At 39.2% G+C, this 72,089-nt stretch overlaps 2 protein-coding genes and 2 pseudogenes across 2 annotated transcripts; 2 read left to right on the top strand and 2 right to left on the bottom strand.

Annotated features, from left to right (window-relative positions):
- The first annotated feature begins 11,668 nt into the window (after positions 1-11,668).
- Positions 11,669-12,611, top strand: LOC123841851 (olfactory receptor 6M1-like; annotated as a pseudogene).
- A 24,761-nt stretch (positions 12,612-37,372) lies between these two features.
- LOC123856755 (olfactory receptor 6M1-like) lies at positions 37,373-38,320 on the bottom strand (annotated as a pseudogene).
- An 8,349-nt stretch (positions 38,321-46,669) lies between these two features.
- LOC123856754 (olfactory receptor 8D4) lies at positions 46,670-47,605 on the bottom strand. The gene has a single exon (XM_045892876.2). It carries the CDS (start codon positions 47,603-47,605, stop codon positions 46,670-46,672), a length of 936 nt encoding a protein of 311 aa, XP_045748832.1.
- Positions 47,606-65,937: 18,332 nt separating this feature from the next.
- Positions 65,938-68,189, top strand: TMEM225 (transmembrane protein 225). The gene is made up of 4 exons (XM_045870709.2): positions 65,938-66,115; positions 66,726-66,872; positions 67,127-67,261; positions 67,966-68,189. The coding sequence occupies exons 1-4, from the start codon at positions 65,938-65,940 to the stop codon at positions 68,187-68,189; spliced, it is 684 nt and encodes a 227-aa protein (XP_045726665.1).
- Positions 68,190-72,089: the final 3,900 nt, after the last annotated feature.

The raw sequence follows: 72,089 nt of genomic DNA, 5'->3' as shown, positions 1-72,089 counted from the left end.
TTACAGTCACTGAGAGGGAAATTCTTTTAAATACTTTCTAGCCTTTTGTATAACAAATTTTCTTTTACTTGGGCAGTTGACATTGGTGACCTGCCACAAGTAAGAGATAAAGGTTGATTTCTTTTTTCCATTATTTGGTGATCTCCAGAGTCTCAATTTTGAAAACCTTTTCCTTGTATATGTAGATCTATGGGAACAGACCAGAAGTATCTGAAAGGAACAGTGGTTCATGGTTCCTGCTAATCACTTTAGATGACACATCTAAAGGGCATAGTGGGTATCTTATCTTTAGGTTATGCCCTGTGTCCACAACCTACCTTCTACAAATTCTGTGAAGTATGTAAGCTATACATCATATATCTGGCTGATTATTATTTTTTATTGAAGTGTAATTAACATACAACATTTTAGGTATACAATGTATCCATTCAATAATTCTATGCATTACTTGGTTTCACGATGATAAGTATAGTTACCATGTGTCACCATACGTTATTGCAATATTATTGACTATATTCCATGTGCTATACTTTTCATCCTTGTGACTTATTTATTTTATGACTGGAATTTTGGCCCTCTTAATCCCATTCCCCCTCCACCTCCCCTCTGACAACCACCAGCTTTTTCACTGTATTTACAAGTCTGTTGTTTTGTTCATTTGTTTTTTTGATTCCACATGTAAGTGAAATCGTATGGTATTTGTCTTTGTCTGTCTGACTTATTTCTGGCTGATTTTTTTTTTTTTTAAAGATTTTTTATTTATTTATTTGACAGAGAGAGACACAGCGAGAGAGGGAACAGAAGCAGGGGGAGTGGGAGAGGGAGAAGCAGGCTTCCAGCGGAGCAGGGAGCCCGATGCGGGGCTTGATCCCAGCCGAAGGCAGATGGTTAACGACTGAGCCACCCACCCAGGCGCCCCTCTGGCTGATTATTTAAGGGGACGCTAGACAATGTGATTAAATCAGAGAGGTACAGATTATACACAGGGGGTAAAATAGAGATAATTTAGCTCACTTTCTTTACTTGATTAGCTGAAATCATAAAACTACATCAAGATCTGGGCGCCTGGGTGGCTCTGTTGGTTAAGTGACTGCCTTCAGCTCAGGTCATGATCCTGGAGTCCCAGGATCGAGTCCCACATCGGGCTCCCCGCTGAGTGGGGAGTCTGCCTCTCCCTCTGACCCTCTCCCCTCTCATGCTCTCTCTCACTCTCTCTCTCAAATAAATAAATAAAATCTTTAAAAACAAAAACAAAACTACATCAAGATCATCTAGTTCTTTGTCCCAGGATCTGAGAAATTTCTTTGGCACAGATATCCCCATTTCGGGTTAAAAGCACTCATGCTTTAATCTCCAGGCTCTCTTTGTCTAGATTTTACTTAGCTCCTCCTTAACAAATAAGTTAGAGGTTATTCCCCTCATTTTCCTTTTTCTCACCTCCCCTCCTACTCTCTTTCCAAGATAAAAATTTTGCCTTCTTATTTCATTTTTTGTTTCCCATTACAAAAAAAAAAAAAAGCCTCACATTTTTCAGTGCAAAGAATTAGAATATGCAAATGCAAAAAAGAAAATTATAACCTGTAAGCAAACCTGTTAGAGATACAGTGACAACATTTTGGCTACTATATTTCCAGGCCATTTCAAAATTAAATTACTTACATATGTATCTAAAATAAATGATGCTGACATACTATTTTGTAACTGGCTTTTCTTATTTTTCTTTTTTTTAAAAATAATAATCATTGTCCTTCCATGTCAATTACTAGAACTCTGCACACTCATTTTTTAAAATCAGCTTCTTTGAGGTACAATTGACATACAAAGAACTGCACATGGGGCACCTGGCTGGCTCAGTTGGTGGAGCGGGCAACTCTTGATCTCAGAGTCATGAGTTCAAGCCCCATGTTGTGCGCAGAGATTACTTAAAAATAAAATCTTAAAAAACGGGGCTCCTGGCTGGCTCTGTTGGCTAAGCGACTACCTTCGGCTCAGGTCATGATCCTGGAGTCCCAGGATCAAGTGCTGATCCTGGAGTCCCAGGATTGATTCCTGCATTGGGCTCCCTGCTCAGTGGGGAGTCTGCTTCTCCCTCTGACCCTACCCCCTCTCGTGCATGCTCTCTCTCTGAAATAAATAAAATCTTAAAAAAAAGTTTTAAAAAAACCTTAAAAAACAACAACAAAGAACTCCACATATTTAATATGCATAATTTGATGAGTTTTATGTGATTTATGTGCAAGAATATTTACTCAGTCATTATCTATACAGGAAGGAACTGTTGATCATCTATATTAACAACACTAAACAATTGGCTAAATATCTGTGGTGCCATCCATAGAGTCAGAGACTGTATGACCCTTAGACGAGCTTGTGTGAAGGAAACTCTGGGAGGTGTTGGGTGTGTCTGTCACCTTAATTGTGGTGATGCTATTATGGATGCGTGTATGTGCTCAAACTCATACAAGCTCTCAAATGATTCTATAAGTTACTGCACAAAAGTGGCTAATCATGAATAACTATACCAACATAATAGCACGTGAAATCTCACGTGAACTTTCTGTCTGAGGCACCAAGTGTCTATTTTGTGCGTGTATTGTATTATTATGTCCATGAGGTTGTTCAACAGGCAAATGATAGTTCCCACTTTCAGATTCAAGTGTTTGGTAAATACAACATTCAAGATGAGCTACTGTGAGGTTTAAACTAAATCGTATGTGTGGCAAGATCTAACAGATTCTTGCTTAAAAAATGGCTTCATTCAGAAAGGATTGAGATAAACTTAAAGGAGATGAATAATTAGAGTGAACTGTTTCTTGAATAAATAACAATAAATTATGGAAAGTTTAATTTGGAACTGAGGAATATTCTTAATGCATCCTTAATCTGAATCCCCCAGATTTGCATCTGACCCCACTAAGAATATGACAGATCAGAGAGACTACACATGAGAAGATACATTTAACAAAAGTACTCCATTAATAAATAAAACATAGGTGAAAAAATATACTACGTTTCACGGATTGTATAAATGATGTAAGATTCTCCCATGTTTTGTACATGCAGACATAGCAAGAGGCTCCAACGGTGATTATTATGTGTGCATGAATTTACTCTAAATATTGTACTTTGAGATTTTTCTCTTGCCACTTCTATTTCTAGGTCTAGCTCATAGAAATATCTCTTAAAGATACAATAAAATTGACTAGGTCACTGAACCACCTGACCCCAATATGTGTCCTTGTGATTAGCATCCTCACTACCTACCCATCCAGCCACGGCTTGGATGACTTCAGTGAATGGGAAATCTCTCTCTTGCTTTAGCACTGGCTGAGTGAAAAGCTCTTATCTTGAATGCAAAACTCTGTAAATTCCAAATACACGTTCATGTTCTGACCTTTCCAACCAAATACTGACCTTTTTCACCATGGCAGGCCTTAAACACCTCGATGATCTAGATATCCTCTTTGCCCCAAAGCTTCCCAGTGAGTTCCACACAAAACGACTCTAGAGTCTGGTTTTGCAGATAGAGAATGTGGTAGTAAAGTGTTAAGAAGCTTGAAAAACTTGCAGGAATAAATCAGCTGGATTAGAGTAGATCGTCCTTAACTCTATTTAAAAAATTATCCTGGAAAATCATTGATTCTCAATTCACAGCTATTTTTCCCCTTGCAAGAAGGCTAGTTTTGAGTTTTTGGTTAATTCTCAATCATTTGAATTATTTAGTAACTGGGCTGTGTTGGATATAGAACCCCATACAACTAACTCAGATGTGGCTGATGCAGAATCCTTCTTTTTTTTTTTTTTTTTAAAGATTTTATTTATTTATATGACAGAGACACAGCGAGAGAGGAACACAAGCAGGGGGAGCGGGAGAGGGAGAAGCAGGCTTCCCGCAGCGCAGGGAGCCCGATGCGGGGCTCGATCCCAGGACCCTGGGACCATGACCTGAGCCGAAGGCAGACGCATAACGACTGAGCCACCCAGGCGCCCCTGCAGAATCCTTAACAGCATCCTTGCCACACCAGTCAGAATGGCTAAAATTAACAAGTCAGGAAACGACAGATGTTGGCGGGGATGCGGAGAAAGGGGAACCCTCCTACACTGTTGGTGGGAATGCAAACTGGTGCAGCCACTCTGGAAAACAGTATGGAGGTTCCTCAAAAAGTTGAAAATAGAGATACCATACGATCCAGCAATTGCACTACTGGGTATTTACCCCAAAGACACAAAAGTAGGGATCTGAAAGGGTACGTGCACCCCGATGTTTATAGCAGCAATGTCCACAATAGCCAAACTATGGAAAGAGCCAAGATGTCCATCGACAGATGAATGGATAAAGAAGAAGTGGTATATATATACAATGGACTATTATGCAGCCATCAAAAGGAATGAGATCTTGCCATTTGCAACGACGTGGATGGAACTGGAGGGTATTATGTTGAGTGAAATAAGTCAAACAGAAAGACATGTATCATATGATCTCACTGATATGAGGAATTCTTTTTTTTTTTTTTAAGATTTTATTTATTTATTTGACAGAGAAAGACACAGCGAGAGAGGGAACACAAACAGGGAGTGGGAGAGGGAGAAGCAGACTCCCCGCCGAGCAGGGAGCCCGATGTGGGACTCGATCCCGGGACTCCAGGATCATGACCTGAGCCGAAGGCAGTCGCTTGACCAACTGAGCCACCCAGGTGCCCTGATATGAGGAATTCTTAATTGCAGGAAACAAACTGAGGGTTGCTGGAGTGGGGGGTGGGGTGGGAGGGATGGGGTGACTGGGTGATAGACACTGGGGAGGGGATGTGCTCTGGTAAGCGCTGTGAATTGTGCAAGACTGTTGAATCTCAGATCTGTACCTCTGAAACAAATAATGCAATATATGTTAAGGAAAAAAAAAAAAAGATAGCAGGAGGGGAAGAATGAAGGGGGGGAATTGGAGGGGTAGGCGAACCATGAGAGACAATGCACTCTGAAAAACAAACTGAGGGTTCTAGAGGGGAGGGGGGTGGGAGGATGGGTTAGCCTGGCGATGGGTATTAAAGAGGGCACGTTCTGCATGGAGCACTGGGTGTATGCACAAACAAGGAATCATGGAACACTACATCTAAAACTAATGATGTAATGTATGGGAATTAACATAACAATAAAAAATTAAAAAAAAACCCAACAGCATCCTTGCCAAGTGACAGCCCAGTGAGGGGAACTTATAATAGTTTTTGGTATCTCGTTCTACCTTTATGGTTAGTAGAGTACTAATTTTTCCACTGGAGATTTTACTAAATGGTCTTGAATACTCTAAATCACCAGATTAAAGGTGACTTGAATATTTTTTTAAAAGTTACCCCAATCTTTTTCTCTATAAAGTTTCCTTTTATTTTTTTTTAATTTTTAAAAATTTTTTTTAAAGATTTTATTTATTTATTTGAGAGAGAGAATGAGATAGAGCATGAGACGGGGGAGGGTCAGAGGGAGAAGCAGACTCCCTGCCGAGCAGGGAGCCCGATGTGGGACTCGATCCTGGGACTCCAGGATCATGACCTGAGCCGAAGGCAGTCGCTTAACCAACTGAGCCACCCAGGCGCCCAGGTTTCCTTTTTTCTATGAACTTTTTTTCGTAGGTGGATGAACCATGTTTTTTATGGGCTTATTTGCCTTAGAGATTTAGATGAAAACAGCTCTTGGGGATATGGGTCAAAGGAAGTTAATTAATAATATTGTTACAAAAGAATTTTGGTTTTGAACTACCTAATCACAATTACAAAGTTCTAGAAGGTGCCAAATTGACTGCTCGGGGTTCCTCGGGGATTTTCTGGGTATTTTGCTTTATCTATTTAAAGGAAAGATAATACTTAAAAAACTTTTCATCCTTTTTAAGTCATTGATACAATAGAAAATGTTCTCCAACAATAAATATTCTAGAGTTTCAGATGCCATCTAGTGTCTTGGTCTCTATTAGCACAGCATGTTTTTTAAAAGTTTTTTTTTTTATCTTTTAAAAAAGTTTTATTTAAATTCCTGTTAGTTAACATACAATGTAATGTTAGTTTCAGGTGTACAATACAGTGATTCAGCACTTCCATACAACATCTGGTGCTCATCACAACAAGTGCACTCCTGAATCCCCATCACCTGTTTCACCCCTCCCCCCACCCACCTCCCGTCTGGGAACCATCAGTTTGTTTTCTATAGTTGAGTCTGTTTCTTCATTTACCTCTCTTTCCCTATCCCCTATGTTCATTTGTTTTGTTTCTTAAATTCCACATAGGAGTGAAGTAATATGGTATTTGTCTTTCTCTGACAGACTGGTTTCGCTTAGCATCATACTCTCTAGCTCCATCCATGTTGTTGCAAAAAAATGGCAAGATTTCATTCTTTTTTATGGCTGAATAATATTCCATTATATATATATGTCACATCTTCTTTATCCATTCATCAGTCAATGGAAACTTGGGCTATTTCATAATTTGACCATTGTAGATAATGCTGCTATAAACATATCAGACAAATTACCTTATGATTTCACTTGTATGCGGAATAGAGGAAAATGGGGAGATGCTAGCCAAAGGCATAAAGCCTTCAGTTATAAGATGAATAAACTCTGGTATCTAATGTACAGCATGGTGACCACAGTTAATAATTCTATATTGTGTGCTTGAAATTCGCTAAATAGTAGACAGTTTAAACATGCTCACCAAAAAAAGTAACTCTGAGGTGAAGGATGCGTCAATTAATTGATTGTGATGATCATTTCCCAAAATATATATTTATGTCAAGTCTTCATGATGTACACTTTAAATATGTGCAATTTTATTTGTCAATTATACATCAAGTAAGTTTAAAAAGTAAAAAAAAATATATAATGCATCAGATTATTCCACCAACATGCACTAGACTGTCTAAAATTTAGAAGACTGATAACACCAAGCAATAGTAAGGATGTGGAACTGTAAGAGTTGATATATTATCAGTACAAGTGTATATGATACAATGACTTTGGAGAACATCTTGCCAGTTTCTTATAATTAAACATATTCTTACCGTAACACATAGTAATCCCACTTCTCAGAATGTATCTAACAGAAGTGAAAACAAATATTCACATAAAAACATGAACTCACCTGTTCATAGAGGCTTTATTCACATTAGCCAATACTGAAAACAACTCAAGTATCCATCATCTGATGAATAAACAAACTGTGATCTATCTGCACACTCTATCTTACAGGTAATCCTCCATAATACAGAGGAAGAAAAGACCGACACCTGAAACACTTGGATTAATATCAAAGTATCTGATTAAGCAAAGGGAAAAAACCACAAAAGACTACATGAAGTAAGACTGCATTTATGTATAAAATTCTAGAAAATGCAAATTACCTTGACAGAAAACACATCAGTGGTTCTCAGGGACTGAGGGTAGGAGGGGAGAGCATTTCCTGCAAAAGGGCACAACAGTTTCTAAGATAATGGAAATGCCATAAACCATCATAGTGGTGCTGGTGGCTACGTGAAGGGAAACCAGTGTCAAAACTCAACCAACTGTACCCTTAAATTGTTCATTATGTGTACATCATACATCAATAAAATGGATTTAAATTATGTACGTAGACATATAAATCTATGTAAAGAATCTCTTTTTTGGAAAGCAACTTAAAGCTTATTTCAATACATGATGATCATTTCAGAAAAAAAAAAGTGTTTTAAGTTCTCCAAGTTTCTAGTTTCCTGAGGCTTTAAAGCAGCTCTCTAAGTTTCTCTTTAAATAAATAAAATAAACAACCAAGAGAATGTCCCAGGAGACCCTAACTTTATAACTGTGATTAGTTACTTCCATTCTGACGTTCTGTGATGGCAATAATAATCATTACCCTTCTTTTATGCCATAGTCCCAGGTGCCATTGTAAACCAAATCTCTGAAGGTGAACACAAAATCTCATTAATTATCGGAGTTCATCCCATTGTAAGCACTTTAGTAGAGTGCTTACTCTACTACTCTACTACTCTACCTAGGTAGAGGCAGGGTAATGTTATTTTCTGGAGAGAGTAAATAAAGGTGGTGATACGTAAAATCAAGTCAGGATACCTGATGAATGAGCAGGGGTGACCTAAGGAATGGTGACAGTTTAGAGAAATGCTTCAGTGAATGCAAATATGAATTCTTCCGACAATCTGATGGATCCACAGAAGAAATCGAAATCCACTGAATAGAAGTTACATTCCCAAAGCTAAAAGAAAAAAAGGCCAGCTGAGATTTGGGAGGCATTTGGCCACTTTTGCCAGAGATCCAGAATAGAATTCAGAGGACCTGCTCTAGATCCAGCTGTGTGTGACTTCTCCATTCACCACCAAACCTCGCCATTCTGCCCCTCCTGACAAAAATGTGCTCCAGAATACACAGGACTTGAAACTCAGAGGAATATTCTCAGGTTGAGATACACTGGAGGTGTCACATGAAAGATGAAGAGATAATGTAACACTTGGACTTATTCCAGGTGTAAGTCGAGACTTCGCTTTTTCTGTGAAAATATGAAAAAGAACTGAGAAAAAGCCACAGAGGTTATGGAAAAGAACAATTTTTCATTCAGAGGAAGAAGGATGGAGTATTTAAGCAAACACTGAATAACCATTTGGTGTGGTTTTGAAAGGGGGATTAGCTACCACACGGGGAAAAGTCTGACTATGACTGAGATTTACACAGAATTCAACACTGAAGCAATCACAGAGTTGAAAGAATAATGGAAGGAATGCAGTAGGAAAAAAAAAACACCCTAGTTTGAGTTTCCTAACATACTTGAATAGAGAAAATACCAAGGGTGCTGCAATCAGTATGATGTAAGTATACTCTATTATGCAATTATCCATATCTGAGTCTCACTAAATTCGTCTACATGTGTCTTTTATGAATTAAAGTGTAATTACTGCTCTCCCCCAAGTTATAGTGAAGGCAGCTGTAAAGTACGATAGCTTTACCGTTAAGTATGCAAATGGAAGTCTTTAATGTACTCGGCTTGCAATTAAACTTTGTCACATTTTACCTACAGCAGCAAAGATCCCAAATTATCTCCAATCCCCAGCCCCACCACATCTCAGTCCTTTTCTGTTCCTCCTTCCCCATCCTGATATTCTTAACAAACATACACTAAACACCAAGTATACATACATCACTGTATTCATAGGACCTAGCTGAGGACCTCAGTCTGTCACCGTCATTATCCTCATTTTAGAAAACACTTAAGACACGATGCTTAGGAGTCTCATGAAAGAACCAAAGCTACAGTGGCCAAATAAAACAAACAAACAAAACTACAGGTTCTCTGATCCCAAATCTGCTATGATTTTTCCATTAGTCCACATTTTTCTGAGTGAATCTGGAATCTTGAATTGTGCCAGTGGGCAATTTAATGCCACTTTTCAAGGATCCACGAATGGTAACAAAGAACAATCTTCCCCCAAAATGAAGGTCATGATTAAATTCTTAGACACAGATGTCATAATCCAGAACCTTTCCCTCTAGACAGGATGGGCTCGGGAGGGCACAGAGGTCATCTAGAGAAGACCAGCACAAAGCCAGCTTGTTCTCCACTATCATGAAGTTAAGAGACTCCCCAAGGAGAGCAACGCTACAGCTGTAGCTCTTCTCAGAGTTTATTTGACCCAAATATAGCAGAATAGAAAGCTCTCGATGCCCTTTTTTTCCATTCATATATGACCCCATGACAACCATGGCAAATAGCAACTCCATTTGTGTTCGACCATCCCAGAATCTTGTTTAAAAATGGCACCGTGCTTTTGCAGATCTCAACCTGTCTAACTTTTACAACACCAGAGGGGAATCAAACTCCTATCAGGGTCATCAAAGCCTAAATACCCAAGAAGGAAAATGGAGGACTTTAGGGACGTTGGGAAACAGTTGGCTAGATAAATGGAAGGAACAGTGGAATAGATGATAGGCACCTTTGTCTGATGAGAATCCACCTTTGTCTGCCTTAACACCTGCTAGTCTCCAGTGTGGTCAGTGAGGAAGGTGGGAAGGGGGACATGAAAGGCAATTTCAAAGCATTTCCACTTGTCCACATACCATGCTCTAGTCTGTTTTTATATTAGACCTCAGCAACATTAACACGTGTCTACCCAGATGTGGTTATGCCTTTCTGTGCTGTAGTAATCAGCCTGGAAGTTTATTCCCTGGGTGCAGGAGCAGTGGGGGGAGGGGTGAGTATCACAATATTGATGGTGGAAGAAAACCGACAGGTGCAAGACCCTATTTCAATAGATCAGCCCCTTTGAGGTCCTTTGATAACTTAAAAGCACTTGATTTTTGGAATAAATGAATGGGAAATACAAATAATGAGCACCTACAAGGGCCAGAAAGAGTCCCAGCAAACTTTTCAAATGGAAATCCGTTCAGAAAAAAAAAAGTCTTTAAGGCAAAAAAGGCTGCTAGGAGTTACTTTTCCCAGAGAGAGAACCTGAGGAAAATGGACGGCTTCCCTGCAGGAGGAACTCAGTGGGCTCTAAGCCTAGAGGGATCCTAGCTCAGGTTCATAAATTGGTCATTTGAACATAAAACTAAAGGATTAGTCACGAAATAAAACACCAAAGGACAGGGCTTCAACTGAATTATACAAACATGCAGTAGATGTTCACCGAAGTTGAGCCGTATTCCAAGAGGAGCATTCCAAACACCACCCATCTGCATCCACTTTCTTGCACTACTCTTAACAACCTGATGTTCAAATTGCTGAAAAGAATGTAAGGTATAAGAGACCTATTGAAGAAGACCTGTAAGAATTCCCAATTGGGGAATGGGAGGGGAAAGAGTTGTTGTTCTTTTGGATGCTGCCATACATGTGACATTGCAAAGAACAATGATCATTTTTCCAAGAGACGTTTTTCAAATGTATGAAATAGGTTATGGAAATTATGAAGCATACATCATGCACCTCCTTGCTCCATAACAGTGTAGACATCAAAAACTCAATATAAGAAGTAAGAACAAACTATACAGCCTTATGAGAGATCAGTTATTATTACATCCAAAGAACGTGGGGACAACCAGATATCACATTGAGACTCATGCAATCCCAATAACAGCAGTGAGGAGAGACAAATGCAGGTCAGATTCCCTTTCATTGGGCTCTCTTGGCCAGTCTCAGGGTTTCTGCTCTTTTATATGAATAATACCTGAAGGGTTGAAATAATTCGGCAAAAAGGAACTCAACTTTATTAACATTCCCTTTCTCCTTTTGCAACTTGACTGGCTGGATTCTCAGTTAAGTATTCTCTTTTCTCAGGCACAGAACGTCGCTGTGAAAACAGGAGATCAGGAAGAATGCAAGACAGAAGGGAAGGGAGCACCAGGTCAAAGAGAAAAACCATCGTAAAGACCAGAGCTTAATGGGACCACAGAGGTAATTTCATTCAACCAAAAATTTTAAATATGAGAATCCCAAGGTTAGAAGAAGTCATGTAATTTACCCAGGGTCCTACATTTATTAGAGTGAGTGAAATCAGCATGAAATCACTCTTGACTCTACATCGAAAGCTTTTACTACTTCATCTTTAACACTGACATTGAGAGATGAAAACTTATTTTAGATAATTTTCATTTCTATAATTTTTTTTTCAGAGACATGCTGACCACTAGGTCTGGCGTGAGATGGATATGCCAAAACAGACCACAGTGACTGAATTTACCCTGACTGCCTTCCCTGTTATCCAGAAGCTTCAGATCTCCCTCTTTGTGGTCCTCCTGTTTACTTATATGCTAACTCTAACAGGAAATACTGTCATCATTTCCTTAATCTGGGCTGATCATCACCTCCAAACCCCAATGTACTTCTTCCTCAGTAATTTGTCGTTTTTGGACATTTCATACACCACCTCAGTTACCCCAAAGCTGTTAGCTTGTCTCCTAGAGGACAAGAAGACCATATCCTTTGCTGGCTGCATCACCCAAACATACTTCTTTTTTTTCTTGGGGACAGTGGAGTTTATCCTCCTGGCAGTGATGGCCTTTGATCGCTACGTGGCCATCTGTAACCCCCTGCGCTACACCATCATCATGAACAGCAGGGTCTGTCTCCTGCTGGTTCTGGGCTGCTGGGCGGGAGCCTTCTTTTCAGTGCTGTGCCCACTATTGTGGTGTCCACACTGCCTTCCTGTTATAGAGAAATTAGCCATTTCTGCTGTGACATTGCCCCTTTGCTGCAGGCGGCCTGCATAGACACTCATTTCATTGAGATGATAAGCTTCCTCTTATCCTCCCTTGTCCTTCTGACTTCGCTGGTGTTCACCATCTTACATCCTACACTTACATCATTTCTACCATCCTGCGCCTCCCCTCAGCCCAACGCCGTCAGAAGGCCTTCTCCACCTGTGCTTCTCACATCGTGGTTGTGTCCATTGCCTACGGGAGCAACATCTTCATGTACGTGAGGCCCAACCAGAGCCACTCGCTGGAGTTTGATAAAGTGACGGCTGTCCTCCCCACAATGGTGACCCCTTTTCTGAACCCCTTCATTTATAGCCTAAGGAATGAAAAGGTAAAAGAAGTTTTGAGAGAGGCAATCCACAAAATTATGTCCTTATGGCACAAGAGAACTTGAACCTTTTTGCACAGGAGAACTTGAAAGTGAGTGTGCTAATCAGACTCCATGTGGAAAAAAGCATACTTGAAGACCATAAAGTCAAGGATTTGTGGGAATATATAAAAAGGCTTCATGCCACATCAGATACAAGGTATTACAGTCAAGGTCCAGAGTAGGCAATTCAAGCATAGGAAAAATAATACATTTTATTTTTTTAATTTTTTATTGTTATGTTAATCACCATACATTACATCATTCGTTTTTGATGTAGTGTTCCATGATTCATTGCTTGCGTATAACACCCAGTGCTCCATGCAGTACGTGCCCTCTTTAATACCCATCACCAGGCTAATCCATCCTCCCACCCCCTCCCCACTAGAAAATAATACATTTTAAACCCTATTGTTGCACTCTCTCACATACAGAATATCATGAATTAATGTAAAATACTTAACTGAAGTCAGAAGACCTGAATTTTAAGCATGGCCCTATTTCTTTTTTATCACACGACACTTACATTATCTGAACTTTCATTTTCTCATTGTTAAAAGTAGGAAATATTTTACATTTTACACTCTTTTTCCTTTTTTCTTTTTCTTATTATAGTCTTAACCTTATGGCCTAAGAAATACAACCACAGATAATTGTAAGTTCATGCCTTTTCTAGGTATTAAGGTAATGCAAGATGATTGGCTTCACCCTTGACAGCTGAATACCCTAGAAAATAATAGTAATAATAATAACAACAAAAACAAGGAAGAGCAGTAACATATCCCAGGGTTTGTGCAGTTTACTTAAATATGAACTTAAATGTTGATATACATGGAATTTATAAGAATATTTATTTTAAATCACCTGAGCTCAAAATCCTAATTCCTGGAAGGAGGATCTGATTGGTCCAATTGAAGTGAGATATCCTCTCCTGATTTATTTCTTTGTTAGAGGAAGAGTGGCAAGGGGCTAATTTGCCCTCTGTCCTTACCACCACTGAACTCATGCTATGCGACAAGGAATCTTAAAGACAGTGTAAAAATAGGAACAAGATAATAGGCATCCTTAAGATCAAAAAAGTTGTGACTAGTGTGGTCATTAACCTTCTAGCTACACGAACAATGACTGAGACCCGAAATTGGCATAGAATCTCTCATGGAAAATCAGAGAAAGTGCTACCTTAAGAATGGACTCAGAATATTATAAAAGAACATAGTCCATCATAAGATATTGTAGCGAACAAATGTTTAAAGATCCGAAGAAGGTAGAACAGTATCACCAGGAATGAAGCAGTCATATAATGAAGTGCTCTGCACTCATTATCAGACGCTAAATAAGATAAGATTTGGGAAGTTACAGTATTGGCTTCCTATTGCTTGCATAACAAATTTAGCAGCTTAAAACTACTCAAACTTATCATCTGACCAGTCTGTAGGTCACACGTCCAGTACAGGTCTCTCCAGGCCAAATTCAGCAGGCTGCGTTCCTTTCTAGGGGCTCTAGAGCAAAATCCATTTCCTACTCATCTGAGTTGACAGAATTCCCTTCCTTGAAGATGTGGGACCAAGGTCCTGTTTTCTTGCTGGCTATCAACCAAGGGCCATTTCCATTTCTAGAAGGTACTTCAGTTCTTGGCTCATGGCCCGCCTTCCTCCACCTTCAAAGCCAACAATAGTGGGGCAAGTACCTCACAAGTTTCAAATCTCTCCTCCTCCCATCTCCTCTCTGACCTGGCTGACAAAGTTCTCCACTTTTAAGGACGCAGTTGATTGGATTGGGCCCACCCTGATATCCAGGATAATATCAAGGACTCAAGGTCTTTTTCCTGAATTACATTTGCAAAGTCCCTTCTGCCAAGTAAAGTAACATAATCACAGATTCTGGGGATTAGGACATGAATATCTTTAGGTGCCATTACTCTGCTTGCCAGCATTACATTGCTAGTGGTAATGATCCAAGAAAGAAAAAATAAAGAACAGAGCACAACAGGACTTTTTAAAGCCAATACTCAATCCTCAACTCTTTCTAGCTGTCATCACTTACAATCAGAAGAATTTACAAATCCCAGAATATGGAGAGACTAGTGAAAAGCAGCAAAATATCTGGGAAACACGTATTTTAAATTAGCTATGTTTGTTTTTATTTAAGTCATTGTTAGGTAAAGATGAATATTGTCCCTGTGTGCTCTTTTCCTGTTTTCCATGAGTTCCCATATTACTCAAAAGCTCCAATCTGGTATCATTAACACAGAAAAGAATATCCCGAACAAATAAGAGAATTTAAGCATAATTTTGGTACCCATCTATACCGGCCCCAGGTTGGGCCAGGCTTGAAATTGGGAGTATAAAAAGACTTCATAAACTCTGAAAAATAACATAAATATACTGCTTTACTTTGAATGTTGATTATTATTCTTATGATCAACATTGTTATAATACAGGATAATACAGGATAGTATCAGTTTCTACACTGATTCTAGTTAGTTACTTGTCCCAAATTTGGGGACACCTGAAAAGTCTCTTCCTTTTCCCATACTCAACTATGACTAGGTATTTTAAACTACTCTTTTTCGATATGGGGGATAAAAAGGGAAACAGATCCAAATAACCTGTAGAAATTTCAAACAACATCCACTTGCTAGATAAACTATATTCTTCCAACTATGGACAAAGGGCATCCCAACCAGAGAATCACTGTTGTATGTAGTGAATTCAGTGATCCTTCCTCTTGCCTGCTAATTCTCACATATTCCTTCCTCCTGACTCAGTTGTAATAAAGTGTTCAGTAACAACAACTACGAACATATGTCTCAATTACCTCACAAGATTCTCAAAGGCTGCAGTGGAATATACTAAATTATTTATTATCAGTGGTCAAGAGTTTAGCTAAGCTACTCCGTGGTATTGCTGCCTTGGCCCCCATTTGGCCGAGGAGCCTGCTGTGACTTTAAACCATTATTAGTCCCCTCATGCAAGCACATGCCCCAGATAGCAGCCGGCAGAGTCATAAACACATGAAACTTTCTGTCATGACCTCCCCAACAGCCCTTGTGCTCAACCATCTTTCCCGCCTGCCAGTACTTTCCCTTTATGGGTGCCCCAGTGTAACTTACCAAAACTCGCTCTTTTGGTTGCAATTGACTAACCTGGCCTTGGTGGCCCAGGAACCCCAAAGACTCTAATGAAGACATTGTGCCCCAGAGCCTGCTTCTCTCTCTGTAGTCTTCCTTCACGTCCCAGTTGGCCCCTGTGGTCTCTCAGGTACTTCATCCAGGACCTGTGAGTAATAAGCCTCTCTATTGCAATTCCTCCTATGGTCTGTTGAACTGCAGCCCACCACCTGGTATCCTCTGCTCCACTTAAGAAATGTCAACTTGACAAATTAATAACAAGTTGGTACAACCACATATGATTATTTCCTTGATTCTTGAAATGTACTAAAAAGTAGTTGTGTGTGTGTGTGTGTGTGCATGTGTGGTACATTTCAGAGGTGTGTATTTTGTCTGAGATCCTTAAAAACTCTTAATTAAAAAAATTTCTTTGGGGTACCTGGGTAGCCCAATCGTTTAATCGTCTGCCCTCAGCTCAGGTCATGATCCTAGGATCCTGGGATCCAGCCCTGTGTCGGGCTCCCTGCTCAGCAGAAGAATATGCTTCTCCGTCTACCTCTGCCCCTGCTTGTGTGCTCTCTCGCTCACTCTCTCTCTCACTCTTTCAACTAAATAAATAAAATATTAAAAACAAACAAACAAACAAACAAACAAACAAATAGTTCCTTATCGTCTAGAATTGCTGGCTTACCCCATGGATGTTATTTAAAGTTAACTAGAGATTCATTCGTTAACATGCTTTCTTATTTTCAGCATTTGGCACTAAATAAGCTCCCCTTTATAAAATATGATAATGTCAAAAATCATAATGTATAAGCTCTTTCTGGTTATAAAATTTATAGTAATTAACAGTTTTTGAATCTTACCCTCTTTCAGGTTTTTTAGCCATTCTGAGTAGGGATCTTGAAAAGAAATCACCATCATATGACCATGTAATTATTGTGAGAGAGGAACGTGAAATAACATGTTAAATAAGAGAACACTATGTATGACCAATAGATAAAAATCATTATTCTATTGCTATTAGGAATTAGATAGTCTCTTCATGTGCACAAATGCATACATATGTCCTCTTGATGTGGAACTGAATTCAGAGTCATCACCTGACTTTAGGAGAGTATATAAAAAATGCAATGTGTCATCTTACTTGTTTAGGAAAACACGTGTCATCCCATGTAGGCAGCAGGGGATGTGACTGGATTAGGCAAGGCTATACTCTGCATAAATCCTGGAAATTAGTTCCATCTCATTAGTAAATTCATCCCATTAAACCCAAGAAAGAGGTTATTCGGCTATGGGTCAGAGAAATGAATTAAGAGGTGGAAATGAAATGATGAAAAAGATCTTTAATATTGAAATATACACTTTAATCTCTAGAAACAGTACTTTCAAGCACTTCTTAAAAGTTTAAACATGGATCACTTATATATGAAAAGTCATTTCAAAACTGGAAGGGGCACCTGCGTGGCTTGGTGGGTTAAGCATCTGCCTTCGGCTCAGGTGATTATCTCTGGGTCCTGGGATCCAGCCCCATGACAGGCTCCAGCTCAGCAAGGAATCTGCTTGTCGCTCTCCCTCTGCCCCTCCCCCCTGCTCGTTCTTTCTTTCTTTCTCTCTCTCTCTCAAATGAATAAATAAATAAACAAAAAGTATACAAACTGGAAGAAAACACACTATCCAGCGTGTTGAAGCAATTGTGTGTTGAAGAGTAAGATTAGAGCTATTGTCCTAGTTAACTTTATATGTCAACTTGGCTGGGCCATGGTGTGCCCAGATGACACGTTATTGCTAGGTATGTCTGAGAGAGGGTTTCCAGATGAGACTAACAGTTGTGTCTGTGGATTCAGTAAAGTGGATGGCCCTCCTCAGTGTGAGTGGGTATTGTCCAATCCATTGAGGGCTTGCATAGAACATAAAGCAGAGGAAGGGACGATTTGTCACCCTTCTGCCTGCCTGTTTGAGCTGGAACATCCACCTTCTGCTTTGAATTGGTATTTACATCACTGGATCCCCATGTTCTCAGACTAGAATGATGCCACCAGCGATCACGGGACTTTTCATAATTACAAGTGCCAATTCCTCATAATATCTACACATATATGCTCGTGTATATGTATATATATATATATATATGTTTCATTTCTCTGGAGAACACAGACTACTACAGATACTTTTTTTTCCCCCCACATTTCAGAGCTTTTGAAATTTTGGAAGCAAGTATTAATGTTTAATATAGGAAAATTAATAAACATAATTTTCACACATAATAAAATATATATTAGAAGGATAGTCAAATTCGGGTGCTCCCTGAAGCACAAAATATATTTAATAACTTTTCCTCTTACTTTGCAATTCAAGAAAAAAATTCTGAATTCATTTAAAAAATAGATTCATAAAGAATACTTTGTTAAATTGGGATCCCTCCATAAAGATAAATATAAGTCTTTGGAAATTTCTGCATCTTAAGCACAAAGTTGTTGAGGCACCTGGATCGCTCAGTTGGTTAAACATCCAACTCTTGATTTCAGCTTAGGTTATGATCTCAGGGTCTTGGGGTCCAGCTCTGCATTGAGCTCTGTGCTCGACAGGGAGTCTGCTTCAGATTCTCTCTCTCTTTCTCTCTCCCTCTGACCTTCCCTCCTCTCTCTCTCAAGTAAATAAATAAATCTTAAAAAAATAAGAACACAGTCATTTTTCTTGTATTATTCATGTGATTAAATGATCTAAGGGCTTTTTTTTTTTTTAATCTTGAATTTACGTTTTCGAAAACCAAACCTGAGAAAGGTGTTCTGAAAAAAACTGAATGGAATATTTTTTTAATGGTCACATTCCCTCTCTTGTATTGCAAAAAATAGGTGGAAAAGTTATTAAGTGTTGATACTTATTTTACAATTCAAAAAGTAATATAAGACTTTATTTCCAATAAGCATACTGGAAGAGTTCCACCTTTGGGAAGAAATGAGCCTCACAAATCAAAGACTGAAATTAGACAACCACCAGAGAGGTCTGCCGAGAGCCTAGTTAATTAAAAATGGCATGAAAGGGAGTGAAGATAGAATAACTACTAAAATTTCAATGAGTCACTATCAGATTTGGTGATCCCGATGTTCTACCAAATCCTCAAACTGTAAAAGGACCACAATGGATTCACTCAATTTATATGAGCTTTGATACGTTCTTAAAACTTGATAATTACAAAAAGAAGGAATCTATAATCCTTACAGCATCAATGCTGATTAAAATGGTATGAGGCAAAGGAGAGTATTATGAATCTGAGCAACAGGAGGCCAGGGTCTCAGTGAAAGACCTGAACCACTTTGCACTGGTGCAGAGGAAACAGCCTGATGCAGAAAGTTGTCTGAGATTGTTGGAACCCGTTGCACAATGTACCGTCATGATGCATGCCTCCTTTTCTTGAGTAGGTGATACGGGGTACAGCAACTTGTCTTTGTATTTTCTTACCGTGCAGGGAGAAGATTGTAAATCAATAACAAAAGATAACTAAACAAAATCTGCTAGGTTTGAAGTAAAGAACAATGTTAAACAATCTTTTTATTTAAAATGATATTTCAAAGGAAATTATGAAATATTTTAAATTGAGTAACAGGAAACTATGCGCAGCTCATTACTGCCTATGGAATAATTTACACATTTAAATTTATTTATCAACAATTTTTTTTTTAAGCTTGAAAATGAAGAAACTGAGCATTCAACTCAACAGAATAGGAAAAGAAGGATAGAACAAATAAGCAACAACAACAAAAATGAAAGGTGGAAATTATAAAGATAATTCCAGATATAAAGGAAACAGAACTAAATATAAATAAGAACAACAAAACAATAAAAAAAACACAAACCAAAGCCCAGTTTTGAGAAAAGTTTTCCCAGACTTTTTAGTTGGTACACCACTGCCAAGATTTATCAATGGGAGAGAGAAAATAAATAAGAGAGAGAAAAGTAGATAAAATATAGAATAAAAAGTAGAAAATAATTACAGATACAACCATGGAATAAATTTTAAAACCTAAATTAATTTTAAATAAAAATACTAGAACCTGAGATTAAATACGCAAATTCCCAGGAGAATATAAAACGTAGAAAGGTGTACAGAAAGAAATAGAAACATAAATAGGCAAATTAGCATTATATATATTAAAATAATCATTAAAAATTCCCAGTAAACTAGGAGTAGAATACTACAGAGATGACTTGTGACAAATTTTGAGTAAGAAAATAATTCCTATTTTATAGAAGATATTCCAGATAATAGAATTACTAAACATCTAAAATCGACAAAATTATCAAAAAGAAAGAACAAGGTTGAGGGCATTTAAAATTGATTTCAAGATTTCCAGATTTCTAATAAATACTGAGTATATGGTATTGGCATAAGGAGAGGCAAAAATCAATGGAGTAAAATAGAAAGTTGAAAGACAATCTACAGATACTCTTGCAAAGATGTCAAGCCTAATCAAAGAATTCAAGCTTTCCAAGAAATGTTGCTGTAACAACCAAACATTCATATAAAAATCACAATTACGGGGCGCCTGGGTGGCTCAGTTGGTTAAGCGTCTGCCTTTGGCTCAGGTCATGATCCCGGGGTCCTGGGATCGAGCCCCGCATCGGGCTCCCTGCTCAGCGGGAAGCCTGCTTCTCCCTCTCCCTCTGCCTGCCTCTCTGCCTACTTGTGCGCTCTATCTCTCTGTCAAATAAACAAATAAAACCTTAAAAAAAAAACAACACAAAACTTTAAAAATCACAATTACATCACCCCATACATAAACTAAGCTAAAAGCACAAAGTTACTAGGAAAACACAGGGAAAAAAATCTGTGACGTTGGAGTAGCAAACTTTTTAGAAAATTTTAAATTTTTAAAAAAATTTAAAAATTTAAAAAAGACTTGGTTTTGACTAATAGTAACATGAAAAGAACTGAAGCATTACTGGCATCAAGAAAATGCATATTAAAATCATACTGAGATATTTCACATCTACTAAAATAGCTAAAACTTTTTTTTAAAGATTTTTATTTATTTATTTGACAGAGAAAGAGAGAAAGAGTTCACAAGCAGGGGGAGAGGCAGAGGAAGAGGGAGAAGCAGACTTCCCCCTGAGCAGGGAGCCCGATCTGCGGCTCAATCCCAGGACCCCAGGATCATGACCTGAGCCGAAGGCAGTCGCTTAACCGACTGAGCCACCCAGGCGCCCTGCTAAAACTCTTTTTAAAAGCAGACAATATCAAGGCTGGCAAGGAGAAACTGAAATCTCATAAAATTCTTGCGTGAGTATAAAACAGTATAATTGCTTTGGGCAAATAGGCATTTTCTGGTAAAGTTAAACATATATCTTTACCCTATGAGCTGACAATGTCAAGGTATTTAACCAATTTAACCAAGAGAAATGAAAACATGTCTATTAAAAACACCATACTTAAATGTACAAAACGCTTTTATTCATAATATCTAAACACTGAAAATAACCCAAATGTCTATCCACAGGATACTGGATAAAGAGATGTGGTATGTTTTTTGTTTTTTGTTTTTTTATTATTATTTTTTTATTCTTATGTTAATCCCCATACATTACATCATTAGTTTTTGATGTAGTGTTCCATGATTCATTGTTTGTGCATAACACCCAGTGCTCCATGCAGAACGTGCCCTCCTCAATACCCATCACCAGGCTAACCCATCCTCCCACCCCCCTCCCCTCTAGAACCCTCAGTTTGTTTTTCAGAGTCCATCGTCTCTCATGGTTCGTCTACCCCTCCAATTTCCCCCCCTTCATTCTTCCCCTCCTGCTACCTTCTTCTTCTTCTTCTTTTTTTTTTCTTAACATATATTGCATTATTTGTTTCAGAGGTACAGATCTGAGATTCAACAGTCTTGCACAATTCACAGCGCTTACCAGAGCACATATGCTCCCCAGTGTCTATCACCCAGCCACCCCATCCCTCTCTCCCCAACCCCACTCCAGCAAAACATCAGTTTGGTTCCTGAGATTAAGAATTCCTCATATCAGTGAGGTCATATGATACATGTCTTTCTCTGTTTGACTTATTTCGCTCAGCATAATACCCTCCAGTTCCATCCACGTCGTTGCAAATGGCAAGATCTCATTCCTTTTGATGGCTGCATAATATTCCATTGTATATATATAGATGTGGTATGTTTTTACAATGGAATATTACTCAGCATTAACATGGAGGTAGCTACTGATACATACAATAACCTGGAAGAATTTTGAAAAATATTATGTTGAGCAAAATAACCCCAATGCAAAAGAACTATAGGATTACATTTTGTGAAGTCCACGAACAGGCAAATCTAACCTATGCCAATAGAAATCAGAAAATTATTGCAGGAAATGGGAGGTATGTAATGACTGGGAACCACATGAGGGAATTATCTGGAATAATTAAAATGTTCTATATCTTGTTCGAACCAGTGGTTTATGGTCATATATCATCATCAAAACCTTTGAACTAACTTTGAAATTATGGTGTCTTTTATGTATAAATTAAACCTCAATAAATTATTTTCTTATATCCCTACTTAAACTCCAGGCTCAGATAAATTTACAAGTGACTTTACCAAATTATTGAAGAACTTATAACTCACCAGAGAATTTTATTTTTTAAAGAGCGAGAGAGGGAACATAAGCAGGGGGAGTGGGAGAGGGAGAAGCAGGCTTCCCGCTGCGCAGGGGGCCTGAAGCGGGGCTCGATCCAGGTTCCCGGGATCATGACCTGAGCCGAAGGCAGACGCATAACGACTGAGCCACCCAGGCGCCCCATCACCAACAGAATTTTTTAAATATAAAATACTCTCTTACTAATTTTAAGGGCTACTTTAACTTAGATCCCAACAGCAGATTTTATGAGAAATGAAAAGTATAGGCCAATGTCAACCATCAATCTAGATGAAAAAAATCCTCAAGAAAATACTAGCAAACAGAATTCAGATATGTGTAAAAGAGTTGGGTGTATGCTAGGAATGCAAAAATTTTTTGATATCAGAAAATCAGGAACCGTGATTTAGCATGTCAACACAAATTATTTTTCCTTATAATTGAAGCAGAATATAGCTGATAATATTCGACCTCCATTAATTATAAAACTTCCTTGCAAACTAAGTCTAGAAGGACATTGTCTTAATCTGATAAACAGTATCTAACACATTCAACACCATCATTCTTGATTGTGACACATATTCCCCTTAAAATAACAAATAAAAATATAGTGCTTGTGTCACCATTTCTATTAAATACTATCCATTAAAACGGGGTGCCTGGGGGTGCCTGCGTGGCTCAGTCGGTTAAGCGTGACCTTTGGCTCAGGTCATGATCTCAGGGTCCTGGGATCAAGCCCCATGTCAGGCTCCCTTCTCAGTGGGATGTCTGCTTCTCTCTCTCTCCCTCTGGCCCTCCCTCCCTCTCCTGCTCTCTCTCTCTCAAATAAATAAATAAATAAATAAATAAATAAATAAATAAATAAATAAATAAAAATATGGTGCCTGGTGGTGCAGTTGATTAAGTGTTTGAATCTTGTTTTGGCTCAGGTCATGATCTCAGGGTGGTGAGATTGAGCCTTGGTGCATGGAGTTGGCTTGAGATTCTCTCCCTCTCCTTCTGTCCCTCCAGCACATGCTCCCTCTCTTTCTCTAAAATAGATAAATAAATCTTTAAAAAATAATAAGTAAATAAATATTACCCATTAAAGCCTAGCCCGTGGAGTAAAAAAAGAAAAAAAATTAAAAGGCATAAAGAACGAAGAAAAGGTAAAACTGTCTTTATGCATGCATAGCATGAGTGGAAAACCCTTATTTTTTTGCTCTATCATCCTCACAAGCCACTTCCATGCTCAAGGTCAACTTGTGGTCTTGAATGGTTGTTGGAACTCCAGCTATTACATGTTAACTCCCAGAAGTGTAAGAAGGAAAAAGGGAGAGGAAAGGATCATTCCCTCCTTTTTGAGAAACCTTACTAGACCCACTCAAAAATTCGGCTTGCATCTGTTTGGCCAGAATTAGTCACATAGTTTCACCTAGATGAAAAGAAGATTAAGGAAATAGTCTTTTATTCAGGCAGCAATATACTCAAAATAGCAATAGTCATACTAAAAAGGAGAAAGATCATGAATTTAAAATTATGCAAAATATATTCTCTGACCAAAACAGAATTAAACTAATTAGCAAAGGGGGTATGTATGAAGTCCCAAACTATTTGGAAATTAGAAACAAAGTCATTAAATAATCTAGGGGCCAAAGAGGAAGTCAGAGGGGAAAGTTAAAAATATTTTGAATTGAATGAGAATAAAAGCACAGGGACGCCTGGCTGGCTCAGTCAGGGGAGCCCATGACTCTTGATCTCAGGGTTGTGGGTTTGAGCCCCACCTTGGGTGTAAAGATTGCTTAAAAAATAAAATCGTAAAAAAAATAAATAAAAGAAAGACACAATATAACAAAATTGTTACAGGTAAGGGAAAGTTTAAAGAGAAAGTATAGCATTAAAAGCTTAGATTGGAAAAAAAGTAGTCTCACATTAATGATATAAACTTACACTTTAATAATTTGGTAAAAAAAAAAAAGAACAAATTAATCCAAAAAGAAAGAAATAGCAAAAATGAGGAACCAATAAAATGAAATGGAGAAAAATCACAAAGAAAATCAATAAGCCCAAAGCCTTGACTTGACAGAGAAAGAGGAATGGTCTTTTTTGGATACATTTTATCTACTTTGGTCTCTCATGATCTTTTACCATAATGTTGACCATAAAATGGTAAAACATGAGACATGGAAATAAACAAGAAAATAATCCCAAATTAAGAAAAAAGTATAGTCAGTAAGAACATACTCCCAGATGCTAGAATTCTTAGACAAGAACTTCAAACTAACTACAATACATCTGTAGAAGAAATTTTAGTGAAAAGGGTAGAAAACATTCATGAAAAGACATAAAATTTCCTCGGAGAGATGGGCAATTTTAAAATTAGGTTAATGAGGGCACCTGGGTGGCTCAGTCATTAAGCGTCTGCCTTCGGCTCAGGTCATGATCCCAGGGTCCTGGGATTGAGCCCCGCATCGGGCTCCCTGCCCAGTGGGAAGCCTGCTTCTCCCTCTCCCACTTCCCCTGCTTGTGTTCCCTCTCTCGCTGTGTGTCTATCTCTCTCTGTGTCAAATAAATAAATAAAATCTTTAAAAAAATAAAATAAGTTAATGAGGGGCGCCTGGGTGGCTTAGTCATTAAGTGTCTGCCTTCAGCTCGGGTCATGACCCAGGGTCCTGTGATCAAGCCCCACATTGGGCTCCCTGCTTGGCGGGAAGCCTGCTTCTCCCTCTCCCACTCCCCCTGCTTGTGTTCCCTCTCTCGCTGTGTCTTTCTCTGTCAAATAAATAAATAAAATCTTAATAAAATAAAATAAAATAAAATAAAATAAGGTTAATGAAATGCTAGAAGCAAAAAACACACTCTCAAAAGTAACAAATCCATTCAATGGTGTTATCAGAAGAAAGGATCAGTGAACTGAAAGAGCACTTCGTATAAATTATTTAAACTAGAATACAAAGAAAAATTAAAAAATAAGAATGTTTAAATACCTGACTGACTTATTTCTCTTAGCATAGTACTCTCTAGCTCCATCCATGGCATTGCAAATGGCAAGATTTCATTCTTTTTTATGGCTGAGTAATATTCCATTGTATATACGTAACACATCTTCTTTATTCATTCATCCATCAATGGATATTTGATTTTTTTTTCACAATTTGGCTATTGTTGATAATGCTGCTGTAAACATCAGGGTACATTTATCCCTTTGAATTAGTATTTTTGTATCCTTTGGGTAAGTACATAATATCACGATTGCTGATAGGGTACTTCTGTTTTTAACTTTTTGAGAAACCTCCTTACTGTTTTCTAGAGTGGCTGCACCAGTTCGCATTCCCACCAACAGTGTAAGAGGGTTCCCCTTTCTCCACAGCCTCGCCAACATCTGCTGTTTCCTGTGTTGTTCATTTTAGCCATTCTGACCAGTGTGAGGTGATAGTCTAGACTAGTATTTCCCTGATGATCAGTGATGTTGAGCATCCCCTCCTGTGTCCATTTGTATGCCTACAAATTTTTGTTTGAATGTGATGTAGTTTACATTTTAAAGATTCCAGACAGCTATAGTAAATTCCATTACACTTTTTCCTGTCATGGCCCTGTTCAGAAAGATAAGCCCTTGGACTGAACTCAGCCCAGTTCAACTCTATTCTTCCAACCTCCTGACTTTATCCCACAGCTGCAAGCTTGCTCAAGCATCCACTGTAGTCTCTAATATTTATATATTTTTCAACAAAACTCTTGTAAACATTCTCTTCTTAACCAAAACATGGTAACTGTTTATCTGAACATGAATCTGACTTTCACTTGAGGACACTGATAGCCCTGAAGCTCCTGCAAGCAAGCACGCCTCCCCTCCATGTTCCAGAGGGCTGGAGGAATGGGCTCAGGATTATTGTTGCTGTTGTTGGCAGTGTTCTTTTGCTCCCAATTTCCACTTTCAAATCACCATTCCTCTGGTTTTTGATAAAACTTCCCCAGGGCTTATCTTACACAATCTTGTAAGTTTTCTTTGTTTCTGCCCTTTATTACCTGAGTTTCAAGGAAGAAGTAAACAATGGCCATGGAGTGTTCAGGTAAGACAATGAGGGAGGTCTTTTAAATTGAATTTCAAAACATGAAAACCATTGGTGGCACATTGAGTAAAGACTTTTTTAGAGGTTCGTGGTCTTCCACTTCATCCTAAGGATTGCTATCATTGTAGGAAACCTTAATATCTATGTGAACAGCTCATAAAATATACTAAAATTTGAATTTCTTGATCTTCCTTCCAATAAGTATCACCTGCATTCCTTTTAAACCATCAGCTCCATTATTATGACCTGGGTGTTGCCTGTAGATAGAATTACTCAAGCTCTGAAATCCCAAAATCCAAGGTACCAATAGTGGACCACAATCTCCCAATTCTATAGTTTTATTTCCTAAACACATACTGCATGGCCTTACCTAGATCTCCAGCCTATGGATTACCCCATTTTTTTCTTATCAACCTTTCTCCTAATATATGATATTTGTAAAAATGTGTGTGTGTGTGTGTATTACATATATTTTTCAAATATATATTCATAAAATATATTTTTCTACAAATATACGTATTCCTACAAAGAGAAGAGAAAGAGGGAAGGAGAGAGAGAAGAGAGTGAAAGAGAATATATAATTCCTTGCAGTGGAATGAACACCTCCAAAATGGAAGCTTGTATAAAGACAAGAGTCTGTGGGCAATATTTTAAAATATATTTTAAATAAAATATATTTCAAGTAACACTGGGGAGATATATTATAATGCCTACTATTTTATGTGTAGTCTTGACATCTTTGAGCCTCCCAGGGGCCCAAAGCCCTAACTAAGTTCCCCTACTTTTGCCAGATATACTCCCCCACTTGAGGAAAGACCCCCATTTGTTTAGTTCCCCTCTCAACCAGACCTCAGTCCTCAACTGACTGATGAATGGGTAAAGAAGACTGATGAATGTGCACACACACACAGACACACACACATACACACTGGAATATTACTTAGCCATAACAGAGAATGAAATCTTGCCATTTGCAACAACATGGATGGAGCTAGAGGATATTATGCTAAGTGAAATCAGTCAGAGAAAGATAAATACCATATGATTTCACTCATATTTGGAATTTAAGGAACAAAGGAAATGTGAGATGCCTGGTGGCTGAGTCAGTTAAGCATCTGCCTTCAGCTCAGGTCATGATCCCAAGGGATCGAGTCCCACGTTGGGTTCCCTGTTCAGCAGGGAGCCTGCTTCTCCTTCTGCTTGCCGCTCCCCCTGCTTGTGCTCTCTCTCTCTCTGACAAGTAAATAAATAAAAAATCTTAAAAAAAAAAAAAGATTGAGCTTAAAAAAAAAGAAAACAAATGAGCAAAGGGGAAAAAAGAGAGAGAGAGAAGCAAACCAAGAAACAGACTCTTAACTAAAGAGAACAAACTGATGGTTACCAGAGGGGAGGTGGGTGGGGGGGATGGGGAAATAGGTGATGGGGATGAAGGAGTGCACTTGTCCTGATGAGCACTGGGTGTTGTATGGAAGTGTTGAATGACTAAATTGTATACCTGAAACTAATATTAAGCTGTATGCTAACTAACTGGAATTTAAATAAAAATTTAAAAACAACAACAACCAAACCAAACCAAAACCAAAACAAACAAAAATCCCAAAAGGGTTTTGGTTCCTGCCAACTAAGCAGTTGTTCACTCTGCCTCTGAGTGCATCCTGCATGTGGTCCTGCATGGTATGTGGCGTCCTCTTCCCTCAGCTGTAAGCATATGTGACTAATAAGTTACTGTCAGTCTTATCTGTCCCATATCAGGAATCTTGCTTTCAGCCATCCCCACATTCCTAAGGCAGAGCTCCTTTCCTCACCGAAGGGTTGAAGACTGAGAAGTGCAACACTTCTCTCCAGCCATGTGTGTGTGTATGTGTGTGTGTATGTGTGTGTGTGTTGTGTTGTATTTGGGATAAACAGAAATGTAAATTGGGAGCAGTTTAGAGGGAGTTCTGGTGAGAAAATACACAAGAAATAATAAATGGGAATAGTGGTAAATTAGATAGGATGGCATCTCATGATTGCCTCTAAATAGTTGCCATGTAAACATTATTCTCTGTGTTCACCACTTTCAATACCCCAGCCAGCAAAACACAAATCCCTTATTCTTAAACTTTTAGAAAAATAAGATGATTTGTTTTTAAGGAGTCCCATATCATGGGGATAAAATGTGGGAGGGGCGGTCTCTGGTATAGAGCAAACTTCTTCATTTACTGACAAGCCAAGAGTGTGATTTTATAACAGATACATTGAACCCAAATTTTCTTTAGTGTTTTCCTCAATTTTCCTTCTCCTAACTCCACCCCATTATAGATTTTTTATCTTCTGTATTATAGTTCTAGAACTCTCTCTTAACATTTAATAAGTGTTTAATAAATGTGGACTGAATGGGAGGCTCGATGCCATAAAGGAAATATTAAATTGGCGAACAAAAGAACAGTTCTGGTTCTGGCTCTCTTACCACCTGGGTCTTGAAAATTCTACCCTCAGCTCTCTCATTTGTAAAATGAAATATTTGAGAGGGATGCTCTCTAAAGTCCTCTCATTCCTTGTCTTTGATTTTCTATCTGTATCTGTGGGAGAGACTCACTGCAAATAGCTTTCCTGCAGTTTTTACCACAGAGGGAAACAGTGGGATGTAAGAGGCAGGAGGATGGATTTTAAAGTCAGACCCATGGTTTGACTCCACTTGCTCACTGAGTCCCTTTGGGACAGTTATTTCATCTCTCAGCGCCTCACTTAGCTCATCTATAAAGTGGGGATGATATTATCACTATAGGGTTAACAAAAGTGACACAGAATGAAGCAAAGGTGGCTGTAACAGGTTGCCCTGCAGGTGCACATGGTAAGTGCATTTTAATGAGCTTAAAGCTCAGCAAGTCCCTGGGGATCGGTGCTTGAAGGAAGAAGTCGCAACGCCTCGTGTGTTCCTTAAAATGTGGTAGCTTTGTTCCTGGAACACCCCTCCAAGAAAGACTGCTGTTGGATTTATAACTGAACTTGTGATAGGCCTTCATCTACAAAGATATATGGAGACATACACTTTGGTCTAGAATTAAGCTACTTAACCCCGAGTTTATAGACGGCTCATACATATTTAAGGAGTCTGTGAACTTGTACTTTCATGAGAAAATTTAAATTTGTGAATATGTGTGCCTTTTCTTCTGGCAATAAATTTTCCCAGTAGAACTTATTTGATTTTTATTTCTGATGCTGTCATTTTAATTGCTTTGCTTGTATCTCCCATTCTAACTCTGAAACTACAGGAACCCAAACACCACATGTTGAATTCTTGAACTCCTCAACCTCTTCCAGGCTATTCCTTGTGGACTCAGGTGAGCCAGAGAACAGTGAATGTAAGGGATAATTACCAAGGGAAAAAGGTGAAGAGCAAAAATGAAAAGGAATCCAGAAGAGCAGAGCCTAATGAAGTAATTCTACATTGTTGTGCTATAACAAATTCAGAACCATCAGGAAATATGACCTGTGAGGAATTTTGCAACTTTGGTCATGCTGTTTTGTCTATGCATGTGCTGCCCGCCTTAAATATTCTTCGTTACATTAAGATTTCTAGAGCAATAATTTTAAGATCGTTTATTTTCTTCTCTTTATATATCCACTAATGTATCTTTCACTCAGTCATTATGGACTGGATCCGTCTTTTGTGTCAGACATTCTGTTACAGACTATTTCTATGATATCTTCCTGCTATGGACATTTGACTTTCTTTCCTTGAATAGAATTTTCCTTCTCTTTTTTATGAAATAGGCAGATAGATAGATTGAATATATTGAAATTGTTTTGGGAAGGACTCATTGACCTACTAGCTGGATGATGTTTTGATAAAACAACATTTCAGGAATAGCCCCCAACCCTTCCTCAAGTTATAGGCAAGAACCAAGTTCAATTGAGGTTCCATTTTGCCCTAAGGTCAATTGGGTAATGACTCATGTGAAACAGCAGTGACCGTTTTGAAAAATTTGAACACTTTACATAGTTCATGCTCATACATACGTGAAGAGAAGTCTGAAACTATGAAGGCAAAAATACAATCCATTAAAATCCTCTTAGGGAGATCATCAGAGTTAACATACTGATGTTGTTTCTCTTTTTCTCTCCTCTGTGCTCTACCCTTCAGGAGAACTGAAACTCAACTTGAAGTATTTCCAGGTGGGTCATTGTGGACTGGTGTTCCTCTTGTCCGCATGTATATGACAGGGGTATTGCTACAAAAGTCAGTTTCCACGGTGGAGGAACACGCTCGGTGAGTCCATATTAGCTCCTGCTCTGGCAACGGGATTCCTGTTCTCCTTCGGATCACTAAGTACCTGAAAGCTACTGCTTTGACTCTTCGCATCAGCCTTCACATTCACTGTTTTAGCCAAAAGTCAAATGTCCCTCTGCTTATCTCAAGTGAGTTAAGTGTCAGCAACTCAGATACTTGAATCACTTTTCCGTTCTACCAAGATGAAGTCCTCTTGGCTCTCTAAGTACTCTGTGCTCTGTCACTGTGAGCTGAGAATTTCTGGGCGTGTTGGCATCTTTCCTTCCATGTTCTCCTGGTTGGGAGCTAAGCTCTTCTTTCCTCCAGTCTCATTTTCCTTCCATTGTTTTAAAATTGATTTTCATTTTTTTGAAGATTGATTGATTGATTGATTGATTGATTGATTTGAGAGAGAGCGCACAAGCGGGAGGGGCGGAGGGACAGGGAGAGGGAGAGAAAATCCCAAGCACACTGTGCTGAGCGTGGAGCCCAACGCAGGGCTCGATCTCACCACCCTGAGATCATTACCTGAGCCGAAATCAAGAGCTGGTCACTTAACCAACTGAGCCACCCAGGTGCCCCTGATTTTCATTTTTTAAACTAAACAGATTATATAGTTAAAAGTGAATGAATATTAAAAGTTTTGCATAGAAAAAGAGAGGTCACTTCCTCCTTCTGTTCTCTACCTCTTAGCCCTTTTTCTTATAAGGAATTATTTAAACACTTTTGTGGGGTGCCTGGGTGGCTCAGTTTAGTTAAGCACACTGCCTTTGGCTCAGGTCATGATCCTGGAGTCCCAGGATCAAGTCTCCCATTGGGCTCCCTGCTCAGCGGGGAGTCTACTTCTCCCTCTGACCCACCCCCCTCTCATGCTCTCTCTCTCTCTTATTCTCTTTCTCAAATAAATAAATAAAATCTTCAAAAAAACTCACTTTTGTTTCTTCTAATGTTATCTACATATTTTTAAATAAATGCTTATATCCTTCTTTCTTAATTTATCAAACTTAACACATTGTCTAATAAATTCCTGTTATGAAAGATGAGTGTTAAGTTCTTTGGTCATTTTTTCTTTATCCTATATCTCCTGTACAGAGATATCATAATTTTTGATTGAACAAACTGACTTTTTACACTCTTGTGTTAATACTGTTCACTGTTGATACAGGAAGGGTATATTAAGCATTTCTTTTTCTTTGAAAGATACTTTTTCTTAATATCAATTCCATTATTTATTTATTTATTTATTTATTTAAAGATTTTATTTATTTATTTGACAGAGAGAGACACAGCGAGAGAGGAAACACAAGCAGGGGGAGTGGGAGAGGAGAAGCAGGCTCCCCGCAGAGCAGGGAGCCCGATGCGGGACTCGATCCCAGGACCCCGGGACCATGACCTGAGCCGAAGGCAGTCGCTCAACCAACTGAGCCACCCAGGCGCCCGCAATTCCATTATTTATTTAAAGGACTTTATTTTCTTAGAGCAACACTGGGAGGAAGATGCAAAGATTTCCTAAATACCCACTGCCCCTCTGCATGCATGGCCTCCCTCATGACCAACATCCCTCGCCAAAGCAGTACATTTGTTACCACCGATGAATTTAACTGTCACATCACACAAAGCCCACAGTTTACTTTAGGGCTCACTCTTGGTGTTGTACATTCTGTGGTGTAGACAAATGGATAATAATGTATATCCAACATTACAGTATCATACAGAGTATTTCACTGCCCTAAAAATGCTCGGTGCTCTGCCTATTGATTTCCCTCCATTCACATCACCACCGAGCTCTTTATAGACTCCATAGTTTTGCCTCTTCCAGAATGGCAGAGTTGGAATCATGGAGAAGTAGATTTTTCAAATTAATTCTTTTTTTTTTTAAAGATTTTATTTATTCATTTGAGACACAGAGATACAGAGAGAGAGAGAGCATGAGCAGTGGGAGAGGCAGAGGGAGAGGGAGAAGCAGACTCCCTGCCGAGCCAGGAGCCCGACGTGGGACTCGATCCCAGGACCCTGGGATCATGACCTGAGCTGAAGGCAGACGCCCAACCATCTGAGCCACCCAGGCGCCCCTCAAATTAATTCTTTTGTTTGATAATATGCATTTAAATTTCCCTCCTTTTTTTTTTTTTTTTTTTTAGTGGCTTGAGAGCTAGTTTCTTTTTAGCCTTGATCTGTGTGGGGCTTGATCCCAGGACCCTGAGATCATGACCTGAGCTGAAATCAAAAGTCAGACACTCAACTGACTGAGCCGCCCAGGCGCCCCACATAGAGGTGTTTTCATAGTCACTCTTGTGACTGTTGCCTAAACAGAATGCAATGTGTTTGCCTAAATAAGTAAAACGACACACTGCATTTTTTGTATACACTCCTAAAGTCAGGTGATGACTCTGAGTTCAGTTCTACATCAGGAGGGTATATACATGTATGTCTGCACATGAAGAGACTATATAAGTACTAATAGTATTAGAATAACTTGATATTTTATTTATTGGTTGTATATAGTATTCTTTTGACATGTCATTTCAAGTTCTTCTCTTTTACATTGTGTGGTTATATGATGGTCAATTCTTTTCAAGATCTGTACTCAGAATGGCTAAAAAACCTGGGGTACCTGGGGAGCTCAGTCGGTTAGGTGTCTGCCTTCGGCTCAGGTCCTGATCCCAAGGTCCTGGGATCCAGCCCCGCATTGGACTCCCTGCGCAGGGAGCCTGCTTCTCTGATTCCCCCACCCCTCGCCCTGCTCATGCTTTCTCTTGCTGTCTCTCTCTCAAATAAATAAAATCTTTAAAAAAAACCAAAAAGCAAAAATAGGTTAAGGGTGAAAATATATTAATTACTAAAATTTTTATAACTAGAAAGAGCTTATACATTATCAATTTCAACATTATCATCTTTTTAAAAAGGGGGCTTACTTTCTGCCAAATGCTAAAAGTAAGAAAACATATTAATGAAGGAATCCCTAGTTAGCTTTAAACAATATCCTTGGGGTGGGCCAGCAGTCCAGGATGATAAAGGATTTTTTTTTAATAAAAGATTTTAAAGTTCAAAAAGAAATACATACTTCTGAAATGTACCACACATGCGCACAGACACACACACAACTACTTTTTAGTACATTTCAAGAATGAAGCAAATAGTCATATGTGGTTGTACCACCTTGTAATTAATTTGTCAAGTTAACATTTCTTAAGTGGAGCAGAGGATACCAGATGGTGGGCTGCAGTTCAACAGGCCACAAGAGGAGTTACAACAGAGCTTATTACTCACTGGTCCTGGAGGAGTACCTGGCATGCCTGGGTAGGGGGAGGGGGCAGACTTGGGGGAGAGTACAGAGAGAGAAGCAGGCCCTGGGGCACAATGTCTTCATTAGATTCTATGGGTGGAGGGCTTTGGGGTTCCCGGGCCACCAAGGCCAGGTAGTCAATTGCAACCAAAAGAGCGAGTTTTGGTAAGTTACACTGGGGCACCCATAAAGGGAAAGTACTGGCAGGAGGGAAAGATGGTTGAGCACAAGGGCTGTTGGGGAGGTCATGTCAGAAAGTTACATGTGGGGCGCCTGGGTGGCTCAGTTGGTTGGGCGGCTGCCTTTGGCTCAGGTCATGATCCTGGAGTGCCTGGATTGAGTCCCGCGTCGGGCTCCCTGCTCGGCGGGGAGCCTGCTTCTCCCTCTGACCCTCCCCCCTCTCATGTGCTCTCTGTCTCTCTCATTCTCTCTGTCTCAAATAAATAAATAAAATCTTAAAAAAAAAAAAAAGAAAGTTACATGTGTTTATGACTCTGCCGGCTGCTATCTGGGGCATGTGCTTGCATGAGGGGACTAATAATGGTTTAAAGTCACAGCAGGCTCCTCGGCCAAATGGGGCAGCAATACCACGGAGTAGCTTAGCTAAACTCTTGACCACTGATAATAAATAATTTAGTATATTCCACTGCAGCCTTTGAGAATCTTGTGAGGTAATTGAGACATATGTTCGTAGTTGTTGTTACTGAACACTTTATTACAACTGAGTCAGGAGGAAGGAATATGTGAGAATTAGCAGGCAAGAGGAAGGATCACTGAATTCACTACATACAACAGTGATTCTCTGGTTGGGATGCCCTTTGTCCATAGTTGGAAGAATATAGTTTATCTAGCAAGTGGATGTTGTTTGAAATTTCTACAGGTTATTTGGATCTGTTTCCCTTTTTATCCCCCATATCGAAAAAGAGTAGTTTAAAATACCTAGTCATAGTTGAGTATGGGAAAAGGAAGAGACTTTTCAGGTGTCCCCAAATTTGGGACAAGTAACTAACTAGAATCAATGTAGAAACTGATACTATCCTGTATTATCCTGTATTATAACAATGTTGATCATAAGAATAATAATCAACATTCAAAGTAAAGCAGTATATTTATGTTATTTTTCAGAGTTTATGAAGTCTTTTTATACTCCCAATTTCAAGCCTGGCCCAACCTGGGGCCGGTATAGATGGGTACCAAAATTATGCTTAAATTCTCTTATTTGTTCGGGATATTCTTTTCTGTGTTAATGATACCAGATTGGAGCTTTTGAGTAATATGGGAACTCATGGAAAACAGGAAAAGAGCACACAGGGACAATATTCATCTTTACCTAACAATGACTTAAATAAAAACAAACATAGCTAATTTAAAATACGTGTTTCCCAGATATTTTGCTGCTTTTCACTAGTCTCTCCATATTCTGGGATTTGTAAATTCTTCTGATTGTAAGTGATGACAGCTAGAAAGAGTTGAGGATTGAGTATTGGCTTTAAAAAGTCCTGTTGTGCTCTGTTCTTTATTTTTTCTTTCTTGGATCATTACCACTAGCAATGTAATGCTGGCAAGCAGAGTAATGGCACCTAAAGATATTCATGTCCTAATCCCCAGAATCTGTGATTATGTTACTTTACTTGGCAGAAGGGACTTTGCAAATGTAATTCAGGAAAAAGACCTTGAGTCCTTGATATTATCCTGGATATCAGGGTGGGCCCAATCCAATCAACTGCGTCCTTAAAAGTGGAGAACTTTGTCAGCCAGGTCAGAGAGGAGATGGGAGGAGGAGAGATTTGAAACTTGTGAGGTACTTGCCCCACTATTGTTGGCTTTGAAGGTGGAGGAAGGCGGGCCATGAGCCAAGAACTGAAGTACCTTCTAGAAATGGAAATGGCCCTTGGTTGATAGCCAGCAAGAAAACAGGACCTTGGTCCCACATCTTCAAGGAAGGGAATTCTGTCAACTCAGATGAGTAGGAAATGGATTTTGCTCTAGAGCCCCTAGAAAGGAACGCAGCCTGCTGAATTTGGCCTGGAGAGACCTGTACTGGACGTGTGACCTACAGACTGGTCAGATGATAAGTTTGAGTAGTTTTAAGCTGCTAAATTTGTTATGCAAGCAATAGGAAGCCAATACTGTAACTTCCCAAATCTTATCTTATTTAGCGTCTGATAATGAGTGCAGAGCACTTCATTATATGACTGCTTCATTCCTGGTGATACTGTTCTACCTTCTTCGGATCTTTAAACATTTGTTCGCTACAATATCTTATGATGGACTATGTTCTTTTATAATATTCTGAGTCCATTCTTAAGGTAGCACTTTCTCTGATTTTCCATGAGAGATTCTATGCCAATTTCGGGTCTCAGTCATTGTTCGTGTAGCTAGAAGGTTAATGACCACACTAGTCACAACTTTTTTGATCTTAAGGATGCCTATTATCTTGTTCCTATTTTTACACTGTCTTTAAGATTCCTTGTCGCATAGCATGAGTTCAGTGGTGGTAAGGACAGAGGGCAAATTAGCCCCTTGCCACTCTTCCTCTAACAAAGAAATAAATCAGGAGAGGATATCTCACTTCAATTGGACCAATCAGATCCTCCTTCCAGGAATTAGGATTTTGAGCTCAGGTGATTTAAAATAAATATTCTTATAAATTCCATGTATATCAACATTTAAGTTCATATTTAAGTAAACTGCACAAACCCTGGGATATGTTACTGCTCTTCCTTGTTTTTGTTGTTATTATTATTACTATTATTTTCTAGGGTATTCAGCTGTCAAGGGTGAAGCCAATCATCTTGCATTACCTTAATACCTAGAAAAGGCATGAACTTACAATTATCTGTGGTTGTATTTCTTAGGCCATAAGGTTAAGACTATAATAAGAAAAAGAAAAAAGGAAAAAGAGTGTAAAATGTAAAATATTTCCTACTTTTAACAATGAGAAAATGAAAGTTCAGATAATATAAGTGTCGTGTGATAAAAAAGAAATAGGGCCATGCTTAAAATTCAGGTCTTCTGACTTCAGTTAAGTATTTTACATTAATTCATGATATTCTGTATGTGAGAGAGTGCAACAATAGGGTTTAAAATGTATTATTTTCTAGTGGGGAGGGGGTGGGAGGATGGATTAGCCTGGTGATGGGTATTAAAGAGGGCACGTACTGCATGGAGCACTGGGTGTTATACGCAAGCAATGAATCATGGAACACTACATCAAAAACGAATGATGTAATGTATGGTGATTAACATAACAATAAAAAATTAAAAAAAATAAAATGTATTACTTTTCCTATGCTTGAATTGCCTACTCTGGACCTTGACTGTAATACCTTGTATCTGATGTGGCATGAAGCCTTTTTATATATTCCCACAAATCTTTGACTTTATGGTCTTCAAGTATGCTTTTCTCCACATGGAGTCTGATTAGCACACTCACTTTCAAGTTCTCCTGTGCAAAAAGGTTCAAGTTCTCTTGTGCCATAAGGACATAATTTTGTGGATTGCCTCTCTCAAAACTTCTTTTACCTTTTCATTCCTTAGGCTATAAATGAAGGGGTTCAGAAAAGGGGTCACCATTGTGGGGAGGACAGCCGTCACTTTATCAAACTCCAGCGAGTGGCTCTGGTTGGGCCTCATGTACATGAAGATGTTGCTCCCGTAGGCAATGGACACAACCACGATGTGAGAAGCACAGGTGGAGAAGGCCTTCTGACGGCCTTGGGCTGAGGGGAGGCGCAGGATGGTAGAAATGATGTAAGTGTAGGACACAATGGTGAACACCAGCGAAGTCAGAAGGACAAGGGAGGATAAGAGGAAGCTTATCATCTCAATGAAATGAGTGTCTATGCAGGCCGCCTGCAGCAAAGGGGCAATGTCACAGCAGAAATGGCTAATTTCTCTATAACAGGAAGGCAGTGTGGACACCACAATAGTGGGCACAGCACTGAAAAGAAGGCTCCCGCCCAGCAGCCCAGAACCAGCAGGAGACAGACCCTGCTGTTCATGATGATGGTGTAGCGCAGGGGGTTACAGATGGCCACGTAGCGATCAAAGGCCATCACCGCCAGGAGGATAAACTCCACTCTCCCCAGAAAGAAGGAGAAATAAACTTGAGTGATGCAGCCAGCAAAAGATATGGTTTTTTTCTCTTCTAAGAGACAAGTTAGCAACTTTGGGGTAATAGTAGTTGTGAACAAAATGCCCCCAAATTGACAAATTACTAAGGAAGAAATACATGGGTGTTTGGAGACGATTATCAGTCCATATTAAGGAAATGATGACAGTGTTTCCTGTTATGGTGAGCATATAAACCAGCAAGAGAATGACAAACAGCAAGATTTGAAGTTCTTGGATGACAGGGAAGGAGACCAATGTGAATTCAGTCAAGGTACTCTGGTTTCTCAGAGCCATTTCTACTGGAGGGGTGAAGAAACAAATGAAGAGAAATAGAATAGTTTAAGATCTCTTCCAAATTTTGCTAGAGAGAACATTCAAGACGGTGGGGTCCTAGTCCTCTCTCTGACTGTATTATGTGGCCTCTAGCAAATCAAATTACCTTGCTTGGCCTCTGTTCCCATCCTCATAGTTGATGGGTTGGAAAAAATATTTCTGTGGTCCCTTTAAACTTTAACTTTTCAATTCCTATTACATGCATATATTTCTTCTCTTTATTTCCTTAAATCCAAATCTGTTCAAGCTAACTGAAGTGTATAATTAACTGAAATTCACTCAAGTCATTTTGAACATGTTACATTTCAAACTTTAATAATATGGATATCTTAGCTGATAACCTCATCTCAGACTTCATTGAGGAAAGAGAAGTCATCAGACAAAAATTCTAATATCCTTCCTGTACCGAGGCTGACCAGCATATGATGATCTGAATGATTCTCTTAAGCTACAACAAGAATTGGATAGGACACATTTTCTGAGACATTGTTGGTTGCATCAAAAGTTAGGGGAGGTGTCTGGATCCATTTTCTAAATAACAAACAAAGAAACAAACAGGAACTGAACTCAGAGTAGGAGGGGTTGAGGTCAGGCAGTCAGGTGTCAAAGCTTCAGTGGCTGGAGTTGGAGCATAAAGACCTGGTAGCCAAGATCAGGGTGGCTGGGACCTGTATCAGCCAAGACAGAGAACTGATGAGGGAAACACAGAACTGAAATAGCAGGGAACCAAAGCAGAAGATTTGACTTGTACCAACAAGCATCAGCGAGGAGCAGGGTAACCCTGTGATCATGCTGTTATGGAGACATTGCTATGAATCTTCCAGCACTGGCACATCAGTGAAGCTGGAAAGCAAATCCTGAGACTTCCTCTCTGAACCACATCTTTGAGAGGGTGAAGTGTCCCTGGGTGAGGCATGCCAAACAATGGGAGGAGAGGCAAATCCCTTCCAGAAGAAAAATTCCCCAAGAATTCCCAGATATTAAGAAGCAAAGAACTTTTGGACAAAGATTTCCAAACATGCTAACAATTGCATTACTATAAGTGAGAGTAGAAAAAAGAAATAATAGAATAAGAGATTTAGCACAAGGACAACAGAGTTCGGAATTGTTGGATATGTTATTTATTTATTTTTAAAAAATATTTTATTTATTTATTTGCCAGAGAAAGAGAGAGAGAGAGAGAGCAAGAGCATGCACAAGCAGGGGGAGCAGCCGGCAGAGGGAGAAGCAGCCTCCCCACTGAGCAAGGAACCTAATGCGGAACTCAATCCCAGGACCCTGGGATTATGACCTGAGCAGAAGGCAGACGCTTAACCAAGTGAGCCACCCAGGCATCCTTTGGATATGTTATATAGTACACTTATATATGGAATATTTCAAGAAATGTAGGATGTAATTTTTAAAGTGAGAATGTCATAAAAAATATCAAGGCTTTTAAAAACTACCAAGTTGACTTTTAAAAAGACCCAGAGGAACTTACAGAATTAAAAAAAGAAAATGATTTTTGTTGAAGTAATAACTCAGTTGTTTCAAGTGAAGTGAGACGGGATGAACAATTGATTAAATATAATTTAAAACACCATGTTGGGGGCGCCTGGGTGGTGTAGTGGGTTAAGTGTCCAACTCTTGGTTTTGGCTCAGGTCGTGATCTCAGGGTTCTGGGATCGAGCCCCATGTCGGGCTCCACACCCAGCATAGACTGCTTGGGATTCCCTCTCCCCTCTCCCTCTGGCCCCACACTCTCTCTCTCTCTCTCAAATAAATAAACCTTAAAACAACAGCAACAACACCATGTGGTACACCTGAAACTAATGTAACATTGTGGACCAACTACACTCAAAAAAGAAAACAAAAAACCCCCCTCTTATTAGGTTATCTCATCTGCTCTAAAAATATATATATATATATTTTAAAGATTTTATTTATTTGACAGAGAGAGACACAGCGAGAGAGGGAACACAAGCAGGGGGAGTGGGAGAGGGAGAAGCAGGCTTCCCGCAGAGCAGGGAGCCCAATGCGGGGCTCGATCCCAGGACCCCGGGATCATGACCCGAGCCGAAGGCAGACGCTTAACGACTGAGCCACCCAGGCGCCCCACCGCTCTAAAAATATTAAAAAAAAAACAGATTAGTAAATAGGAAGATATATCAAAAGAATTTCTCTTTAATGAAACAGAGAGATAAACTTGCAAAGTATGAGTGTTCAAAGGAATTTTGTTAAAACAAACAAAACAAAATGGTGGGCTGGGAACATTTCCATGTGTAGTCTGTGGTGTCCTGTAGGAGAGAACAAAGAGAGTGAAGATGGAGAGTATTTACAGGGAAACAGAGCACCAAAGGGAGGATATGAAAAACAGCATAGGAAAGCAGTTAGAATGACTGTTGGCTTCAACACAGCAGCAGTGAAAACCAAAATTAGTTAAATAATATCTTTAAAGTGTGGCAAGAAAGTAACTGCCAACTCACAGTGAGATATCCAGTAAGATTATCTTCCAGTGTAAAATAAATATATTTCAGATAAAAACTTCAGGAATTTACTACCAAGGGACAAATTATAAAGAAATTTCTAAATACAATTCAAGCATAAAGAAAATAATGGAAATATTTTAAGATGTAAAGAGTAATAATAAATAAATAAAATGGTGAAAAGGTACATAAATCTAAATAGAAATTCTTTGTAAAAAGTAATCACAGTGTTGAATTTGTGGAGTTAAGCTAGAATTGGTATATGGATGATGACAGGATAAAAGCGTGGAGAGGAAAATTGGAGATAAAGCCTTCTTGTATCATTTGAGAGGGGATGAAACATTGTTTTCTTTTAGATTTTAAGTTAAATAAGCCCAGTAACTTTTCTAGGGTATTCACTGAAAGAATAGAAACAAAGGAGATAATTTCCAAATTTGTAGAAAGGACAAAGTGATGAAGGAAGACAAAATTCAACCATAACAATGATACAAATAAGTACCAACAGTCAAAGCAATCCATTAATTAAAAAAAACAAAGAAAAAATTATGGAAAAAGAAACAGCAAATTGGGACAAATAAAAATAAAAAGTAAGCTATAGAGACCAATTCTAATTTATCAATTATTACAATAAAGAAAAACTAAATTCTTTAAAGACAGACGTAATATTATATTAAAAAACAATTCCTGCTGTATTCTATTTATAAGAGACATACATAAAAGGTAAGAACGTGGAACAATGGAAAATAAAAGGATTTTTAAAAAGGATTTGTCAGGGGCGCCTGGGTAGCTCAGTCAGTTGAGCGTCTGTCTGACTCTTGGTTTCGGCTCAGGTCATGATCTCAGTGTCCTGAGACTAGGCTCCAAGTGCTCAGCAGGGAGTCAGCCTGAGATTCTTTCCCTCTGCCCCTCCCCCTACTCTCTCTCTCAAATAAATAAATAAATCTTAAAAAAAAAAAAAAGATTTGTCAAACATATACTAATCCCAAAGAAAGTTAATGTGGCTACGCAAGGGCCCCCCGCTTTTTCAAAGTTCCCATTTTGCCACTTCATTTTCAAGAACAACATACATTGGTACCTGTTTTTGTTTTCTTAAAGCAAGCCAGAAATCCCATGAGAATTTTTGTGTGTGTTTTGCTGGGAGCCCAGCCATTGAAGTGAGCAGAGAGTGGCGCCACCAAGCTTTTCCCCAGGGAACTACTCTCAGCCTCTCAGCATTGAACTCAGCTTTGAACTCTTGTCTGTTAGTATCTGTTCTTTATCTTGATTTATTTTGTGCAACTATTAGCAAGATGTGTCCTAAAGGTATCGAAAAAGTCTAAGAGAGGTTATTTTTTGGCATCTAGGGGTGCTCAAAAAATTTCCATATAAATTAATGGTAATTGCTTCTTCACTTTATCCTATCTTGGTTTACAAAAGGTTTCATAGGAATGCTATACCTTTGGATAGTGGGGGAACCTGTATTAATAATTGGCAAAATAGACAATAAGACAAAATGCATCATTAGGAATTGACAGGGTCGACTCTGTGATTTTAAAAGTTTCAATCCATCATGAATTTATTACAATTCTAAATATGTAGATACCTAATAAACAGCTTCAACACACATAAAAAAATCACAGAACTGTAAGAACAAAGTATCATCGTAGTGGAAGATGTCAATAAATTAATTTATTTTATAATATTTTAAACTTCAAAATATTTGTGTGTATGTGTGACAAGCTCAAGTCACTGTTTATATGAACAATTCATTAAACATACAAATAACCTAATTTTATATGACTTCTCTTGCTAGTTACTAAGGTACAGCTCTTGCAAAGTTTATCCAAGGTTCCTGTGACTTGTCAATATTCCCTGTAGCCAAATAAACTTGTTCCCTGCTGACTAGACTGTAGACAAAACAGGTAACTGAACTTAGACTGAGTAAAATCTGAAAATAATTAAATACTTTATGTCTTAACAATCTCTTTCAAAATCCAAGTCTCAGTCTCCTTACTAAGGTTTCTATTTCCCTTCATTTCCATTGGTCAACTCATGTAAATACAAATTACTCTAGAATCCTTTCATAAGCCCTACATCCCTGAAATTGTGGATGAGTCTTTAAAAAACCAAATAATTTCTCCCTTCAACTTTTATGTATAAGCTGAGCCATATAATATAGTGTGTTTGCAGTTGGAAGGCTCTAGTAGGAGTTCCATTGCCGTGATTTCTAGATGCGACTTTAATTTTCTCACTGGTAAATGGAAATGCCATAACTATCTCTGCTTACGTTGATAGTAAGGACTGCAATGACATCAGGTTCTTATCAGCACACAACTAACAGTACCTGGAACAAAGTTCAATAAATATTTTGCTAAAAAAACAAAGAAGATAAATAGGACTGGGAGCCTTGGATGGAAGTAAAGAAGGCACTGATTCAGGATAAACCATTAAGAAAGAAAATATTGTCAACCCCATCTCCGTGAGTAATAAAAATGTAAAAATATTACTATGCAGTGGAGATGTGATAACACAGATCTCTACAGAACCTGGACTTCTGTCCACAATAAAATCTGGGTGAGGACCCTAAAAGGATTTGACCTTGTAAGCCACACTGCATTCTCATATGCATGTTTCAGCCTTTGTTTCTGTCATAGCAATAAAACGGAAGATATTCTTAAACCCTGCAGACAATTCAAAACTGACCCCATAAGCATGTATTTTTTATACTTAAACATAAAAAGAAACTTAATTTTTCAGAATTGTATTTGTTTGATTCCTTTTAAATGTTGAGTGATGGAATTTTTTTTTTCCCCCTCTGACTTGGATTTCTTGGAAAACTTCACAGTATTGGTTGTCTGGGGGTCATTGTACAAACTTACTGTTTCTTCCCCAGCAAAAGTCAAACCATCTGTATTTAGAATCTTTCAGTTGTAGGAAATTCACTGCTAATTCATTTATCTTATTTCATATTTGGTGATTTCTGACCCTTTGAAAATTCTTTATTAACTTGAGGTAATACCTTTTTTTCCCAGTTGCTTCTACCAATTGGACCCAGTACCGGCTGGAAGCCTGTTCAGACAAAGTCACTATTCTCATCTCTTCAAAAGGCCTTGATTTCTACTTTTAGGTTTCAAGTCATAGCTGTGATACCAGCCAACATATATCGAGTAAGGCCTTGATTTCTACTTTTAGGTTTCAAGTCATAGCTGTGATACCAGCCAACATACATCGAGTTCTTGGTATTATGTACCAGGCATTCTGTTACCACTATAAAAATTTAAGTGGCATCAGAAAAGAACGTGTATCATCCATTTGTTAAATGCAATATTTTCTTGCTAATTTTTAGATTTGTAGCTTTTGTTTCCATACAACCTTTTTGTTCTGAGCTGTTTCTGATAGGTGAATATTAAATCATCCCCATGATTGATTTTGAGTTTGTCACATTCTCCAGGCAGTTGTTTCCATTTATTCAAGGCTTTGCTGTTTCATATGTATAGATTCAATGACCTTCTGAAGTAAGAAGTAGGTATTGTGATCTACCTTTTGCCCACGAAAAAAATGAAATTTACAGAGGTTGAATCACTTACCTAGAGTCCCATAGCTAGTGTGTGCAGAGCCAGATTCGAGTAGAGTTCTGACCCCAAGGACTGCATTCTTAGAGATAAGCATAATATAAACTCTTATTCCCACTTTTGTAGAGAGGAGGGAAAAGGTCAGAGAAGTTCTGGTTATGGTCTAAATGAGTGATAAGACACATAAAGCTGAATCAAGACTCAGCTCTCTAGTTCAGCCAGAACAGAAATGTTACTGTTACCTCATGTTCCAAGCCTGGAAATGTTGGTTTTGCTACTTTGAGGAATTGAATAACCAGAACATTTTAGATTCAGAAAAATCTCAGGATTGGAAGGGATATTTAGGATCATGTAGTTCTATCAAGGTCTAAATGTCAATATCCTTCCGAAGTATTTCTCTACCCTGAGAGACTTACTTTATCTGTTGTATCTTTGTACAGTTCTGTCACAAAATCCATCACTACACTGACCTGGAAGCTGATTACCACTTGTTTTCTGTATTTATTCTGAAAACTCTGAATCCCTTAAAAGATAAATGGAACTTTGAATCTCGACCTCTTTTTTCTGTATCTAGGATGTGATGTGTCCTTTCCTCTATGAAAATAGGCCATGAATAAACAGTAATATTTGAAGCTCTTGTTTGCTCGCAAGGATTTAGTTGAGAATAGCTCTTGGGAATATGAGGTGAAAGAGGTTAATTACTATTTTGTAATCAAAGAATTTTAGCGTTGAAAGAACAGTCACAACCACAAAGTTTAGTTGGAGATACCAAATAGACATGTTCAGGACTCCAGGGGAATTATTCCAGGTGTTTTGTTTTATTCAGTTAGTAAAAGCTTGGTGGCCTGCTTTAGAGCTTTAGGGAAATCAAAATGTAGAAAACTTTTGATGTTCCCCAATGATTGACAAAATGATGTTGGTTTTCCTTTCCCAGGGATGCTGGCAATAATAATCCTTCCAGGGCTCTGAAAATGATAAACTTTCCTTTTTTTCCTCTGTTAAAATGAAGAAAAATTCTCCTATTCTTGCCAAAACTTACAAAAGGTGACTTTTTCTTCATTTATTATATTTGTCTCTACCTAATCCTTATACTAGCCTAAAAATCCTTAGGTTGGTGAATTGGAGTGATGATTAAGTGCCAGTAAGTGAATACAGACATTTTCTAAATTAACTGAATGTAATTTCCAAAAGCTAAGGGGTAGAGACCTTCCAAAGCAGCTAGACAGGTAATGGAGAAGTGTCCAACTGACATTATTCTCTGACAGTGTCCTTTCATGTGTGTTCTTTGCATTGTGACTTTTGTCTATTGCATTTCATTCTACATCACAACATCACTTAGTTTCTGGGACCTATCGATTCCTCCTATCAAAGCCTTGAAACTTTGACATTTCTATTAAAAGCCAGAAATTGTTGGATTAGGTTAAAAAACCAAACTCCATTCTGGTTACTGGGGACACATCTAAAACAGAAGCAGAAATGGCTGGAAAAATAAAAGAATAGAAAAAGGATATATAAGGCAAACATTAACCAACTTTGGTAGATTGTATTGTAGTTCCCAATTATTATGCACCTTTCTTCTTTTTTTTTTTCCTTTCTTCTTTTTTTTCAAAATTTTTTACTGAAGTATAGTGGACACATAATGTTACATTAGTTTCAGGTGTACAACATAGTGATTCAACAAATCTATATGTTGTGCTATGCTCAACACAAGAGTAGCTACCGTCTGTCACCATACAATGTTATTAAGTTAACCACAACGCGGTAAAACTGAAATTTCAGTTTTATTGTGTTGTGGTTAAAGACTTGTCTGCTACTTGAATTTATTGACTTTTCCTCCATAAAACTATATCTGTTTTATTTTTAAAAAATATTTTATTTATTTATTTGAGAGAGAGCACAGGAGTGGGGGGGAGGGGCAGAGAGAGAGGGAGAAACAGACTCCCGCTGTGCAAGGAGCCCCCATGGGGCTCGAGTCCAGGACCCCAAGATCATGACCTGAGCTGAAGGCAGATGCTTAACTGACTGAGCCACCCAGGTGCCCCTATATCTGTTTTATACATTGTGGATGTAAACAAAGAGGTATTCTCAGGAGAGTACAAATGTTAATAAACATATATTAATTACATTTTAGATATTACTAACTTATACTAAATTTATATATACACTAATTTATAAAACTATGTATAGAATTTCACCTCACTTCAAATGACTTTTAAAGAGTCAGGGTATAAACACATACATATCCATATTATGATTATAAATACATAAATCAATCTTACTAAAGAGCATATTCATTATAAAGATATTTTTCTTTTTAAGAGTTTCATGAGTGCATTTTTCACTTCCTTGTTCCTCAGACTGTATATCAGGGGATTCAACATGGGAATCACAGTGGTGTAAAATACTGAGGACACTTTCTCCTGGATGAGTGAACTGCTGGAGGCAGGTTTGAGATACATGGACATGAGAGTTCCATAAAATATAAGAACGGCTGTCAAGTGGGAGCTGCAGGTGCTGAAGGCCTTGGACCTGACCTGGGCAGAGTGGATGCGGAGGATGCTGGAGAGAATGAAGCCATAAGAAATGATGATTGTCAGGCTGGTGGCTGCCATGTTAAATCCGCCAATGACAAAGATCAAAAGCTCATCAATGTAAGTGCTTGAACAAGAGAGTTGAATAAGTGGGATGATGTCACAGAAATAATGTTTAATGACTTTTGGGCCACAGAAAGTCAGCCTTAAGATGCAACCTCCATGAATCATCGCATCGGTTAACCCTACTGAGAAGCCAGCAGCCACCAGCAGAGAGCAGGCCCGAGGGGACATGATGACATGGTAGAGCAGGGGGCTGCAGATGGCCACATAGCGATCGTAGGCCATGGCAGCTAATATGTAGCACTCAGAAATGACAAAAATGCAGAAAAAAAATAGCTGAGTCATGCATCCAGAATAGGAGATAGTTTTGTCGCTGTGTAAAAAGCCTACCAACATTCTGGGGGTAATAACGGAAGAATAGCACACATCTAAAAAAGACAAACTACAGAGGAAATGGTACATGGGGGTGTGGAGTTGAGAACTCAAGCCAATTATTGAGATCATGCCGAGATTTCCCACCACTGTAACTGCGTAAATCCCTAAGAAGAGGCAGAAAAGAGGCAGCTGAAGCTCGGGTTGGTTGGTTAGTCCTGAAAGAAGAAACCCAGTCACTGTGGAATGATTTCTGATGCCCATTCTCTTCCGAGAAATCTGTGGAGATGAGAGGAAAGTGCCAAATCAGGCAGGAAGAATCCTAGCTTGTCTCTGATTCCCTGTAGCTCAGGTATTTCTAGCATGAAAATGGTCAATGAAGGTTATCTTATCCCCTTGGCACCAAGCCTGTGCCTCCATTGATGGGCAGGGACTTTGACCACCCCCCTCCAAGTCTGATAACATAGTAGGTAAGCATCTATTTAACTATAGGTTTTAGGAACTATAAATAAACTTTAGCAATCTCTCCAGTGTCTCAAATTCTTTTAGCCAGGTATGAAACCTTTAACTCCAGAGTCAGAGAGAAGACTAAAGACAGGCTAAAGAGAGGCTTTCTAAAGCAAATCTGCCAAAGATGTTCTTAAAGTAAGGGCTGTGGATTGAGAAAATAAATACTTTTGTTAATGACACATTTGCTGGGGGCTGGCCTGCCTCCAGGATTTCCTACAGAGAAAATGTTCATTGTTAACGTCGACTGTGATTTCCACATTAAGGTTTCCAGGGATGTTCAGCAGAATATTAATTCAAGGGAGATGTTAATATGTGTTACATGGAATAAGTAGCCCACGATCTCAGACACCCAGAGTTACACAAAGTTAAAAAGTTTTCTGAACTGAAGACTATTTCAGAATCTCCTAGGGAGCTATGTAACAATGTTTTCCAAACTTATTTGATGGTAGAGTCCCCCACCCACTTTTTAGCAAAACATATTTAGCACTAGCGTGGCTCAGAACATTCGAAGAAACTGTTTTCATTGGCGTGTTCGTTCTATCTTAAATCTAATCACAAGCTGATTCCCAGGTAGGAAGTTAATTCTTCACACACTTCAGTAAAGCTGAGTGATGGTAGAACAGCAAACCTCCTAAAACAGTTTTTGCCTTCTGACTTTCTGGCCATCCTGTGAACTAAGCCTACCTCTCTCACCAAGGCCACTGAGCATGACTGAATTCTTTACAACTAGCACTGCTGCTTTGGGCAATGCAAACAGCCCAGATATTTGTGCTTCCATTGGAGGCTCCCACGTAGTGCATCCTACTTTCCACTCACACGTCTTCCTCGAGCGGAAGGAGAAGGCAAACAACCTGGAGTTGCCTGCTCTGGGGCCAACCCAGGCCTTAACTCTGAAAAACTGACCATTTTTCTTTGAGCGTTGGGCTGTCATAGAGCCCTGTCTAGACTCTTCTGTTCATCCACAGTTTATACAGAGCCCTGCTCAGACATCTGTTTTAGTACTTTCTCGACCTGCCCAGCCCAGGACCTACCTTTCTGCCTGGCTCTTCAAGAAACTGTTCATGTCCTCCTACTTTCAATCTATTACTGTCACATTAGGACAAGGCACATTTCCTTTGGCCACTTGCATTCTCAAGAATGCAGGTGCCTCCTCCCTCTTTCCCAACAAAGAGGCTTCATAACACTGGACAGCTGTTCTCTGAGAAGGTTTCCAAACTCTATACAACACATGACTTTGGCATCTGCTCTTCTCCCATCATGAGGGATGAAATAGGGGAACCATGTGCAAAAGAAAGATTGTCCAATTGCTGAAATACTCCAGAATCTTCCTTTCCCTTCATCCCTTACCAATCAGCATGCACAAGTCTAGTCTAGTCACAGAGACCATACAGAGAAATACCAAAGGATGTTCAAGAAGACACATATACTCAGTTTTGGCCTTTGATCTTTTCTCATGTGTGCCTTCAGACTGTCCCGAATGTCACAAGCACACCAACAAGTCTGGCCACATTTCTAATTCTCCCACACTTCCCCTAATTCCTACTGGGCTCTGTATCAAAGTAACATGTCTTCCATCCTGCCCCTGTTACAAGCTCAATTCCAGGGCCCTGAACCCGTCTGCCTTCTATTGAAGTTAGTTATGATTCTCTCCCCTATATTTCCTGCTTTCCACACATTTCAGTGTTTTAGGTCCCTGCTACTCATTGTGCAGTCCACAGACCCAGCACCAGCATCATTTGGATATTTGTAAGATTTGGGAATTTATGCACCATCTCAAAACCTAACCCCTACCAATTGAGTCAGGACCTACATTTTGGCAAGATCCCCACAGGATCTGTGTGCACATTAAAGTGTGAGAAGCACTATTTTCAGTTATTCTCTACTGGAGCTGAAATCACCTTTCTTCCTTCTTATTTCTTCCTCTGAACCTCTTTGTCTGCTTCTTCTCTGTGCCAGAAAGCATTAGGTGATCATGTATTGTATTATGTACATGTATTATTGTATTATGTTTTTGTGTTTGCAGGGAAGAAATGTTATAAAATTATACTTCAATCCAGGTAGGAGTGAACAATGCTGGCATTGCACAAAAAAAGTATCTACTTTATCTGACCATCTATTAAATAGTAAGTTCCAAGACTCTGGGGTTAAAACTTTGTACACTGTGTTTGACCACTTTCCAAAATCATATACTACACCGGCTCAGACCTGATTCAGATCTCAAATAATTTCAGGAACTCAAAACTTATTTAGTAGCTTAAAACAAGTTTTTTAAACATTTTAATGCACCACACAGTGCTGTTAAAACTATGATAGTCGAAGGGCGCCTGGATGGCTCAGTCATTAAGTGTCTGCCTTCGGCTCAGGTCGTGATCCCAGGTCCCGGGATCGAGCACCACATCAGGCTCCCTGCTCGGCGGGAAGCCTGCTTCTCCCTCTCCCACTCACCCTGCTTGTGTTCCTCTCTTGCTGTGTCTCTGTCAAATAAATAAATAAAACATCTTTAAAAAATAAAAAAAATAAAAAATAAAACTATGACAATTGAAAGTATTTTACAAAAGGGTGTCTAGGTCAACATTGCCCAGTAGAAATATATGCAGTCACGGGGTAGTTTGAAATTCCAGAAGTCCATTTTTTTTAAAGTAAAACAAACAGTTGAAGTCAATTTTAATACTTCAGTTTATTTAACTTGATATATGTAAAAATTTACTCATTTCAACATGTAATGATATAAAAATTCCTGTTTTAAGGTTCTATGCGTTATGACATAAAAATTCTAATGAACTATTTTATCTTATTTTTTTTGTACAGATCTTTGAAGTTCTTAATGTATTTTATACTTATGGCACTTCTTTTTTTTAATTAATTTTTTAAATTATTTTTATTATTATGTTATATTAATCACCATACATTACATCATTAGTTTTTTTGTTTTTGTTTTTGTTTTTTTTTATTCTTATGTTAATCCCCATACATTACATCATTAGTTTTTGATGTAGTGTTCCATGATTCATTGTTTGTGCATAACACCCAGTGCTCCATGCAGAACGTGCCCTCCTCAATACCCATTACCAGGCTAACCCATCCTCCCACCTCCCTCCCCTCTCGAACCCTCAGTTTGTTTTTCAGAGTCCATCGTCTCTCATGGTTCGTCTCCCCCTCCGATCCACCCCCTTCATTCTTCCCCTCCTGCTATCTTCTTCTTCTTTTTTAAAAATATATAATGTAGTATTTGTTTCCGAGGTACAGATCTGTGATTCAACAGTCTTGCACAATTCACAGTGCTCACCATAGCACATTCCCTCCCCAGTGTCTATCACCCAGTCACCCCATCCCTCCCACCCCCCACTCCAGCAACCTTCAGTTTGTTTCCTGCGATTAAGAATTCCTCATATCACTGAGGTCATATGATACATGTATTTCTCTGATTGACTTATTTACTTACCGCACTTCTAAAGTCAAAATAGCCACATTTGAAATGCCCAGTAACCACATGGGGCTAGTGGCTACAGTATTGGACAGCACAGGTCCACAATTGTTTTTTTCTAAGTCTGACTTAGTTGTCAAATCTCCATGGCCCCCTTTTTAAAGAAAGAAACCGTTAGCACAGAGATGGCAAAAAGAGCACTCAACTATGAGCCATAAGATTTAATTCAACCACTGCCCTAAGACTTACGGTTTAATATTTGATTCATAAATTCTCTTAGAAGTTCATATTTTAATCTGTAAAAAATAATAAATACTTTAAAAATTGTGCAAATTAAATAGGACATAAGCATAAACACATTCTGTGCATTGTAAGGTCTCTCTTTTTTTTTTTTTAAAGATTTTATTTATTTATTTTGAGAGAGAGAATGAGATAGAGAGAGAGAGCATGAGAGGGGGGAGGGTCAGAGAGAGGGGCAGACTCCCTGCCGAGCAGGGAGCCCGATGCGGGACTCGATCCCGGGACTCCAGGATCATGACCTGAGCCGAAGGCAGTCAGTCGCTCAACCAACTGAGCCACCCAGGCGCCCCAAGGTCTTTATAAATATATTTGTAAAATTCCTATTTTAGATGCTGGTGATTTCACAGATTAATTCATAGATTAGACACAAGGCTTCTTAGGCGGAGGTGAGGGGGCAAAGCACAGGTGAGTCCAAGATGAATGCCCATGGCTTCTGCCCTCTATTCCTGTGCCTGAGTGGCCTGCAAACATTGGAACCTCTAGAGCTCCTGAGGATAATCAGGGGTTGATATTAGAATGTGTTCTAAAGCGTATACCACATGGGGCGCCTGGGTGGCTCAGTTGGTTGAGCGTCTGCCTTCGGCTCAGGTCATGATCCTGGAGTCCCGGAATCGAGTCCCGCATCGGGCTCCCTGCTCGGCAGGGAGCCTGCTTCTCCCACTGACCCTCCCCCCTCTCATGCTGTTTCTCTCTCGCTCGTTCTCTAATAAATAAATAAATAAAATCTTAAAAAAAAAATAAATAAAGCCTATACCATATGAATATTATAGCAGTGAAACTCACTTTCCTCCTTTGAAGACTCACGCCGAGTGCCTCTTCTTTTTCCTATCCTTTTTACTTTAGGAATACAGATGCGTTAATTATATCTTTTCATCCTTAAGTGTCTAAACAACCATGGCAAACAAAGAGCAGGTTTAAATGAATCTGGGACTTCTAGTCTCAGTTCAAATATTGCATGTCTGGAAAAATAAAGACCTGTAATCCTCACGGGTTTCCTATCTCCTGAGGTTTGGCATATTTGTAGATTTGTAAGAACTATCCCTGAGCTGGCCTATTATCTTCCTTTTATGTAAGTAAACCTAGTCATTTAATGTGGTCATGTTTCTAGAGTAATGCAATTAGTATGACCCAATGTTAGGAATTATTTAGAATACAAGGCTAAAGAAATGGAATAGATTTTAAAAAAAGGTATTATTTTCTCACAGAAATTCTTTTAAACTATAGAAGTAGATTTCCAGATTATTTAAAGATTTATTTATTGGGATGCCTGAGTGGCTCAGTCAGTTGAGCATCTGCTTTTGGCTCCGGTTGTGATCCCAGGGTCCTGGGATCGAGTCCCACATTGGGCTCCTTGCTCGATGGGGAGGCTGATTCTCCCTCTCCTCCCCGCTCATGTTCTTTCTCGCTATCTCTGTTTCTTCTCTCTCTCAAATAAATAAGTATAATATTAAAAAAACGATTCTTTTAAAAAAATCCAAATTTTCAGAACAAACTACTGGATTCAGGTCTAGTTTAGGTGGAAATTATGACATTATTTTCAATTACTTCACAGTTAATTATTAAGTATCTACCACATTAAAGACATATGCTAAATTTCTGGAGGTGGCAAAAAGGAATAAAACATAGTACTTACCATGCAACAATTTCTTTTCTTTTCTTTTTTTTAAAGATTTTATTTATTTGATAGAGAGAGACACAGTGAGAGAGGGAACACAAGCAGGGGGAGTGGGAGAGGGAGAAGCAGGCTTCCCGTGGAGCAGGGAGCCCGATGCTGGGCTCGATCCCAGGACCCCGGGATCATGACCTGAGCCGAAGGCAGACGCTTAATGACTGAGCCACCCAGGTGCCCCCAAGAATTTATTTTCTTGGGTAAAAGTGCTTTTGGTATGACTTCTATTCCACTAGCTATCTTTCCTACGTGCTGACCACCAAATTAGCTCTTCTTCCACTGCACGTAGGCACCTGCAGGCCTCCTTACTTTTGGGGAGCTTGTTGAAAGAGGGACAATTTCTCATTCTTCACTGTGCTCCTATAACCTAGCACAACACCTGGCATATAGTTGAATTTGTTCTCACCATTTCATCCCCATCAGGCATCTAGTTCAATCAAAATGCTTTGTTTTCTCCTATCTAGAAAATCATGATCTGACAAATGTGAAAATAGGCTAACTTACAGGGGAGGATTTCTATTTACTAGAAAAATGGCAAAACAAGATCAACTTTGTCTTCCAGTTTTACTGATGTGTAGTTGACAAATAAAAATGGCATATATTTAAGGTGTATCATTAATGTGATGATTGTGAATGGTTTTTCCACAATCAAGCTAATTAACATATCCACTACCTCACATATTCATAATTTAAAAAAAAATTCATTTATAATAAGATGAGTAAGTTTTGGGGATCTAATATACTGCATGGTGACTCTAGTTCAGAATACCGTATTATATACTCAAAATTTGTTATGAGATTGACTCTTAACCAAAAAAATCAGTCATGAATGATAAAGTTTATGGTATTAGAAGAACAGGTACGTGTGACACAATATTCTTGCTTATTCTTAAAATCAAATATTATAGATAATTATCTATCCTACTTGTCCTAGCAAGATTATTTCCTAGAGGTCTATTGGAAGTGTATTTTATTTTATTTTTTTAAGAGGTTTATTTATTTATTTTAGAGAAAGAGAGAGCACGTGAGTGGGGGGAGGGGCATAGGGAGAGAATTTTTCAAGCAGACTCCCCGCTGAGCAGGGAGCCCAGTGGAGGGCTCCATCGATCTCATGACCCTTGAGATCATGACCCGAGCCAAAACCTAGAGTCGGTTGCTTAACCAGCTAAGCCAGCCAGGCACCTCTGGAACTGTATTTTAAACACAAAACTTCAAGTGTAGTAAAGATACCCATTAGCAGCCCATGAATCATACATTGTGTGAATAATGTTTAGTAAAATAAATCTCAGGTCATCCTATTATGATGCGTGTATGTGTGTGTGTGTGTGAGTGAGATGGCTTCACCATGAAAGTAGTTTTTTTGGAACAAAAAACTATTTGTTGAGCACCCGGCTTGGCTCATTCTGTAGAACACGTGACTCTTGATTTTGGGGTTGCAAGGTTGAGCCCCACATTGGGTATAGAGATTACTTAAAAATAAAAATCTTAAAAAAAGCTATTTGTAATTTGTTATACAAATATGTGGGGGTGTCTGTTTGCAAAAGGCAAGTGAATAAATACAATCCAAAGGCAAAGAGAAATGTTCAGATTATCTGGTATTCTTCCTTAAAATGTGGATAAGTCAAAGTTGACTCAGAGAAAGCAATGTATAGTTATAACAGGAGTTCCTTCCAATGTGGAATGTGATAATCTAGGTGGCTGACTCTGTGTTCTACTTTATCACTGTTGAATCAAAGTTGGGCTGAGACCCTATATATAACTGTAAACATGTTATTTGACTTAGAGTAATCATTCCTGAAACGTCAAAACCTTTCTGATGAGCCCAGCAAGTCATTGATCCTCATTTCCATGCACGTAATTATATTATTTATTTTCCACCATTGGCACGTGGAATCAACTGGAAAAATGCTATTGGGTACATGTTGCCCTAGGAGGATGTTCTCTTTTTTTTTTTTTTAAAGATTTTTATTTATTTATTCGTGACAGACAGAGAGAGAGAGAGAGAGGCAGAGGGAGAAGCAGGCTCCCCGCAGAGCAGGGAGCCCGATGCGGGACTCGATCCCGGGACCCTGGGATCATGACCTGAGCCGAAGGCAGACGCTTAACCATCTGAGCCACCCAGGCACCCTGAGGATGTTCTCTTTAATTCTTAGGCAGAGGATACAGGATTTGGGGTATTTGTGTTATTGGGATCAAGTAAAGTAATTGATGTGAAAACCAATTTAGATACTCTTTTGGAGATAAAATTATAGATTTAGCCGACTCTATACCCAGTTACTCTCCCTTGCCTCCTCTGGGGGAAGTTTCTATAGTGAAATAGAACATGGAGATCAAGAAGTCACACAGAGATGTAAGTGTAAAGACAGAATGATTTGGATGCAATTCTTTTCTTCCATTTCTCACCTTCCTATACTCAAACACTGAGATTCAGGGTGCTGTCACAAGGCAGAGAAATGAGAAAATTTTAAAGTCAGGTGAGTTAGTATAAAGCCAGAACACTAGAGGTGGTTTTGTTATTTTTTGTTTTTGTCATTGTATGTTTTTTTCTTTTGCTTTTTAACCCCTTTTAAGCTAGAACCTTTTTAAAAATGATTTTTATTTTAAATTTATTTATTTGAGAGAGAGAATGAGAGAGAGAGAGCATGAGAGGGGGGAGGGTCAGAGGGAGAAGCAGACTCCCTGCCGAGCAGGGAGCCCGATGTGGGACTCGATTCCGGGACTCCGGGATCATGACCTGAGCCGAAGGCAGTCGCTTAACCAACTGAGCCACCCAGGCACCCTTTAAAAATGATTTTTTAAAAAACATTTTATCTTATTTTACTTTTTGTTAGAGAGAGTGTTTGTGAGTGGGGAGTGGAGGGGCAGATGGAGAGGGAGAGAGACAATCCCAAGCAGGCTCCACACCCAGGCAGAGCCCTTTGTGGGGCTTGATCTCACAACTCTGAGATCATGATCTGAGCTGAAATCAAAAGTTGGTTGCTTAACTAACTGAGCCACCCAGGCGCCCCAGTGCTAGAGCCTTATGAGGCTTTTAGTTAAAGCACTTAGTTTTGGGCAGAACCGCAAGACCCCCACACAGCCTCATATACTCATGTTGTCACTCTCATCAGGACTGGAAACACCCTGCTCCACCCGGGACAGTCCCTGCCCCACCACCACCCAACAGTGCCATGCAGCCCCCACCAAGCATTGCTACTCCAGCTTTAAGAGAGTCAAAGTCAGTGGGTTGAAGACACATTTTTTTTTTTTTAAAGATTTTATTTATTTATTCATTAGAGACAGAGAGAGAGAGAGAGGCAGAGGGAGAAGCAGGCTCCCAGGGAGCAGGGAGCCCAATGCGGGACTCGATCCCAGGACCCTGAGATCATGACCTGAGCCGAAGGCAGACGCCCAACCATCTGAGCCACCCAGGCACCCAGTGGGGTGAAGACACATTTTTACATTTTGTCCGCATGTTGTACTTTGCTAGGTGTTGATCCAAGAAATGCTAATGGTGTAGCAATGTCTCACAGAGATTTCTACTAAAATGTGATTTTTGGTTTTTTTGTTCCCTCCAATATGAAAATGCAAAGGGAGATGGCCCAGAGTCAATCTCAGTGACTGCTCTGTACTGTTCTCAGAATTTACACCTCTCTGAGGGTAGATATAGTTTGTCTTACTGAGTCAAACTCATCAAATCAAGTTCCTGCTTCTTCTCCATTTGAATTCTTTTTTTTTTTTAAAGATTTTATTTATTTATTCATGAGAGACAGAAAGAGAGAGAGAGAGAGAGAAGCAGAGGGAGAAGCAGGCTCCCAAGGAGCAGGGAGCCCGATGCGGGACTCGATCCCAGGACCCTGGGATCATGACCTGAGCTGAAGGCAAACGCTTAACGACTGAACCACCCAGGCGCCCCCCATTTGAATTCTTCAAGAACTCTTGGTCTTGATGTAAATGGAAACTTGAAGATGGCTCCCATTATATCATCTTACGTGTCCAGATGCGTCTGTGTGTGGGGCCCACAGACATCCAAGGCAAGTGCACGCACACACAAACACTCGAGGTGAAAATAAAGTGAAAGGATTTTTTTTTTTTTAAGATTTTATTTATTTATTTGAGAGAGAGAATGAGAGACAGAGAGCAGGAGAGGGAGGAGGGTCAGAGGGAGAAGCAGACTCCCCGCCGAGCAGGGAGCCCGATGCGGGACTCGATCCCGGGACTCCGGGATCATGACCTGAGCCGAAGGCAGTCGCTCAACCAACTGAGCCACCCAGGCGCCCCTGAAAGGATTTTTTTGTTGAGTACTACTCCAGACATTTGGTAAACATTATCCCATTTGCTAGCAGTAACGACTCAATGAGGCAAACACGGAGCTCCATTTCACCCTTGAGACTACAAGCTCAGAGTGACTGCGAAATGTGCTCAAGGCCACACAGGTGGTAAGTGGCAGGTCCACAAGCACCAAGAGCCCGTGCCTTGCTGCCCCAATAGGAAAGCAAGCAAGAAGGTGGCTGCTTATACTTGGAGTGAGACAAAAAGGACTTTCAGTGTCTCCTAGGGGATTTAGCACACATCGTCAAGTTTGAAAAGCAAACCGATTTGGGGCAAATAGTTCCCTAGTAATAAAGCTAGTGCACTTGGCTAGAAAAATATCTGCTAATCCTTCTTATCACTGACCTCTTCAAAAATGCACCAGACTCATAATGTGCATAGATATTCAGGGGATTCATGAAAAGAAGCCCCAGAAGTAAAGCCCCTCTCATTTAAGATTCCCGGACTAGTGGGTTTCTTGCACTCCATCTCAAAGACCCTGATCACCATGGAAAGGGTCTAAAAGGACAAGGAACACATCCGAAGACCAGGAACCACAACATTTCCAGACAGTCAGTGCTATGATTGCAAGAGATTCTTAAGTGTTCGTGTGCCAAAAAACCTGTCAGGGCACTTAGCAGAAGTGGTGGGTCCCACCCCCTACAGTTCTGATTCCATAAATCCGGGGTTGAAAAAAAAGAATCTTCGATTTCAATAAGCATTCCAGAGGGGTACAGAATCTAGAAATCTTGGGCTAGCGTGTGGCAACATGTCATCACCAAGTTCTGTACTTCAGGGAATCCTGAAGGCCCAGGCCCAAACTCAGTAGGACGTCCTGATGAAGAGAATAGGGCAGCCTCGTGACAGGAAAAAGCATCTGAGTGGAAGTTTCGATGCGGGCTGTAAACATGTGCAGTGTAGATGCTGTCTGCCCATCAACAGCACAATCACCACCATCGCTGGGGCCAACAGGTGGGAGGGGAAATTCTACTCTTATGTATGTGCCCCAGGGTTTCATGTGGATTCTTTATGTCTTTCCCTTCAGGAAGATGTCAGGAATAGCTCTTTCAGCACAGGGAATATGATACGGTGTTGTCTTGAATCCATGTTCCTCCAGCGGGAATCAGACAAGTCAGGTCTCAGGTGCTGAAGTCTGTTAGGGTATGGTCTCTCAATCCCAAATTGGAGTATTTCTGGTGGAGTACAGGGAAGTAGTCACCTTTCCCTTTAAAGTGAAGGAAAACACTTTACCCAGGTGACAGTCCCAGAACAGTACAGTTAAAGAATTGTCCATTAGGGGCGCCTGGGTGGCTCAGTTGGTTAAGCGACTGCCTTCGGCTCAGGTCATGATCCTGGAGTCCCAGGATCGAGTCCCGCATCGGGCTCCCTGCTCGGCAGGGAGTCTGCTTCTCCCTCTGACCCTACCCCCTCTCATGCTCTCTGTCTCCCATTCTCTCCCTCAGATTAAAAAAAAAAAAAAAAAAAAAACCTTAAAAAAAAAAAAAAGAATTGTCCATTAATTCCCAGCCCTGGGAGACAGAGGCTCACAATGCTCTCGTTCTTGAAATTATTGTTTGGATCATGGAGGTAGCTAATCAAGCTAATAAGTGACCTAGACACTGATTTATATGAATAGCTATTCCATTTTCCTTTATGGTCTCTGGAGTTCACTTTGTTTAGGAAAAGTTTTAATTGCCCCAGATGGGACTATGTTCATTTATTTACAAGTGAATCCTGTAATCATGAGTGCTACAATTATGTTTCTACTTTCCACGATGCCTTCAGGTGGGAGGACATTTGTGCATATGTACACTGTCCCCAGTGGGTTCCAATTTTTAAAATTATAACTGGACTTTCCAGGGTTATTTGTCCCACGAGTAACATGATTCGTTATTCATGCTGTACATTTCTTTTATGGACCCTTCTAATTTGATGGCTAATACGTGCATGGAGTGGATATTCAGAGAGAAAGAGAAAACACACATGGGTTTCTCATTTTGAAGATACTTTAAGATCCATTCCTTAGCTAAGATCCATTTATTAGCTTTTGTTTGGCCTTTAGGTAAGTTATCTGAGTAAGGTTTCTTATTGATAAGATAGATACAATTCTAAAATATTCTATCTGAATTTTAACATTTTTTTGAAGGTCAAATAAGAAATACACACGGAAGTGTTTTATAAAATATAAAGAGATTATACTAATGTGTCTATCGAGTATTTTGGGAGGAAGAAGGGGGGCAGGAAAGACACGGTGAGAGAATCAGCTGGGTGATCCCCTAACTCTTATGATTCCAGCCATTGTTTCAAGATGGCTGCCAGTACAATCCATGAAAACAAACTATTACAGAAAAATGTTATCCCATACTTTTGTATATCAACACAATGAACTGTTGTGTATTCTTTTAAATAATCATTTAAAAGAGTTTCTAAGTGCTCATGTTATTTGCTATGTATAGTACATTTTGATCACAACCATGTAGAACCATGTCCAACAGGCATCATATAACCAGAAACTGGAAGGTAATAAGCAAAAGGAAATTAGTTGCTGTGGTAGGATAGCATGACTTATGGCTTTTTTCCTAAATATTCTTTCACGTGTTGCTCTCTCTCTCTTTTTTTTTTATTCTTATGTTAATCCCCATACATTACATCATTAGTTTTAGATGAAGTGTTCCATGATTCATTGCTTGTGCATAACACCCAGTACTCCATGCAGAATGTGCCCTCCTCAATACCCACCACCAGGCTAACCCATCCTCCCACTCCCCTCCCCTCTAGAACCCTGTTTGTTTTTCAGAGTCCATTGTCTCTCATGGTTCGTCTACCCCTCCGATTTCCCCCCCTTCATTCTTCCCCTCCCGCTACCTTCTTCTTCTTCTTTTTTTTTTCTTAACATATATTGCATTATTTGTTTCAGAGGTACAGATCTGAGATTCAACAGTCTTGCACAATTCACAGCGCTTACCAGAGCACATACCCTCCCCAGTGTCTATCACCCAGTCACCCCATCCCTCCCACCCCCCACTCCAGCAACCCTCAGTTTGTTTCCTACGATTAAGAATTCCTCATATCAGTGAGATCATATGATACATGTCTTTCTCTTTTTGACTTATTTCACTCAACATAATACCCTCCAGTTCCATCCACGTCATTGCAAATGGCAAGATCTCATTCCTTTTGATGGCTGCATAATATTCCATTGTGTATATATACCACCTCTTCTTTATCCATTCATCTGTCGATGGACATCTTGGCTCTTTCCACAGTTTGGCTATTGTGGACATTGCTGCTATAAACATCGGGGTGCACGTACCCCTTCGGATCCCTACTTTTGTATCTTTGGGGTAAATACCCAGGAGTGCAATTGCTGGATCATATGGTAGCTCTATTTTCAACTTTTTGAGGAACCTCCATACAGTTTTCCAGAGTGGCTGCACCAGCTTGCATTCCCACCAACAGTGTAGGAGGGTTCCCCTTTCTCCGCATCCCCGCCAACATCTGTCGTTTCCTGACTTGTTAATTTTAGCCATTCTGACTGGTGTGAGGTGGTATCTCATTGAGGTTTTGATTTGGATTTCCCTCATGTGTTGCTCTCTTTTCTTCTTTTTTGATTTTTTTCTTTTCTTTTTAATAATAGTTCAAAATGCTTTGTTTCTCACAATTTAGGTCTTTCTTTGCCTTTTAAAAAATATTTATTTATTTGAGACAGAGAGGGAGAGAGAGAGTGAGTGAGTGGGGGTGAAGGAGGGGCAGAGGGAGAGGGAGAGCGAGAGAGAGAGAAAATCCTGAAGCAGACTCCCCACTGAGCATGGAGCCTAATGTGGGGCTGGACCTCAGGACCCCAAGATCATGACCTGAGCCAAAGTCAAGAGTTGGCCACTTAACCAACTGAGCCACTCAGGCACCCCTTTAAAAAAAAAAAACAAAAACACAAAGATATTTTCTAATTTTGTCGGTTTCTAAGTCAATAGAGACTAAAAAGTTCTGCTTTTTCAAGACCTCTGTCTTTAATTTGCTCTTGTAGTTAGAGAGGTAGAAAGGAATCACACACCATTGTAATACACATCTGTGGTTAGAGAGGATTCAGTCACCATTGGATCCCTCTACTACATTTCATCTGCAGCAACAACCTGCAGGAGAAAGCCCAGAGTTTCTGCCCCCTCAAGAGAACCAAATGATGGTAAAAATCACAGTAAAGGGGTTGAGATGGAGGACAGAAGACAAAGTGGGTGAAATAAAAACAGCATTTGTATTAACTGTGGGGAGAAAACATCTAATGGGTAAAACATAAAATGCTCTGGTGCTGTATACATAGAAATCATGTATCTGGGGTAGAGATGAAGAACATAAACAGCTAAGCTCTCCTTTTCCAATACTTTTCTAACACCATAGGTCAGATCTTGGACTTTATTCACATGTCCCCTACCAGTGAACTTTGGGGTGGAGAAAGGTGGATGCTCGGGTATATCTAATCAATGTTAGGATAGTGGAAATTCATCTCTCCAACAAATCTTGTATAATGTGTGACAGGTACTATTCTAGACACTGAGGATACAATTAGTGACAAAAAATATGCCTTCTAGGAGCTTATGGCCTAGGAAAAATACACATCTATACCCAATATTTTATCATTATGTGACAAATAATTCCAAAAGTATGCACGAAGTGGAGCAGAAGGACAGAAAGGAGACATTTATTCTTATGTGTAATATGTATTATAAGATTTGTTTCTATTAAAGACTGAGACCCGAGGGGCACCTGGATGGCTCAGTTGGTTAAGCGTCTGTCTTCGGCTCAGGTCATGATCCCGGGGTCCTGGGATGAAGCCCTACATCAGGCTCCCTGCTCAGTGGGGAGCCTGCTTCTCCCTTTCCCTCTGCCCCTCTCCCCAACTCATGTTCTCTCTCGTTCGTTCTGCTCTCTCTCGTAAATAAATAAATAAATAAATGATCTTAAAAAAAAAGAAAATTCTGGAGAACATTAGCACTTATGAGAAAAAGCAAAGAAGGATGAATCAGAGAGAAGGTAGAGAAATACAAATGTTGCTAAGGAATTAAAAAGAGGCTAGAGTTTCGAAGAGACATTGGGCAATGATACCTGATGCTATAAGGAAATAAGATTTGGTGCAAGCTGAACATATGTCACTTTATTGATAATCAGAATGTCATTGGTGATTTGGGCCATAGCATTTTCAGTAGAATGAGGACAGGAGCGGAAGTAGAAGAGAGACAGTTTTTGTTGTTGTTTTATTTTTAATGGCAACTAGATGACATCTATAACAAAAAGGGAAAAAGAACAGTAGAATTGTAGTTTCAAGAGGGAAATAGGCAATTTGGAAAAATTAGAGAAAATTATAATGATGCCCACGGTAGCCTTCATCCAGCTTCAGTGATCATCCCCTGAATTATTCTGAAACAATCCTGGACAATTTCATCTTTAAATATTTGTTTGTGTCACAAAAAGATAAGGATTGATTTTTTTCCCCTGTACATTTACTTCCTCCGCCTCCCTCCCCACTTCTTCTTAATCTGATTTATTAGAGGGTTATCATTTTCATTCCTCATTTCAACCCACCGAGCCACCTGGGCACCCCTCTCCAGAATTTTCTTCTCTACCTCTTGTCACATCCTTACACGGGGATATGCACACCTATGTTTCAACTGCCATCCCCAGGCTGATAACCCCTAATGGGTCGTCAAGTTCCAGAACTAAGTTCTGTCTATTATATGGGCTGTAGATACCTTAAACTGAACCCAAACCAGTATTTACTTACTAGCTTCTTCCTCACCAGGCTTGTGATTCTGACCATATTTTATATCTTACTTAACGGCATCATGGACTACTGTTCTCCCTAGCTGGAAACATGATTTCTTCTTTGACCTGTCTCTCATGAATCCCTCACATCCCACCAGTTTCTCTAATCTGGCTACATCTTTATATCTTTGTGTCTTTATCTATTAAAGTTTAAAGGAGACATAAATCTTTCAGCCCTGAATCCTACTCTTAAGGACCTGTTGCGTAGATATAAAAGCATCAATATATAAGAATGCAATAATATAAATTGTCGTGGCATGCTTTTACTCTCTCGGTCCTTCTGCTACACTAGTCCCCAAGGGTCAAAGGTCAAACCAATAGGTGATTCCATGGCAGTTGGCAGCCCTCACAGCAACAGGGCTCTGATACGGAGTGGGCAAGGGTGGGAGCTCATTCCCATGACTACCAGAAGTGATGGCTACTGAGGCTTGCAGTTTCTGAGAGAGAAAGGAATTGTCCTGGACACAGAAGGGAGATACTAGCCCAGGGACAGCCTGCATTCCACAGCAAACTGAGCTCTCTTGCTCCATTCAAGATTGCTCCAGATCTGGAGCTCCTGGTGGGGTTGTCTAATGTTTCTTTTGTTGCAACTACATCTCAGTTCAACTTCTGTTCAAATCTGTTTCCCTCAAACACTGGCAGGTGTGACTGCTGGACATACTCACCAATAAACTCTCCACATACAATTCTCTGTCTAAGAGTCGCTGTCCCAGGGAGTCCAAATTAATACTTGCGTAATTGCATACATATCATTTGTCATGTGGTGAGAACTCTTTTTAAGTGCTTTGCATCTCTAAACTCATGTAATCTTTACAAAATTCTTACGTAGTAGGAAGGATTCTTATCTTTAAGATCACAAAGCTGGGGCACCTGAGTGGCTTAGTCGTTAAGTGTCTGCCTTCAGCTCAGGTCATGATCCCAGAGTCCTGGGATCGAGCCCCACATTGGGCTCCCTGCTTGGTGGGAAGCTTGCTTCTCCCTCTCCCACTCCCTCTGCTTGTGTTCCCTCTCTCGCTGTGTCTCTCTCTGTCAAATAAATAAAATCTTAAAAAAAAAAAAAAAGATCACAAAGCTGCTCAGTGGTAGAGCCAGGATTTAAAGCCAGGATTGTGAGTCCATTTTCTTTTCTTTCTTTCTTTCCTTTTTTTTTTTTTCTTTTTTTAGAGACAGAGAGCTAGAACGTGAGCAGAGGGGTAGAGGGAGAGGGAGAGAGAATCTCAAGCAGATTCCCTGCTGAGCATGGAGTCCCACTCGGGGCTTGATCTCACAACCCTGAGATCAGGACCTGAGCTGAAATCAAGAGTTGGCCACTCAACCGACTGAGTCACCCACGTGCCCCTTGAATCCATTTTCTTAACTACAAAGTCTCTCTTGTAAGATTAAATATATTGAGCATCGCTTTAAAAAGTTTTTATTTTTTTAATTTTTTTTTAAAGATTTTATTTATTTATTTGACAGAGAGAGCGAGATAGCGAGAGAGGGAACACAAGCAGGGGGAGTGGGAGAGAGAGAAGCAGGCTTCCCGCAGAGCAGGGAGCCCGATGAGGGGCTGGATCCCAGGACTGCGGGATCATGACCTGAGCCGAAGGCAGACGCTTAACGACTGAGCCACCCAGGTGCGCCGCTTTAAAAAGTTTTTAAAATACAATATACTAAGATACGTACAGAGGTCTAGAAGAAAGACAGCACAGCATATTTGAGGCAATGAAAGAAATCCAGTTTGGCCCATGGAAAGGGGCCTGCAATAAGGTCAAAGAAATAGGCAGAAAGAGGCTGTTAGATATGACTTTCATCTTAGTTCAGTAAAAACCTTTTTTGGGACTTTAATACAAGTCCCCTGACTCTGAGCTTACTGTATACCATGGTTGCCTACTCAAGGAATCCATAAATGTTTTCTCTGCCAAGTTACAAAGGCAATTGTCAAAAAATAATTGTGCCTTATACATGATATTTGACTGCAATGCTTCAGTGTATCAAGTCATTTCTTGTAGTTTCAAGGTGCTGGTCCATTTCCCAGATGCCTGCTTAACGAAACTTCTTTAGGCTCTCCAAATGAGGACACAAATTTCTCCAAAACATCCTAAATTTTGAGTGGTCATTCCCTTTTGCAAGGCTACCTGGCTGACTACTCCTTCAATGATCTTGAATTCCTTCTGCTCTTCATTGATCCCTCGCTCTAAAACTGGGCCTCTTCAGTCAGGCATGTTTAACTTTTTTCAAGGTTTCTAGTTATTGCTATGTCTGGCAGCTCTAATATGTGATATATCTCTCTTTATAAAGGGTAGTTCTCTCAGGACCTGTAGTCTCCTTGGTCCTTCCACTGCGCTAGTCACCAGGGTCAAGGGTCAAGCTAAGAGATGATTCCATGGCAGTTGGCAGCCCTGACAGCAGGCCGGCCCAGATAGAGGAGCAGCAGGGAGTAGGATTTATCTTCTCTGTTCCATAGGTTACTTCAGCCCCACCACGTCCAATGCCTCTGCAATCACTAAGAGTTTAGACTTTGCTTGTCCTCCTGTGAAGAAGTAGCCAAATCAGAGAAGAGCCATGTGAGATATTGCTGGTTGTCTCAGCTTGAACCCCCCACTCGCCATGGTGAATGCATCACTCAGAAGTATCCAGGCCCTCAACATGTTCTCCTCCTCCTGGGCCTTAGTCTTCATGACGATAGGAATCCTCATAGAAGAATGGGTTGAACTGACATGGGAAACAAAGAAAAATACAATAAGCCACAATCCCTGGATATGTTGCACCCCTCTTTGGCCAGAAGGTCAGAACTACACTATGGAAAGAGATGGGTGGAGAGGGAGGGTTCCTCTTTCCTTGACTTCCATTTATCTCACCAGCTTACTCATTGTTCTCTGGGGCAATTTCCTTGGGCTGCACTGTGCCCAGTTCCATAATCAATGGTCAAGGCTGACTCTCAGTCTCACCATTTTGCATATCTTGGGGAAAAGTTTAGAAGGTCATAGACTTAATTGCTGAACATCTGAGAAGTGTTGGCAGGAGCAGCAGGGTAATCAGCGCATCTAGAACATGAGGGCATAAAAGAAAGGTCATTGGCAACAAGGAAAATATCTTGTATTGCCACTAGAGGAGGACAGGATGAATTGCACTGAACAAGAAATCTGTTCTGAGAAAAGAATAGAAGAAAAAGAAGCTTATAGAGACACCAAAAGAGAGAGCAGTTTCCTCTGGTTCTCTCCCATTCAGCTTAAGGCTCCCTGCCTCTTTATTTTTTCCCCTTGTCCCTCTTTATTATTTAATCAAATCTTTTTACCTCATTCTAATTTTTACCTAGAGATTTGTGGTCCTCAGGTGGAAATGAGCCTAGAAGAAATCTCTGTCCTTCTCTCAACACAGCTTCTGCTTTCCAACAGATGGCCTGGAAGTGGTCAGGATCATGATGATTTTGGTTCTCAGCCTTTCCTTCTTCCATAACTTGCTCCTGGGTTTGGAATTCACTTATCTGATTCCTCAAACTAAACACATCTTCTTCATCACTGTCTTCCTCAGTTTCTTCACAGGTAACTTCCTGGTTCCCCTGACACAGGCTTGGAGAAAGACTTGGTTTATGGGTCCAGGCTGCAGCCTTCCTAGTTTTTTGGCTCAGAGATGCAGCTTCTGAATTGGATCTACCACTGAGGGGGATTGGTTTTTGGACAAGGTGCAGGTGGACAGGGTGGAGGCTTGGAAGTCAGGCATATCTTGGGTTAAGGCTTGAGTAGAAGAGCCAAAGTTCCTCAGAAGGGACTTTTTTCTCCTTTTGTCTGGACAAAAGGTATCCTTCTGCTCTGTGCACTCCTCCTGTATCAGCAAAAGCTAAAGCAAGGTCAATCCGTGTACTACTCTAGTTACAAAATCACCTGGATCCTTTTCATTGCCTACTTAAGCGTTTGCCTCTTTATGGCCTCTGGTGAGTATATTCAGGGCCCCTGATGGGTGATAAGAATCAGTCCATCCCTGATAGAGAGGAGAGGAAAAAAGGATGGGAAAGGGGCAAGGGGAAAATGTACCAACCCTTGCGTATTAAAGGCTAAAGTTCAAGTGGACTCACTCTCTGAGGACAGTTCTTCCAAGGGTAGAGTTGGAGATTAGGGTTGTGTGAAATGTTCAATAAGCTTGCTCCAAGGTCAGCTCTCATTTCTGCCATTTCTACAGTCTTTCACCCCCTCCCCACTTCAGGACAGAGAAAACCATCAAAGTCATGACTAAGGAGAGTGGCTGATATGGAATGCTTACTAATGTGGAGAGGGACAGGTGTCCAGTGTGGTGCTGAGGCACTTTGAGGTCAGAGACAAGCAATTTCTGATGTTAAGAGGCCACGTGCCCACACTGGAGACTCTCCTTTTCTTAAAAGTATTTAAAATTTTGTTTGGAATCGCACTTGCAAACTTAGAAGCACATCTCCTTTCAAAATGAGTCTTCGGTGCTCTTGATGGTGCATTTAAGCTATTTTGCATATGCTTCTCATCTCTTCCACTAAAGTCTCCCCCTCCCCAGTGGTTTGAGGCAGTTCAAAGGGACCCAGTGGGCTTTGGGTAGGGGTCTCTCTCCTGACACAGAGGGACATGTTTTGGGACTCTCCGTTGTTCCTTCATCACCTTCTCTTTTCCCTAGGAATCCTCTCTTTCCTAGAGTGCAAGCAGTCCACCAAGGTTTGTCCCTGCGTGACCCTCATCCGTATACCTGAGAGAGAACATCAGGACATAGAGGAATCTGAGAATTCTTTTAAAGTTGTTTCCTCACCAGATGCAGCAATGCCTCGTAGTATTGTTCATTCAAGGGAAGATTCTCCAAACAGAACACAACTCCAAACACGTCGTGTAACCTGGGCTCTATGATTTGACATTCGATCTTTCAGTATATACTTATCTTAACGGAAACAGCTTTGCGGGTCATGTGCTGTATGTGTCTACCAACGTATTGTCTTTGGTTGGCATTATTTAACGACTGTGCCTGGGTTAGTGTCTGTAAGAAGATCCAGAGGGTGGCTCTTTTTTTTTTTTTAATCCTGGCCTGCTGAACACATAGTTTCTTCTATTTGTTCTCACCATTTAATAACATTTGTTATTCATATAATAAATATTATCATATAACTAATACTTGCTGTACTGTTAACTCTATACATCACAAAGATTTAAATAGCACAGCCTACCCCTTGTACTTTAATGTGAAATATTTCAAACATTCAGACAGAACACAAAACAGTATGATAAACACCTATGTACACATCACTCAACTTTACGAAATTTTAACGTTATGCCCTATTTGCTTTAGATGTTTTCAAATTAAAATTTTTTAAAAGATTTTATTTATTTATTTGAGAGAGAGAGAGAGTGAGAGAGAGAGCGCAAGAGGGGGTAGGGTTAGAGGGAGAAGCAGACTCCCCGCCGAGCAGGGAGCCCGATGCGGGACTCGATCCCGGGACTCCGGGATCATGACCTGAGCCGAAGGCAGTCGCTTAACCAACTGAGCCACCCAGGCACCCGTTTTCAAATTAAATTTATAGATAAAAGTGATATTCGTCGAAAAATTTCCCTAATCTCATTTCCCTCCCTTGTTTCTTTTCACAAAATAATTTTAATAATGCATTGCTGATCACTTTACATTCATGTCATTTTTACAACTTTATGCCTCTTTAAAAATTATACAGATTAGCTTTCCAAGTGTTCAAAGATTATTAAAAGTCAGACCGTACAGATTATTTTTCTGCAACTTGTTTTTTTTTTTTTTACTCAGCTATATGTATGGTTTTGTGATTCATTAAGTTTTGTTCTACGTCATTCATGTAGAGATATAATGTAAAATATTCATTCTGCAGTTGATGAAAATCTAGTTGTTTTCTTTTATTCTGTTACATAGACTGCTGCTATAAACGTGCTTATACACAGTGTCCATGAGCTAGAGTTTCTCTAGGGTATTTATCTAGGACTAGAATAGCTGGATCAGAAAGTGTCTTCATTTTCAAGTTACCTAAATGTTGACAGAATGATGTCAAAAAAGGCTGCTAACAATTTATACTTCTGCCAGCAGTCTATGAGAATTCTAGTCTCTTCGTGCCTTGCCAACACTTTCATAATCAGCCTTTTTTTTTTTTTTTTATCTCTACTTGAACAGTCGCTGAGTTTGCTCACCTTCTCATTTCATTATTGAGCTTTTGGATTTCCTCTTCTGTGAATTGCTGTTTGACCATTTTTAAAAATGAATTGTCTATTTCTTATTGATTTGTAGTTCTTATACATTGGAAACTAATACTAACTGGTTGTGCCTTGGGTTTTAACTTTGTTTATGATGTCTTTTTGTTTTACAGAGGTGTTCAAGTGAAATGTAATACAATATATCAACCTTTCCCTTTTAGTGGTGCTTCATTGTGTCTTGTTTAAGAAATCCTTCCTTACTCTTTACTCTTACTGGAATAATCTTTGTGAATTACATAAGGCATAGATCCAATTTTATCTACTTTCCATGTGAATAGCTATTTATTCAGAACATTTTTATGGCTTAATTCCTTGTCTTATTGATTTATAACCTAACTCCTACATGTATCAAATACATGTATTTGTTTCTGATCTCTATAGCATATTTCATTGGTCTATTTTTATATCCCTGTATGGCACAACAATCTTAATTACTATAGGAAAAGAAAGTGTTGATGTTTAATATGTTCAAGTGCTTGTTCTTGTTCAAAATTATCTTGATTTGTTCTTGGCCTTTTGGTCTCCGAATAAATAGCAGGATTAGCTTGTATAGTTCCACAAAAATGATTCGATTCATAATCATATTAATTTATTAATTAATTTGGGAGAATTAATAATGTTAATAATATTTATCCATCCAATCCAAAAATATGATAATATTTGTTTAGGGCTTCTTTCATGTCCTTCAACAATGTTTTGTGATTTTTTTTTTTTCTAGAGAGATCTTTTGTTAGGTTGATTCATAGGTAACTCGCAGTTTTGTGCTTTTGTGAATTGAAATATTTTATAATATTTTCTAGTTGCCTGTTATTGGTGTAAAGTTGTTGATTTTTGTATCTGGAAACTTTACTAAACTCTTATTTTAGGTCTTATAATTCATCTATATACTCTCTTAGGTTATCCTTGGAGGAAAACATATTGTCTGCAGAAAAGATGTTTATTTCCTTCCAATACTTATATCACCTATTTCTTCTTTATTGTGTTGTCTTATTCATTGGCTCAGACTTCCAAGATAAGGTTGAATGGGAAAAAAGATAATAAGCATCCTTTCTGTGTTCTTCATCTTAATCAAAATGCCTCTATAATCCAAATAGTTGGTATTATATGCACTGTAGAATTTGGCATATTTGCCTCATAAAATTAAAGGACTTCTTATATATCTCATTGGCAGAGTGAATTTACCAAAAGTAAGTGTTTACTTTATTGAAAATTTTTATGCATCTACTGAAATATCAATTGATTTTTTTTCTATTCCAGTAATAGAATGTATCTTATGTATAAATTATAATTTGTGGGAAATTCTTCTGTATTTTATTGTGAAATATTTCAAACATATAAAACAAAGTAGAAAACAATGTAATAACCACCTGTGTAGTTATTGTCTAAACTTATAAAGCCTTAACATTATGCTCCATTTGTTTTAGATTGTTTTAAATTCAATTTGCACTCATCGATGTCACCGTACAAATTTTCCCAAACTAATTTTCTTCTCTTGTTTCTCATTGTTAAACACTTTGCCTTCCTGGGAAAGTCCTTCTTTAGTAGTGTTATGTTTGTCTTAATAAACTGCTGAAATAAATTTTCTAATTATTTTAGAATTCTTGAATCTATCTTTATAAGTAAAATTTGGCTACAATTTCTCTTCTTGTACTCTCCTTGCCCAGTTTATTTTATTTTATGTGTTATTTTCTTATTTTTGTTTTGTTTTATTTTGGAAGAAAGTTTGAATAACCTTTTTTGAAATATAACATGCATATAGAAAAGATCACAAATGGTAAGTGTATAGCTTTTTAAATGTTCACAAAGAGAACAGGCCTGTGTAAAGAGCACTCAAATAAAGAAACAGAAATTCACAGCACCCTAGAAGTCTCCTTCATGCCATTTGAATACAATATTTCACATTATCATCATAAACTTTTATTATAAATATATTTTAAACTCCATAAAATAGCCATCTTAGAAGAAAACATAGGAGGCAGTCTTTACAACTTTGGATGCAGCCATGATTTCTTAGTTATGACACCAAAAGCATAGGAAACAACAAAAAATAAACTGCATAAAAATTAAAAACTTTTGTAATCAAACACTATCATGGATACTATGTGCGAGCTACTGTTCCAAGTGCTGGAATATTATGGTGAAGTAAACATACAAGGTCTCTACTTACTTTTGGTGGGTAGGAAGTAGCAGATAATACAGAAGTAATTAAAAGAACGAATGATAATTACAGATATAGATACAAGCTCAGAAAAGGCAAAAGGGACTAATAAGTTAAAAAAAGAATTAGACTGACATAAGACTTCTCAAACACAACTTATAGATCAAGGCATGAAGCAACATTTCAAGATATTAAGGAACAAAAAGCTGAAATGATGATTTTATACCCAACCAAGCATGCCTGCAAGTATCAAGGCTATTGAAAACAGTTTTAAGAATGTGAAGAGCTCAAGGAATTCTTTATTTATAAACCACTTTTGATGAATATACTAGAAAATGAACTTCATGCAATAAAGAGAACTGCAGGAACACCATTATAAATACTGA

This window comes from Mirounga angustirostris, unplaced genomic scaffold, assembly GCF_029215605.1.
Source record: "Mirounga angustirostris isolate CCGP_5_RB_7025 unplaced genomic scaffold, mMirAng1.0.hap1 SCAF_13, whole genome shotgun sequence".
NCBI classification, from domain to species: domain Eukaryota; kingdom Metazoa; phylum Chordata; class Mammalia; order Carnivora; family Phocidae; genus Mirounga; species Mirounga angustirostris.
Note: the sequence above shows the minus strand (reverse complement) of the source record. Positions and strands in the feature narration are given on the sequence as shown.

Bases quoted from the DNA above. Each gene is read 5' to 3' on its own strand.
- LOC123856754 (XM_045892876.2), bottom strand. From the start codon at position 47,605: ATGGGCATCAGAAATCATTCCACAGTGACTGGGTTTCTTCTTTCAGGA.
- TMEM225 (XM_045870709.2), top strand. From the start codon at position 65,938: ATGGTGAATGCATCACTCAGAAGTATCCAGGCCCTCAACATGTTCTCC. The intron at 66,873-67,126 runs GTAACTTCCTGG...TCTGGACAAAAG, and splicing joins CTTCCTCAGTTTCTTCACAG to GTATCCTTCTGCTCTGTGCA. The intron at 67,262-67,965 runs GTGAGTATATTC...TCTTTTCCCTAG, and splicing joins TTGCCTCTTTATGGCCTCTG to GAATCCTCTCTTTCCTAGAG.